Source organism: Tachyglossus aculeatus, chromosome 2, assembly GCF_015852505.1.
Source record: "Tachyglossus aculeatus isolate mTacAcu1 chromosome 2, mTacAcu1.pri, whole genome shotgun sequence".
Classification (NCBI taxonomy): Eukaryota; Metazoa; Chordata; class Mammalia; order Monotremata; family Tachyglossidae; genus Tachyglossus; species Tachyglossus aculeatus.
This window is the reverse complement of record NC_052067.1, coordinates 33,307,930-33,368,877: the sequence shown is the minus strand read 5'-3', so window position 1 is coordinate 33,368,877 and position 60,948 is coordinate 33,307,930. Positions and strand designations below refer to the sequence as shown.

The following is a 60,948-nucleotide window of genomic DNA, read 5'->3' as shown; positions in this document are numbered from 1 at the left end:
GGCATTTAAAGATGTGTAATTAGGTTTCAATTGCTTCCGTAAAGCTACAACCCCAAAATCTGTCCAAGTTTGAGACCCTTCTTTTTGCCTTCACTGAATTCTCATCTTTTGCTCCTAAGACGCCACTTATTAAAATTGATCCGAAAGGCAGGAGCCTGTTTTTCCACATGCAAAGAAGTTGCACCCTCAGTATTTTAAAAATTGGGCCTAATTTTTTTTACTTTGAGGCAAGAAATTGTGACTCTGAGTTCTCTGTCCTCTAGATTAGTAATTGGAAAGGGTAGTAGTACTCTGATTAGTGGACAATCACAGATCACAGGCACCCCACCTTTAAATATGTGTGTGAGACATTGGCTTGTGACACCTGTGAATGAATATAGAGATACAGGTAGGAGGGGGCTCTAGGGAATATACATTGTATACATTACAGTGTCTGTAAAAAAAACCCCATACACCAATTTAAAGCTTGGAACAGTTGACAGCCCAGGAGGTGGCCCAAGGGAGTGTCAATGGACCGTTTAGATGGCATCTCAGTGGTAGCGAGGAGTTGGTGACAGATCACAATTACAACTTTAAAGCTTCTAGTTCTTGTTTAATACAGAGAATATGTTTTTTGGTTCTGTGGTTTTCTTAAACAGTTCAGACGACTTCAGTGATTCGGTCAATTGTTTTAGACACACTATCATTCGTATTACTGCTATTTATGGCAGATTAAACGGCTGCCAATGTTGTCCAGCTTCTTTCCGGGTAGGATGGATGGTATCTGGCAATTTCTCCTCTTCCTCCTCTTCCCCTGAAATATTTCACTTTTCGACTTCCCCTAATCCTCCACGGCACAGGTGACCGTTACCTTTGGGGAAGTTGTCAATTCACTGGACTTTCTCTTCCCGGCTATCGCCGATGACTGGAAAACAGCATGAGATGCTAATCCAACCCCCAGACTCAATCCTGTTTTTGAAAATATTTGCCGGGAAAGGGGACTGAGCAGAAAAAGTCAGTCCTGTAGAGTGAATCTCAAATTAGGAGAACTTTGAAGGATCTGTTGCCAACTTGTACTTCCCAAGCGCTTAGAACAGTGCTCTGCACACAGTAAGCGCTCAATAAATACGACTGACTGAATGAATCAGTAACATCCATCCAGATTGCTGAAAAATGCTACTGATTTCGAGGTAGAGGATGCATTGAATTAAGTTTAAAAAAAATGAGACGGTGTATTACATAATGAATTTGAAGAAGCCTCTGCTGATTTGGAGATGTCCTTTGGAAATACTAAAAAGTGCAACACCGTAAAACTGGATAAACATTCAAGCTTGTATACGCGAAAATCCCAATCTGGGCATTTCTGCCAGCTGAGCTGTTTATTGTCCACAGTATTGCAGTGACTTAAAGACTTAAAGTGACTTAAAGTGACTTCCTCACGACACCTCCAGTTACACGGCCACTGTCCGGGAAGTCCTGTTTTATGACATTTCTCATTCATCCAAGGCCCATCCGTGGAAGGTTGGAATAAATTACTGAGGTGGTCTTCAGCATTTAACCAATTCCTTCTCACTGGAAGGTGCTGCAACTACTTCACCACTCATAAACTGATCCTAAAGGAGGCAAACAACACAATTAAGCACCTAAAATTCAGAAATCTTACCAAAGTTTTTAAACACAACATCAAATAAGACCTGCTTTACGCCTTATTACTCCTGTGCTTTCTTATAAATCATTCATGTGACTGCGCAGGTATGAACTCTAATGGCTGCATTATCCTTGAGGCCTAAATGCGTGTTTATTTTACGAAGACAATGAACTTCGTCAAACTTTGTCAAACCATGATCAGGGACATTCAAGGCCCTACTGAGAGCTCACCTCCTCCAGGAGGCCTTCCCAGACTGAGCCCCCTCCTTCCTCTCCCCCTCGTCCCCCTCTCCATTCCCCCCGTCTTACCTCTTTCCCTTCCCCACAGCACCTGTATGTATGTATATATGTTTGTACATATTTATTACTCTATTTATTTTACTTGTACCTATCTATCCTATTTATTTTATTTTGTTAATATGTTTGGTTTTGTTCTCTGTCTCCCCCTTCTAGACTGTGAGCCCACTGTTGGGTAGGGACTGTCTCTATATGTTGCCAACTTGCACTTCCCAAGTGCTTAGTACAGTGCTCTGCACACAGTAAGCACTCAATAAATACGATTGATTGATTGATTGTTCTCTGTCTCCCCCTTCTAGACTGTGAGCCCACTGTGGGGTAGGGACTGTCTCTATGTGTTGCCAACTTGTACTTCCCAAGCGCTTAGTACAGTGCTCTGCACACAGTAAGCGCTCACTAAATACGATTGATTGATTGATTGATCTTAACTATTCAACATTGTTACGCATGTTCTGGATAGACTTCAGTCCGTCCGTTCCCCAACCCCTTCCCTGGTCACTTCAAGCATTTGCGAAACATTTCTAGAATTCAGAGTGGACAAAAAAACTTAAAACCTCCTAGAATTGTCAATTTAGAGTGGGTACAGCCAGGGAGAAGACATGAAAAACGAACTCATCCATTTGTTCAGAATGAAGTTTGCGGGCTGCTACGGACTTCAACTATCCATTGTCTTCCTGTCCTTTTACCCAGGATAGTCAGATGTAGGTTCTAAGACTCTTCTATTTATTTTATTTTGTTAGTATGTTTGGTTTTGTTGTCTGTCTCCCCCTTCTAGACCGTGAGCCCACTGTGGGGTAGGGACTGTCTCTATGTGTTGCCAACTTGGACTTCCCAAGCGCTTAGTACAGCGCTCTGCACCCAGTAAGTGCTCAATAAATACGATTGATTGACTCCAGACCCGTGGGCGGAATTCCAAAATGCTTCAAATATCAAATCAGTGATTTGTGAAGGACCGTGATCACTTGTCACGAAGACGGGGGCAAGGAAGAGGAGCAAACTTTTCCATTTTCTTCCCAGCCTGGCAAGAAGTCAGGGATGTCCATAGTCTCAATGGATGCCGAGTGGGCTGGCTAGATTCCCCGCTGATACAATAGACGATCCTCTCACCCCGATTCTTTTGGGTTTCCCAAAAGGACATTTCCAGAACTTCAATCAATCAATCAATCGTATTTATTGAGCGCTTCCTATGTGCAGAGCACTGTTCTAAGCGCTTGGGAAGTACAAATTGGCAACACATAGAGACAGTCCCTACCCAACAGTGGGCTCACAGTCTAAAAGGGGGAGACAGAGAAAAGAACCAAACATACCAACAAAATAAAATAAATAGGATAGAAATGTACAAGTAAAATAAATAAATAAATAAATAAATAGAGTAACTTCACTGATATCGCTATCACGCATCCCTTTCCACGCCAAGAATCTCAAAACGCTTACCTTGTCGTATATCACTTTTATAAGGAGGGAGCAGCTTGGACAGGTAGCAACGTCTTCTCCGTTTTCTAAGTCTTCCTGCAATAAGATAGCGCAATTAATCAGCGGTATTTATCTATTCATCGCAAAGCACTGTACTAGGCACTTGGGAGGGTATAGTACAACGGAGTTGGTAGAGACATTCCTTGACCGTGGGGCCTGGTGGAGTGGATAGAGCATGCACTTGGGAGTTGGAAGGCTGTGGCTCTTTTATAATAATAATAATAATAATAATAATAATAATAATAATGATGGCATTTGTTAAGCGCTTACTATGTGCAGAGCACCGTTCTAAGCGCTGGGGGGGGTACAAGGTGATCAAATTGTCCCACGTGGGGCTCACAGTCTTAATCCCCATTTTACAGATGAGGTAACGGAGGCTCAGAGAAGTTAAGTGACTTGCCCAAGGTCACACAGCAGACATGTGGCGGAGCCGGGATCTTGACTGTGAGCCCGCTGTTGGGTAGGGGCCGTCTCTATATGTTGCCAACTTGGACTTCCCAAGCGCTTAGTACAGTGCTCTGCACACAGTAAGCGCTCAATAAATACGATTGATTGGTTCTAATGCCGGCTCCGCCACTTGCCTGCTGTGCGGCCTGAGGCGAGTCACCCGCTTCTCTGGGCCTCAGTTCCCTCATCCGTAAAATGGGGATTAAGACTGTGAGCCCCACGGGGGACAGCCTGCTGAACCTGTATCTACCCAGTTGGTACATAGTAAGCGCTTAACAAATACCATTATTATTACCCTAGTAAGCGCTTAAATACCATTATTATTACCCCAGCTCTTAGAACAGTGCTTGGCACATAGTAAGTACTTAACAAGTACCATTATTATCATTATTATTATTCAAGCGCTTAGTACAGTGCTCCTTCTAGACTGTCTCAAGTGCTTAGTACAGTCGGGACTGGGTCGGGACCGTCTCTATATGCTGCCGACTTGTCCTTCCCAAGCGCCTAGTCCAGTGCTCCGCACACAGCAAGCGCTCAATAAATACGACTGAACGAATGAATGAATGCTCTGCACACACGAAGCGCTCACTAAATACAACTGAATGGAATTATTATTATTATTAATCCCCCTTGCCACTAAGTAGACACTGGTTAAGACAATTTTTGATTGATTGATTGATTGAAGTGACTTGCCCCAAGTCACACAGCTGACAATTGGCAGAGCCGGGATTTGAACCCATGACCTCTGACTCCAAAGCCCGGGCTCTTTCCACTGAGCCACAATGCTTATTATTATAAGATTAATAATAATAATAGCATTTGTTCATTCATTCAGTTGTACTTATTGAGCGCTTATTGCCACTGCTTTTGAGGCCCAGGGGAGTGAACAACTTGCCCCAGGTCACACAGCAGGGGTCTCTTCCTCCCTTCAAAGCCCTACTGAGAGCTCACCTCCTCCGGGAGGCCTTCCCAGATTGAGCCCCCCATTTTCCTCTGCTCCTCCTCCCCTCCCCATCGCCCTCCCCCCCTTGCCCTCCCCCCAGCACTTGTATATATTTATACATATTTATTACTCTATTAATGATGTGTCTATAGCTATAATTCTATTTATTCTGATGGCATTGACTGTCTGTCTCCCCCTTCTACAGACCATCAGTGCTCAGTAAGTACAGCCGAATGAATGAACAAATGCCATTATTATTATTATTATTATTATTATTAATCTTCTAAACTGGGAGCCCGCTGTTGGCAGGGATTGTCTCTATCTGTTGCCAAATTGTCCTTTCCAAGCACTCAGTCCAGTGCTCTGCACACAATCAGTGCTCAATAAGTACAGCCGAATGAACAAATGCCATTATTATTATTATTGTTATTATTAATCTTCTAAACTGGGAGCCCGCTGTTGGGAGGGACTGTCTCTATCTGTTGCCAAGTTGTCCTTTCCAAGCGCTTAGTACAGTGCTCTGCACATAATCAGCGCTCAATAAGTACAATTGAATGAACAAATGTCATTATTATGATTATTGTTATTATTAATCTTCTCAACCGGGAGCCCGCTGTTGGTAGGGATTGTCTCTCTCTGTTGCCAAATTGTCCTTTCCAAGCGCTTAGTCCAGTGCTCTGCACACAATCAGCGCTCAGTAAGTACAACCGAATGAATGAACAAATGCCATTATTATTATTATTGTCACTATTAATCTTCTCAACTGGGAGCCCGCTGTTGGTAGGGATTGTCTCTCTCTGTTGCCAAATTGTCCTTTCGAAGCGCTTAGTCCAGTGCTCTGCACACAATCAGCGCTCAATAAGTACAACCGAACGAATGAACAAATGCCATTATTATTATTAATCTTATAATAATAAGCAGCGTGGCTCAGTGGAAAGAGCCCGGGCTTTGGAGTCCGAGGTCATGGGTTCAAATCCCGGCTCCGCCAATTGTCAGCTGTGTGACTTTGGGCAAGTCACTTCAATCAATCAACCAATCAATCAATCGTATTTATTGAGCGCTTACTGGGTGCAGAGCACTGTACTAAGCGCTTGGGAAGTACAAGTTGGCAACATATAGAGACAGTCACTTCTCTGGGCCTCAGTTACCTCATCTGGAAAATGGGGATTAAGACTGGGAGCCCCCCGTGGGACAACCTGATCACCCTGTATCCTTCCCAGCGCTTAGAACAGTGCTTGGCACATAGTAAGGGCTTAATAAATGCCATTATTATTATTATTATAATGATGGTATTTGTTAAGTGCTTACTATGTGCAAAGCCCTGTTCTAATCTTCTAGACTGTGAGCCCGTTGTTGGATAAGGATTGTCTCTTTTACCGAATTGTCCTTTCCAAGCGCTTAGTCCAGTGCTCTGCACACAGTTAGTGCTCAATAAGTACAATTGAATGAATGAACAAATGCCATTATTATTATTATTATTATTAATCTTCTAGACTGTCATATTTATAGCGCGCTCAGAACAGTGCTCTGCGCTTAGTAAGCGCTTAACAAATGCCATCATTGTTGTTAGTATTATTATTATTATAAGCGCTTAGTACAGTGCTCTGCACACACTTATCCATCCATCTATTCATTCATCCACCTATGCATTCATTCAGTCACACTTATTGAGCGCTCAGAACAGTGCTCTGCGCTTAGTAAGCGCTTAACAAATGCCATCATTGTTGTTAGTATTATGATTATAAGCGCTTAGTACAGCGCTCTGCACCCACTTATCCATCCATCTATTCATTCATCCACCTATGCATTCATTCAGTCGCATTTATTGAGCACTCAGAAGTGCTCTGCGCATAATTAGCGCTTAACAAATGCCATCATTGTTGTTAGTATTATGATTATAAGCGCTTAGTACAGCGCTCTGCACACAGCTATCCATCCATCTATTCATTCATCCATCCATCCATCCAGTCATATTTATTGAGCGCTCAGAACAGTGCTCTGCGCTTAGTAAGCGCATAACAAATGCCATCATTGCTGTTAGTATCATTATTATAAGCGCTTAGTACAGCGCTCTGCACACACTTATCCATCCATCTATTCATTCATCCACCTATGCATCCATCCAGTCATATTTATTGAGCACTCAGAACAGTGCTCTGCGCTTAGTAAGCGCTTAACAAATGCCGTCATTGTTGTTAGTATTATGATTATAAGCGCTTAGTACAGTGCTCTGCACACAGCTATCCATCTATTCATTCATCCATCCATTCAGCCAGTCGTATTTATTGAGCGCTCAGAACAGTGCTCTGCGCTTAGTAAGCGCTTAACAAATGCCATCATTGTTGTTAGTATGATTATAAGCGCTTAGTACAGTGCTGTGCACACACTTATCCATCCATCTATTCATTCATCCACCAATGCATCCATCCAGTCATATTTATTGAGCGCTCAGAACACTCCTCTGCGCATAAGCGCTTAACAAATGCCATCATTGTTGTTAGCATTATGATTATAAGCACTTAGTACAGTGCTCTGCACACAGCTATCCATCCATCTATTCATTCATCCATCCATCCATCCAGTCGTATTTATTGAGCGCTCAGAACAGTGCTCTGCGCTTAGTAAGCGCTTAACAAATGCCATCATTGTTGTATTATGATTATAAGCGTTTAGTACAGTGCTCTGCACACAGCTATCCATCCATCCATCTATGCATTCATTCATTCATTCAGTCGTATTTACTGAGTGCTCAGAACAGTGCTCTGAGCTTAGTAAGCGCTTAACAAATGCCATCGTTGTTAGTATTATGGTTATAAGCGCTTAGTACAGCGCTCTGCACACAGCTATCCATCTATTCATTCATTCATCCACCCATGCATTCATTCATTCATTCAGTCGTATTTATTGAGCGCTCAGAACAGTGCTCTGCGCTTAGTAAGCGCTTAACAAATGCCATCATTATTATTAGTATTATTATTATAAGCGCTTAGTACAGCGCTCTGCACACAGCTATCCATCCATCTATTCATTCATTCATCCACCTATGCATTCATTCATTCATTCAGTCGTATTTATTGAGCGCTCAGAACAGTGCTCTGCGCTTAGTAAACGCTTAACATATGCCATCATTGTTATCATTATTATTGTTATAAGCGCTTAGTACAGCGCTCTGCACACAGCTATCCATCCATTCATTCATCCACCCATGCATTCATTCATTCATTCAGTCGTATTTATTGAGCGCTCAGAACAGTGCTCTGCGCTTAGTAAGCGCTTAACAAATGCCATCATTATTATTAGTATTATTATTATAAGCGCTTAGTACAGTGCTCTGCACACAGCTATCCATCCATCTATTCATTCATTCATCCACCTATGCATTCATTCATTCATTCAGTCGTATTTATTGAGCGCTCAGAACAGTGCTCTGCGCTTAGTAAGCGCTTAACAAATGCCATCATTGTGGTTAGTATTATGGTTATAAGCACTTAGTACAGCGCTCTGCACACAGCTAACCATCTATTCATTCATTCATCCACCTATGCATTCATCCATCCATCCAGTCATATTTATTGAGCGCTCAGAACAGTGCTCTGCACTTAGTAAGCGCTTAACAAATGCCACCATTATTATTAGTATTATGATTATAAGCGCTTAGTACGGTGCTCTGCACACAGCTATCCATCTATTCATTCATTCATCCACCTATTCATTCATTCATCCAGCCAGCCAGTCGTATTTATTGAGCGCTCAGAACAGTGCTCTGCGCTTAGTAAGCGCTTAACAAATGCCACCATTGTTATTAGTATTATGATTACAAGCGCTTAGTATGGTGCTCTGCACACAGCTATCCATCAATCTATTCATTCATTCATTCATCCAGTCGTATTTATTGAGCGCTCAGAACAGTGCTCTGCGCTTAGTACGCGCTTAACAAACGCCATCATTGTTGTTAGTATTATGATTATAAGCGCTTAATACAGCGCTCTGCACACAGCTATCCATCTATTCATTCATTAATCCATCTATTCATTCACTCATCTATCCATCCAGTCGTATTTATTGAGCGCTCAGAACAGTGCTCTGCACATAGTAAGCGCTTAACAAATGCCATCATTGTTGTTAGTATTATGATTATAAGCGCTTAGTACAGCGCTCTGCACACAGTTATCCATCCATTCATTCATTCATCCACCTATGCATTCATTCATTCATTCAGTCGTATTTATTGAGCGCTCAGAACAGTGCTCTGCGCATAATAAGCGCTTAACAAATGCCATCATTGTGGTTAGTATTATGATTATAAGCGCTTAGTACAGTGCTCTGCACACACTTATTCATCCATCTATTCATTCATTCATTCATCCAGTCATATTTATTGAGCTCTCAGAACAGTGCTCTGCGCTTAGTAAGCGCTTAACAAATGCCATCATTGTTAGTATTATGATTATAAGCGCTTAGTACAGTGCTCTGCACACAGCTATCCATCTATTCATTCATTCATCCACCTATTCATTCATTCATCCATCCAGCCAGTCATATTTATTGAGCGCTCAGAACAGTGCTCTGCGCTTAATAAGCGCTTAACAAATGCCATCATTGTTGTTAGTATTATGATTATAAGCGCTTAGTACAGTGCTCTGCACACAGCTATCCATCTATTCATTCATTCATCCACCTATTCATTCATCCATCCAGCCAGTCATATTTATTGAGCGCTCAGAACAGAGCTCTGCGCTTAGTAAGCGCTTAACAAATGCCATCATTGTTGTTAGTATTATTATTATAAGCGCTTAGTACAGTGCTCTGCACACAGCTATCCATCTATTCATTCATTCATACACCTATGCATTCATTCATTCATTGTCGTATTTATTGAGCGCTCAGAACAGTGCTCTGCGCTTAGTAAGCGCTTAACAAATGCCATCATTATTATTAGTATTATTATTATAAGCGTTTAGTACAGTGCTCTGCACACAGCTATCCATCCATTCGTTCATTCATCCACCTATGCATTCATTCATTCAGTCGTATTTATTGAGCGCTCAGAACAGTGCTCTGCGCTTAGTAAGCGCTTAACAAATGCCATCATTGTTGTTAGTATTATTATTATAAGCGCTTAGTACAGTGCTCTGCACACAGCTATCCATCCATCCATCTATTCATTCATTCATTCAGTCGTATTTATTGAGCGCTCAGAACAGTGCTCTGCGCTTAGTAAGCGCTTAACAAATGCCATCATTGTTGTTAGTATTATGATTATAAGCGCTTAGTACAGTGCTCTGCACACAGCTATCCATCTATTCATTCATTCATCCACCTATTCATTCATTCATCCATCCAGCCAGTCATATTTATTGAGCGCTCAGAACAGTGCTCTGCGCTTAGTAAGCGCTTAACAAATGCCATCATTATTATTAGTATTATTATTATAAGCGCTTAGTACAGTGCTCTGCACACAGCTATCCATCTATTCATTCATTCATCCACCTATGCATTCATTCATTCAGTCGTATTTATTGAGCGCTCAGAACAGTGCTCTGCGCTTGGTAAGCGCTTAATCAATCAATCAATCAATCAATCGTATTTATTGAGCGCTTACTATGTGCAGAGCACTGTACTAAGCGCTTGGGAAGTATTGTTATCAGTATTATTGTTATAAGCGCTTAGTACAGCGTTGTGCGCACAGGAAGTGCTCAATAAATTCGGTTGAATGAATGAATGATGAGGGGGCGCGCGGCAGGTCCGGCGTGCCCCGCCAGGGGGCGCTCTGGGCCCCGGGCCACGCGACCGCCCCCCCAAGCTCCGTCTCCATGGCGACGCAGCGTCGGCTCCGTCCGCTTCCGGCGGGCGGAACCTTGTTCCGCGCGGAACGCGCGCGCGGCCGGACGGGAAACGCGTGCGCACCGAGTCCGCCCGCCCGCCGGTCCCCCCGCCGGTCCCTACCCTGGTGATGACGAAGTTGTCCCCGCACGGGCAGGGATAGGAGTAGGTCTCCGTCTCCTCGTCGTACTCGAAGTCCTCGATCTCCACCTCGTCGTGGTACACCGCCATGGCCGGAGGGGAGGGGGGGGGCCCGCCCGAACTTCCGCTTCCGGCCGCGCGCCCCGGAAGTGGGCGGGGCCGGGCCGCGTCGCCGTGGAGACGGGTCGTTTCCCGGCGCGGCCGCTGGGCGGCGCTGTCCGCGCCGCCGGCCTGGGGGGAGCGCACGTGCGGACGCCGGGGACCCGGATGTAAGTGACCCCCTGCCCCCCCCACGCGTGACCTCTGACCCCCCCTTGTAGGCTAAGGACTGTCTCTATAATAGTAAGTAATTTGTACATTTTTTTAACTCTATTTATTTATTTATTTATTTTATTTGTACATATCTATTCTATTTATTTTATTTTGTTAGTATGTTTGGTTTTGTGCTCTGTCTCCCCCTTTTAGACTGTAAGCCCACTGTTGGGTAGGGACTGTCTCTAGATGTTGCCAATTTGTACTTCCCAAGCGCTTAGTACAGTGCTCTGCACGTAGTAAGCGCTCAATAAATACGGTTGATGATGATGATAATAATAATAATAATAATAATAATGGCATTTGTTAAGCGGTTACGATGTGCCAAGCACTGTTCTAAGCGCTGAGGAGGTTACAGGGTCATCAGGTTGTCCCCCATGGGGCTCCCAGTCTTCATCCCCATTTTACAGATGAGGTCACTGAGGCCCACAGAAGGATAATAATGATATTTGTTAAGCGCTTACTATGTGCCAAGCACTGTTCTAGGCGCTGGGGAGGTTACAGGGTGAGCAGGTTGTCCCACGTGCGGATCCCAGTCTTCATCCCCATTTTACAGACGAGGGAACTGAGGCCCACAGAATAATAATAATATTTATTAAGCGCTTACTATGTGCCAAACACTGTTCTAAGCGCTGGGGAGGTTACAAGGTGATCAGGTTGTCCCACGTGCGGCTCCCAGTCTTCATCCCCATTTTACAGATGAGGGGACTGAGGCCCTGAGAATAATCATAATAATAATAATAATGATATTTATTAAGCGCTTACTATGTGCCAAGCGCTGTTCTAAGCGCTGGGGAGGTTACAGGGTGAGCAGGTTGTCCCCGGTGGGGCTCCCAGTCTTCATCCCCATTTTACAGAGGAGGTCACTGAGGCCCACAGAAGAATAATAATGATATTTGTTAAGCGCTTACGATGTGCCAAGCGCCGTTCTAAGCACTGGGGAGGTTACAGGGTGAGCAGGTTGTCCCCGGTGGGGCTCCCAGTCTTCATCCCCATTTTACAGATGAGGTCACTGAGGCCCACAGAATAATAATAATGACATTTGTTAAGCACTTATGATGTGCCAAGCCCTGTTGTAAGCGCTGGGGAGGTTACAGGGTGAGCAGGTTGTCCCATGTGGGGCTCCCAGTCTTCATCCCCATTTTACAGAGGAGGTCATTGAGGCCCACAGAATAATAATAATGGCATTTGTTAAGCGGTTACGATGTGCCAAGCACTGTTCTAAGCGCTGGGGAGGTTACAGGGTGAGCAGGTTGTCCCACGTGGGGCTCCCAGTCTTCATCCCCATTTTACAGAGGAGTGAACTGAGGCCCACAGAAGAATAATAATATTTGTTAAGCGCTTATGATGTGCCAAGCGCTGTTCTAAGCACTGGGGAGGTTACAGGGTGAGCAGGTTGTCCCCTGTGGGGCTTCCAGTCTTCACCCCCATTTTACAGAGGAGGGAACTGAGGCCCACAGAAGAATAATAATGATATTTGTTAAGCGCTTACTATGTGCCAAGCACTGTTCTAAGCGCTGGGGAGGTTACAGAGTGAGCAGGTTGTCCCACGTGCGGCTCCCACTCTTCATCCCCATTTTACAGAGGAGGGAACTGAGGCACAGAGAATAATAATAATAATGACATTTGTTAAGCGTTTACTATGTGCCAAGCGCTGTTCCAATCGCTGGGGAGGTTATAGGGTGACCAGGTTGTCCCGCGTGCGGATCCCGGTCTTCATCCCCATTTTACAGATGAGGGAACTGAAGCCCAGAGAATAATAATAATAATGACATTTGTTAAGCGCTTACTATGTGCCAAGCACTGTTCTAAACGCTGGGGATGTTACAGGGTGAGCAGGTTGTCCCCCGTGGGGCTCCCAGTCTTCATCCCCATTTTACGGATGAGGTCACTGAGGCCCACAGAATAATAATAATGACATTTGTTAAGCGCTTATGATGTGCCAAGCACTGTTGTAAGCGCTGGGGAGGTTACAGGGTGAGCAGTTTGTCCCACGTGGGGCTCCCAGTCTTCATCCCCATTTTACAGAGGAGGTCACTGAGGCCCACAGAAGAATAATAATGGCATTTGTTAAGTGCTTACGATGTGCCAAGCACTGTTCTAAGCGCTGGGGAGGTTACAGGGTGAGCAGGTTGTCCCACGGGGGCCTCCCAGTCTTCATCCCCATTTTACAGATGAGGGAACTGAAGCACAGAGAATAATAATAGTAATAATGACATTTGTTAAGCGTTTACTATGTGCCAAGCGCTGTTCCAAGTGCTGGGGAGGTTACAGGGTGACCAGGTTGTCCCACGTGCGGATCCCAGTCTTCATCCCCATTTCCACTGGGGAGGTTACAGGGTGAGCAGGTTGTCCCCCGTGGGGCTCCCAGTCTTCATCCCCATTTTACAGATGGGGTCACTGAGGCACAGAGAATAATAATAATAATAATAATGATGACATTTGTTAATCGTTTACTATGTGCCAAGTACTGTTCTAAGCGCTGAGGGGGATACAAGGTGATCAGGTTGTCCCACATGGGGCTCCCAGTCTTCATCCCCATTTTACAGATGAGGGAACTGAGGCCCACAAAATAATAACAATAATAATGACATTTATTAAGCGCTTACTATGTGCCAAGCACTGTCCTAAGCGCTGGGGAGGTTACAGGGTGACCAGGTTGTCCCACATGGGGCTCTCAGTCTTCATCCCCATTTTACAGGGGAGGGAACTGAGGCCCAGACAATAATTATAATAACAGTGGTATTTGTTAAACACTTACTATGTGCCAAGCACTGTTCTAAGCGCTGGGGGAGATACAAGGTGAGCAGGTTGTCCCACGTGGGGCTCCCAGTCTTCACTCCCATTTTACAGAGGAGGGAACTGAGGCCCAGAGAATAATAATAATAATAATTTTGTTTTGTTAATATGTTTTGTTTTGTTCTCCGTCTCCCCCTTCTAGATTGTGAGCCCACTGTTGGTCAGGGACCGTCTCTATATGTTGCCAATTTGTCCTTCCCAAGCGCTTAGTACAGTGCTCTGCACACAGTAAGCGCTCAAATGTGTTTGAATGAATGAATGCTGTGCACATAGTAAGCGCTTAACAAATGCCATCATCATTATTATTAATCAATCAATCGATCGTATTTATTGAGCGCTTACTGTGTGCAGAGCACTGGACTAAGCGCTTGGGAAGTCCAAGTTGGCAACATCTAGAGACGGTCCCTACCCACCAGTGGGCTCACAGGAGGGAAGCAGAAGGACGCGGGTTCTAGTCCCGCCTGTGTGACCTTGCTCAAGTCATTTGACTTCATCGGGGCCTGAGTTCCTTCGTCGGCGCAATGAGGATCAAGACTGTGAGTGTCCTCTGGTGATGATGATGGCATTTGCTGAGCGCTTACTATGTGCAGAGCACTGTTCTAAGCGCTGGGGGGGGATAAAGGTGATCAGGTTGTCCCACGTGGGGCTCACATTCTTCATCCCCATTTGACAGATGAGGTAACTGAGGCTCAGAGAAGTGAAGTGACTGGCCCAAGGCGGAGCCGGGATTCGAACCCATGACCTCTGACTCCAACGCCCGGGCTCTTTCCACCGAGCCACGCTGCTTCTCACCTCCTCAGTGGGTCTCCTTCTCTCTTGTCCTGCTGCCAGCCCCCGGCCCACGTCCTTCCCCTGGCCTGGAATATGCCCTCCCTCCCGTGGTATTTATTGAGTGCCAACTGTGTGCAGAGCACTGTGCTAAGGGCTTGGGAGAGTACAACTGAACAATAGAACGGACACATTCCCTGACCACAAGGAGCTTACGGTTCTGAACCCAGTAACCATTCAATACCATAGGGTAGCAGCCTGGCCTAGTGGTGGACTTTCCAAGCGCTTAGTACAGTGCTCTGCACGCAGCGCTCAATAAATGCAATTGAATGAATGAATGAATCTCCCAAACTAGCTCTCTTCCTCCCTTCAAAGCCTTACTGAGCGCTCACCTCCTCCAGGAGGCCTTCCCAGACTGAGCCCCCCCTTTCCCTCTCCTCCTCCCCTCCCCACAGCACTTGTGTATGTTTTTGTGTATTTGTTGAGAAGCAGCGTAGCTCAGTGGAAAGAGCCCGGGCTTTGGAGTCAGAGGTCGTGGGTTCGAATTCCAGCTCGACCAGTTGTCAGCTGTGTGACTTTGGGCAAGTCACTTCACTTCTCTGGGCCTCAGTTCCCTCATCTGTAAAATGGGGATGAAGACTGCGAGCCTCCCGTGGGACAACCTGATCACTTTGTAACCTCCCCAGCGCTTAGAACAGTGCTTTGCACATAGTAAGCGCTTAATAAATGCCATTATTATTATTATTAGAGACAGTCCCTACCCAATAGCGGGCTCACAGTCTAGAAGGGGGAGGCAGACAACAAAACAACACATATTAACAAAATAAAATAAATAGAATAGTAAATATGTACAAGTAAAATAGAGTAATAAATCTGTACAAACATATATCCAGGTGCTGTGGGGAAGGGAAGGAGGTAGGGCAGGGGGATGGGGAGGAGAAGAGGGAAAAGGGGGCTCAGTGTGGGAAGGCCTCCTGGAGGAGGTGAGCTCTCAGTAGGGATTTGAAGGGAGGAAGAGAGCTAGCTTGGCGGATGTGCGGAGGGAGGGCTTCCCAGGCCAGGGGGACGACGTGGGCCGGGGGTCGACGGCGGGACAGGCGAGAACGAGGCACGGTGAGGAGATTAGCGGCCGAGGAGCGGAGGGTGCGGGCTGTATCAATTAAACAATTTCTTGGAGCGGAACACTTCTGAGCACTCGGGCTGGCCTTCTGCACTTTCAGAATCAACCCTCTGACTCCATCCCTTCTCACTTAATAAGGTGCTTGTACTGACTCATTTTCTTTCCGTGACCATCGTCATCAAATGCTCACTCTCCGACATTTACATCCCCTCTGCCCTCAAACGTACTCACGGCACATCTAATATTGTAAATAAACCCCTCACGGCACATCTAATATCGTAAATAAACCCCTCACGGGGCATCATCTAATATCATAAGTAAACCCCTCTCGAGCCCATCGCATCCTTCTACTCCGTCCCCATCTCCTTGCCGCTGTTCCTGGCCAAAGTCGTCAGATGGGTTTTATGTACCCGCTGGCTTCAGTTCATCACCCCCTCCTCGCCTCCCTCCTTGACCCTCCACAACCCAGTCTCTCTTCTCTTTTCTGAAACTGCTTCCAGTTGGCCGTAAGGCACACAGTCCCCTTGCCCCCTCCTACTTTACCTCACTGCTTTCCTATTAAAAGCCAGCCCACACACTTTGCTCCTCTAATTCCAACCATTCATTCAGTCGTATTTATTGAGCGCTTACGGTGTGCAGAGCACTGTACTAAGCGCTCGGGAAGTCCAAGTTGGCAACATATAGAGACGGTCCCTACCCAACAACGGGCTCACGGTCTAGAAGGGGGAGACGGACAACAAAACAACGAACCCACTGTACCCCCCGGGTTTGGCTCCTCTGATGCCAACCAACCCACTGTACCTCCATCTTGTCTATAATAATAGTGTTGGTATTTGTTAAGCACTTACTATGCGCAAAGCACTGTTCTAAGCGCTGGGGAGATTACAAGGTCCCACATCACAGTCTTAATTGTTGTCTTCAGTCTTAATTATGTGTTGCCAATTTGTATTTCCCAAGCGCTTAGTACAGTGCTCTGCACATAGTAAGCGCTCAATAAATACGATTGATGATGATGATGAATCCCCGTTTTACAGTTGAGGTAACTGAGGCCCAGAGGAGTGAAGTGACTTGCCCAAAGTCACACAACTGACAGTTGGCAGAGCCGGGATTTGAACCCGTGACCTCTGACTCCAAAGCCCGGGCTCTTTCCACTGAGCCACTGCCCCTCATCCACATCCTGCCTTTGGTGTAGAATTCCCTCCCACTTCGTGTCCAACATATGATCACTCTCCTGTCATCATCATCAATAATCGTATTTATTTAATAATAATAATGGCATTTATTAAGCGCTTACTATGTGCAAAGCACTGTTCTAAGCGCTGGGGGGGGATACAAGGTAATGAGGTTGTCCCACGTGGGGCTCACAGTCTTCATCCTCATTTGACAGATGAGGGAACTGAGGCCCAGAGAAGTGAAGTGACTTGCCCAAAGTCACACAGCTGACAAGTGGCGGAGCCGGGATTCGAACCCATGACCCCTAACTCCAAAGCCCGGGCTCTTTCCACTGAGCCACGCTGCTTCTCATTTCTCATGCTTCTTATTTAGCGCTTACCTTGGGCAGAGCATGGTACTAAGCACTTGGGAGAGAGTAAGACAACAGATTAGCAGACACATTCCCTACCCATGAGTTCAGTCCAGAGGGGGAGACGGTCATAGATCTTACATAAATCCTTTATAATATATACTTTAAAGATATGTATGTAGAGAAGCCCAGGCTTTGGAGTCAGAGGTCATGGGTTCGAATCCTGACTCTGCCACATGTCTGCTGTGTGACCTTGGGCAAGTCACTTAGCTTCTCTGAGCCTCAGTTCCCGCATCTGCAAAATGGGGGTGAAGACTGTGAGCCCCGCGTGGGACAACCTGATCACCTTGTACCCTCCCCAGCGCTTAGAACAGTGCTTTGCACACAGTAAGCGCTTAACAAATGCCATTATTATTATTATTATTATTATAATGTACATAAGTGCTACCCACCTTCAAGACTCCGAGACCTTCCCCAACTAACCCCTCATTTCCTCTTCTCTCACTCCCTCTTGCTTTGCCCTCAGACTTTCACCTTAGATTCACCCCACCCTCAGCCACAGGGCACGAACGTATATACCTGTAATTATTTCATGTATATTAATGCCTATCTCCCCCTCTAGATTGTAAGCTTATTGTGGGCAGGGAATGTGCCCACCAACTCTGTTATATTGTACTCTCCCAAGTGCTTAGTACAGTGCTCTGTACAGTGCTCAGTTCTGGACTGTGAGCCCACTGTTGGGTAGGGACCGCCTCTATATGTTGCCAACTTGTACTTCCCAAGCGCTTAGGACAGTGCTCTGCACACAGTTAGCGCTCAATAAATATGATTGATTGATTGCTCTGTGTAAAGTAAGTGCTCAGTAAATGCCATTGGTTAGAGAAGCAGCGTAGCTCAGTGGAAAAGAACACGGGCTTTGGAGTCAATCAATCAATCGTATTTATTGAGCGCTTACTGTGTGCAGAGCACTGTACTAAGCGCTTGGGAAGTACAAGTTGGCAACATATAGAGACAGTCCCTACCCAACAGTGGGCTCACAGTCTAAAAGGGGGAGACAGAGAACAAAACCAAACATGCTAACAAAATAAAATAAATAGAATAGATATGTACAAGTAAAATAAAGAGAGTAATAAATATGTACAGACGTATATACATATATACAGGTGCTGTGGGGAAGGGAAGGAGGTAAGATGGGGGGGATGGAGAGGGGGGCGAGGGAGTCAGAGGTCATGGGTTCAAATCCCGGTCCGCCAGTTGTCAGCTGTGTGACTTTGGGCAAGTTCCCTCATCTGTAAAATGGGGATGAAGACTGTGAGCCCCCCGTGGGACAACCTGATCACCTTGTAACCTCCCCAGTGCTTAGAACAGTGCTTTGCACATAGTAAGCGCTTAATAAATGCCATCATCATCATCATTATTATTATTATTATTAGTGTCAAGGTGGCAGAAAGGTTAGAGACAGGAAGAGATTATTAGATGTGGCATGGGTAGACTGTGAGTCCACTGGTGGGTAGGGACCGTCTCTATATGTTGCCAACTTGTACTTCCCAAGCGCTTAGTACAGTGCTTTGCACACAGTAAGTGCTCAATAAATACTATCGAATGAATGAATGAATGAACTGGTGACTGGAGAATGCAGGCTCAGTGGAATGAAGGTAATAAAAACCAGAAACTCAACGCCATTTCAAATTTCATGAAACAGCAGTTGTAATCACTCCTAGAATTCTTGTTTACTGTTACCTTTTTGTGGGTACTTTTATTTCTGATAATAATAACGATGGCATTTGTTAAGCGCTTACTATGTGCAGAGCACTGTTCTAAGCGCTGATACTTGTAAAGTGCTTACTATATGCCAGGCACTGAACTAAGCACTGGGGTAGGTACAGGATAATCAATTTGGACACAGTCCCTGTCCCATATGGAGCTCACAGTCTAAGTCAGAAGGAGAAGGGTGGAACATTTTGTTGTAAGACAGTGAGCCAGAAATAACTTGTCAGTTGGCACAGGGTATTTTAAATTCCTTTGAGCCCATCGTATTTTTGTTGAAGCATTGTTAATTCTAATATCACGGCAAGCAATGATAGAATAAGGGCTAGTAGTTCTGTTCAGTGCTATTGAAGGTTGAGTCTGCTAAATGGAGAACAAAGGGAGTTGGCATTTGAGAGTTTATGCCAAAAACAACTAGAGAAAATCTTTATAATTATTTAACAAATACAATAATAAACCATTCTGGACTTTTAAAGGGGAAGAGAAGAGAATTAAATTGAATTAAGCCCCAAGTTTCTACGTAATATAGACCATGTCTCATCCTAAAAAGGAGAATCAGCAGTTTTAATGTACCTCTAAAATTAAATTTGAAAGGTACTTTATATTCGGTTGTGTAAACTTTGTGTTCTACACCGAATGTCTTGAAACAAAACTTGAGTATCTCATACAAGCAAAAAGCTGCCTACCTTAAAAAACAACCACCCCAAAACAACATTTCCCTTAATGGAATTTAGGAGTGCATTTATTACGGTGTCTTGTTTTTTTTTTTTGCCATAAATCTTCCACTTTAAAGTCATGGTTTGCCCATTTGTGGAAAACTTCATAGTTCTAGTCACTGCATCCCTGGTAGGAATAATAAGAGGTGGAGAACAGCCAAGATGACCAGGGACTGGAGCAGCTTTCTGATCTGAAAAGACACAAGCCACGGGAAACACGATAGAAGTTTGCAGGATTGTGAAGGGAGTTTCTACTGTTGGGTAGGGACTGTCTCTATATGCTGCCAACTTGTCCTTCCCAAGCGCTTAGTACAGTGCTCTGCACACAGTAAGCGCTCAATAAATACGATTGATTGATTGATTTTAAGGCGGGCATCAGATCCCACGACATCAGAACAAGAGGACAGACCCCCATGGACGCTTGAAGGTGATAGGTTCCAATAAAGGAAAGGAAACATTTCTGTACCCAACGGCTGATAAGCATATGGGATTCATTGTCGTAGGATATGTCAGTAGGTTTCCTAGGGAATTGCATAAATTTATGCCTGAGCAGGCTATCTGACTCCTTCCCCTCCCCAAATTTCTCCAGATTCTCCTAAAATCCCTCCTCTTCCAACAAGCTTTCCCCAAGTAATTCCCAACACCCAACTGCTATCAACCCACCAACCATTTCTAACAGTATCCCTCCCTCAGCAGTTGTTACTTAGGTTTATTTCAATTGTACATCCTACCATTCTGATTATTTGTAAGTATTTTTTTTTTTACGTGTCCCGTGTTGGAGTGTAAGCTTTTGGTGGATAAGGACCATGTCACGTCTTTCCGTTGTACTTTGTGAAGCGCATAGGGCAGTGCATTGCACTCCATGGGTGGCACCCCATCATTGGGCAGGGATTGTCTCTAGTTGTTGCTGAATTGTACTTTTCAAACGCTTAGTACAGTGCTCTACACACAGTAAGTGCCCAATAAATACGATTGAGTGAAGGAAAGAATACCGCTGCTGCTGCCACGACCATCCCCGCCACCACCACCATAGTGGGTTTCTGGAGAGAAAGTTAAAGATGTTAACGGGGTTCATATCTCAGTATTCGGAGGGAGGCCAAGGGGGGCAATCAGTCAATCAATCAATCGTATTTATTGAGCGCTTACTGTGTGCAGAGCACTGTACTAAGCGCTTGGGAAGTACAAGACGGCAACATATAGAGACAGTCCCTACCCAACAGTGGGCTCACAGTCTAAAAGGGGGAGACAGAGAACGAAACCAAACACTTTGCACATAGTAAGCGCTTAATAAATGCCATTATTATTATTATTATTATTATCATTACTAGGGGACAACCATCACAGGGTTCCTTACAAGGGGCTTGTTGACCTTGTCAGAGACAGGATACCGGCCCAGAAATGGCATTTTCTTTCTTACCTAAAAGAAGGCAGGAAAAAAAAATAAACTTCCATTTTCTCAAGTAAAATATGAGCTGCTTGTTGAAGGGAAGGAAAGGTTCTCATTAAGTGGATTGAATTATGTTTTGTAAAGATTTTGAAAATCCTTTGACATTTATAGAGTAGGTTTAGTTTTCCAGGCACTCGACAGAACATTATTAAAAAAAAACTACTTTTCCTCAAAGAGCTTTCATATTGAACAGATGGAATAAGTTTCTTGAAAATATGAGAGAATTGTCTGTTTTTAAAATCTCATAACTTCTGATTGCCTCCTTGGCATCAGTAGATGGCACTGTGGGCAACGTTATTTGTAATAGAAAAAAAGATTTTGGACTAAATAATGACATTTATTTCTATTTGTAATAGAAAAAAAGATTTTGGACTGAAAAATAAAAATTCTTCCCTATGTTGAGGAAGAGCTTATGAAGTCTAAGTAGGTGGGTAGGGAACTGGGTTTCCCATTTGGCTAAAGCAGAACATTTAAACAACTTGACCATTTCACCACATGCTGTTGTTCTGCTAATTTTTGAAATGCGCCCAAAATACTGAGTCTCTGAGAAGACCTGAGAGGTACTGTGGAGATTGGGGTTAACTTCTCTCTACCTCCATTTCTTCATCTATTAATAATAATAATAATAATGGTGGCATTTATTAAGCGCTTACTATGTGCAAAGCACTGTTCTAAGCACCGGGAAGGTTACAGGGTGATCATGTTGTCCCACGGGGGGCTCACAGTCTTCACCCCCATTTTCCAGATGAGGGAACTGAGGCTCAGAGAAGTGAAGTGACTTGCCCAAAGTCACACAGCCGACAAGTGGCGGAGCCGGGATTCGAACCCATGACCGCTGACTCCAAAGCCCGGGCTCTTTCCACTGAGCCACGCTGCTTCTCTTATTAAATCTATTAAATTGAGAAATATAGAGAGAAGCAGCGTGGTTTAGTGAAAGAACCCCAGCTTGGGAGTCAGAGGTCGTTGGTTGTAATGCCGGATCTGCCACTTAGCTGTGTGACTTTGGGCAAGTCACTTAACTTCTCTGGGCCTCAGTTACCTTATCTGTAAAATGGGGATCAAGACTGTGAGCCCCACCTGATTGCCTTGTTTCTACCCCAGTGCTTAGAACAGTGCTGGGCGCATAGTAAGCGCTTAACAAATACCATCAGCATAGGGACTGAAGAGCTGGCTTGGGCTAAAGACAGAAGTCTTTGACGAGGGGAAGGAGGTGTAGGGAAGACAGGACTGTGAAGGACAGTCAGGGAGAGGGAGAAGAAGACAAGAAGAGAAGTACAAACATTAGGAGGTGAATTCTGCAGCCAGGGATTGGAAGAGAAGCTGACGAAAGAAGGGATGGTTAGTGGGGGAAGAGATGGTAAGGGACAAGGAAAAAGAGGGGAGGAATTTCGAGAAATAAAGGAGAAAAATCAATTAAAAACATCCAAAGTAAAAGAGAAAATGAGAACAAAGAAGAGGGACAAGAAATATGGGTAAGACCAGGAGAAAACCAGAGGCAGAAATACCATATTTACCTGCATCATTTTTGAAACTCTCAAATGAGGGAAGGAGCATTCACAGTAAGCGCCACTGTTGTTATTTTTGTGGAGGAAATTAAATGTATTAGTACAGTGCTTTGCACACAGTGTAAAGCCTCATTAAATATGATTGAATGAATGAGAGAAAAGGGAGGAAAGCAGAAGAAAGAAGAGAAAGTGAAGCGGGCACTTGAGACCAAGTCTTTTACATGTACTGCACTCTCCAAGTGCTGCGTACAATAGGCTCTCAATGAATTATGGTAACCGGCCAACAAATGGCATTCATTGAGCACCTGCTCCGTGCGTACCTGTGTACTTTGTCTTGTCTTATGCCTTGGAGTCGTTTCCGACCCATAGCGACACCACGGACACATCTCTGCCAGAACGCCCCGCTCTCCATCTGCAATCGTTCTGGGAGTGTGTCCATAGAGTTTTCTTGGTCAAAATATGGAAGTGGTTTATCATTACCTCCTTCCGTGCAGTTAACTTGAGTCTCCGCCCTCGACTGTCTCCCGTGCCGCTGCTGCCCAACCCAGGTGAGTTTTGACTTGAAGCAGATTGCCTCCCACCCTCTAGCCACTGCCCAAGCTAGGAATGGAAGGGTAGCTACCGTTACTGCCGTCAGCCACTTGCACAGCTTGTGGCTTCCACCCTCAGACCGAAAAGCAGGAGAGCAGTGGCCAGATAATAATAATAATAATAATAATAATAATAATAATGACATTTATTAGTCTCTTTCTCAGTCTCTTTTGCAGGCTCCTCCTCCCCCTCCCATCCTCTTACTGTGGGGGTTCCCCAAGGTTCAGTTCTTGGTCCCCTTCTGTTCTCAATCTACACTCACTCCCTTGGTGACCTCATTCGCTCCCACGGCTTCAACTATCATCTCTACGCTGATGACACCCAGATCTCCATCTCTGCCCCTGCTCTCTCCCCCTCCCTCCAGGCTCGCATCTCCTCCTGCCTTCAGGACATCTCCATCTGGATGTCCGCCCGCCACCTAAAGCTCAACATGTCGAAGACTGAGCTCCTTGTCTTCCCTCCCAAACCTTGTCCTCTCCCTGACTTTCCTATCTCTGTTGACGGCACTACCGTCCTTCCCGTCTCACAAGCCCGCAACCTTGGTGTCATCCTCGACTCCGCTCTCTCATTCACCCCTCACATCCAAGCCGTCACCAAAACCTGCCGGTCTCAGCTCCGCAACATTGCCAAGATCCGCCCTTTCCTCTCCATCCAAACCGCTACCCTGCTCATTCAAGCTCTCATCCTATCCCGTCTGGACTGCTCCACCAGCCTTCTCTCTGATCTCCCATCCTCGTGTCTCTCTCCACTTCAATCCATACTTCATGCTGCTGCCCGGATTATCTTTGTCCAGAAACGCTCTGGGCATACTACTCCCCTCCTCAAAAACCTCCAATGGCTACCGATCAATCTGCGCATCAGGCAGAAACTCCTCACCCTGGGCTTCAAGGCTGTCCATCACCTCGCCCCCTCCTACCTCACCTCCCTTCTCTCCTTCTACTGCCCAGCCCGCACCCTCCGCTCCTCCACCGCTAATCTCCTCACCGTACCTCGCTCTCGCCTGTCCCGCCATCGACCCCCGGCCCACGTCACCCCCTGGGCCTGGAATGCCCTCCCTCTGCCCCTCCGCCAAGCTAGCTCTCTTCCTCCCTTCAAGGCCCTGCTGAGAGCTCACCTCCTCCAGGAGGCCTTCCCAGACTGAGCCCCTTCCTTCCTCTCCCCCTTGTCCCCCTCTCCATCCCCCCATCTTACCTCCTTCCCTTCCCCACAGCACCTGTATATATGTATATATGGTTGCACATATTTATTACTCTATTTATTTATTTATTTATTTATTTTACTTGTACATTTCTATCCTATTTATTTTATTTTGTTGGTATGTTTGGTTTTGTTCTCTGTCTCCCCCTTTTAGACTGTGAGCCCACTGTTGGGTAGGGACTGTCTCTATGTGTTGCCAATTTATACTTCCCAAGCGCTTAGTACAGTGCTCTGCACATAGTAAGCGCTCAATAAATGTGATTGATTGACGATTGATTGATTATTAAGCGCTTACTATGTGCAATGCACTGTTCTAAGCGCCGGGGAGGTTACAAGGAGATCAGATTGTTCCACAGGGGGCTCACAGTCTTAATCCCCATTTTACTGATGAGGGAACTGAAGCCCAGAGAAGTTAAGTGATTTGCCCAAAGTCACGCAGCTGACACTTGGCGGAGCCGGGATTTGAACCCATGACCTCTGACTCCAAAGCCCGCGCTCTTTCCACTGAGCCACATCAGTGAGGGGTGGGAGAAGGGGAGGGTCAGATGGAGCAGAGGCCCGGAGAGGGGACCGCCGCCACAGACCGCCTGTCCTCCCATTCCATCCCAGGCTGGCCCTGGAAATCGGCCCTGGCACAGCCCGCCTTCACCCCCGTGGCCCTTTTGTGCCCATCCTTGCACTCTACCATTTCCACTTTCTCTAATTTAGATCAGTATCTGTCTCCACCCCTAGAATGTAAGCTCACTGTGGGCAGGAACTGAGTCTGTTATAGTGTTAGATGGTACTCTCCCAAGTGCTTAGTACAGTGCTCTTGCACACAGTAAATCAGTCAATCAGTTGTATTTATTGAGCACTTACTGTGTGCAAAGCACTGTACTAAGCGCTTGGGAAGTCCAAGTTGGGAACATATAGAGACAGTCCCTACCCAACAGTGGGCTCACAGTCTAAAAGGGGGAGACAGAGAACAAAACCAAACATACTAACAAAATAAAATAAATAGAATAGATATGTACAAGTAAAATAAATAGAGTAATAAATATGTACAAACATATACACGTATATACAGGTGCTGTGGGGAAGGGAAGGAGGTAAGATGGGGGGGATGGAGAGGGGGACGAGGAGGAGAGGAAGGAAGGGGCTCAGTCTGGGAAGACCTCCTGGAGGAGGTGAGCTCTCAGTAGGGCCTTGATTGATTGGGTCATGTCTGTTAGCTCTGTTGCCTTATACTTTCCTGAGCACTTAATACAGTGCCAGTATTATGTACCCAGTTCCCTTATCTGTAAAATGGGGATCAAGACTGTGTGCCCCACGTGGGACAACCTGATTACCTTGTGTCTACCCCAGTGCTTAGAACAGTGCTTGACGCATAGTAAGCGCTTAACAAATACTTGAGACTTGGTCTCAAGTGCCCGCTTCACTTTCTCTTCTTTCTTCTGCTTTCCTTCCTTTTCTCTCATTCATTCAGTCATATTTAATGAGGCTTTACTGTGTGCAAAGCACTGTACTAGTACACTTAATTTACTCCATAAAAATAACAACAGTGGCGCTTACTATGTATGCTCCTTCCCTCATTTGAGAGTTTCAAAAACGATGCAGGTAAATATGGTATTTCTGCCTGTGGTTTTCTCCTGGCCCATATTTTTTGTCCCTCCTCTTTGTTCTCATTTTCTCTGTTACTGTGGATGTTTTTAACCGATTTTTCTCCTTTGTTTCTCTTGTACCCGGTAAGCACTCAATAAATACCATAGATGGATATCATGAAAGGGGTTGGTATGGCGGTGGTAGCGGCAACAGTTGTTTGAAAGGGTACGGAAAGCAGGAAAGCCACGGCTTAGGAACTAGGGAGCCAGGTATATAAAGAAGCGTTGGGGTGCTTCGGCGCTGGGGCAGGGAATCTCAGCAGGAAAGAGATTGGGATAGAATGCTTCTAGGGAATTGGGAATTGTTCTTCCCTCGACATTACACCTATCAGAGAAGGAAGCGAGGAGATGACAGAAGTAATGGTTGCACAAATGTGAGCGGCACTGATCAAGGCACGTGCACTCTAAGGAGAGTTTTCTTTAATTCGAGGGCTAGTTGGGAATGCAAACCTCATGTTATAGAACTGAGGGAGGGTGGCTAAGGTTTCCGGGGTAACGATCAATCGATCGATGGTATGTATTGAGTGCTTACTATGTGCAGCAGACGGTACTAATTGGATGTAACTGAAAAACACTGGGAGAAAAATGTCTATCTCGTTTATTCCTAGCAACAGTTGTCACATCACAGTAAAGTGTGTTTGCTGTATTCTAGCTGTCCTTATATTATAGCTGTATTTTAGTGTCCTGAAAAAATGTAACAGCAAATTTGGGGAAGATAGGAATTGGAATTGGGAGAGTTTTAATATGAACATTTTTACAGAGAGCCAGTAGAAGGATTTAAACTAGCAGTGGCATCCATAGAAAGCATTTTCAGAATAAGTCATATTCTGCCCGTAATATAAAGAAAGCATCAGAGAAATTATGGTAATTGAGCCATTGACCGTCCGTCCTTAATCTTTTTTGCAGAGTAGCTGTCTAATGATTTGGTAATAATTCCTAGATACTCACTGATAATAGGCACGTTTTTTAGAGCTTGAAGAGGAAATTGCATTTTCAGATGAACTAGGCACTGAATGCTCTACGTGGGAGCATCCTCGAGATAGGGCATCTTGGAAAGAAGCATTTGTATTGTTAATAGAATAACCAATTTCCGTTGCATCCAAATTCATGAATATTACATCAGTCTGGATTGTGAATATTAGCCTTTGAAAAATATATTTTGAGGTTGTAGCTCTACAAACTTGAGATAATCCTGTAGATCCCATGAGACCCAACTTTATGGTTTAGTACCATCCGCCATTTGAGTAATTTCTTTATTTTGGGAAACTTTTAGGACTTTCGCCGACGAGTGCCATGGCCCACGCTGCCCTTTTTGGGCCTCTTGGGTCTCTTCACCTCCTGAGAGGCTCCGCCGGACGACTCGTTAGCCAGGCTGCTGCGGCATCGACGTCCCGGAGGCCACCGGCTGGGAGCTTCCGCACGGTGACACGGTGGGTGATCCGAGAGTCGTCTCCGTCCTCCCCACCGAGAGCGTGGCTCGGTGACGAAGGGGCGAAACGACCAGGAGTGGGATGGGGAGGGATCGCCCGCTGGGGCCGGGCCATCCCCCAGGGCCGGTCACATGGTGGGTGGAAGATTTTTCGTTGAAAATCGTCAGCGAACACCGCTCGGAAGACATCAGTGGCTTCTGAGATGGTTTTCGGGGCAACTGCCTGCCAGTTTGGGGCACTCTGGCCTAGCAATCAATCAATCAATCGTATTTATTGAGCGCTTACTATGTGCAGAGCACTGTACTAAGCGCTTGGGAAGTACAAATTGGCAACACATAGAGACAGTCCCTACCCAACAGTGGGCTCACAGTCTAAAAGGGGGAGACAGAGAACAGAACCAAACATACCAACAAAATAAAATAAATAGGATAGAAATGTACAAGTTAAATATATAAATAAATAAATAGAGTAATAAATAGAGCAGCCCTGCTGCTGCTACCACAGAGACCCTACTCTGGTTGGACATGGGTTTGGCCCTTGCGTGCCCGTGGCGGTGGGCTCTACCCCCAACCCGCTTCCTCGCTCGTGGCACTGTGTGCCCAGTGGCAGGAACGTGGCGGGCGGGACAGTGCGAGTGACACTGCGGGAACCACTGGCCTGGCAGTCGATTCCTCCGGGTGGATCCTCCGACCTGTGGCTCATTGCTCATCCTGGATTTCCAGGCCGTAGCTAAACAGGGAGCGCCTTCAAGTCGACCCGGTAGTATTGCTGTGCTGGGTGAGCCGATCGCTCGGATCACTCCGAGAAAGGTTAATTAAACTTATTTAGTTTGTTCATTTACGTTAAGGATCTTTCAGTCTCTGTAGTGTTTGTATAAGTCATCCAAATATATTAAGCAGGCCCCGATCCCGTGTCCCGTTTAAGACATAGTAACCTTCTGATTTTGCTCTTTATTAAAGCACCATGAAATCCGGAAGGAAAACCGATCACATGGAGAGAACGGCAAATGTCGTTCGACAGGAGGTTAGTACATTTGTGCTCTGCGTGGCCTTTTTTTTCTCTCTTACGGAAAGTGCGACAGCATCAAATAAGATAGTTACAAGCCTCTCTTGGAAATTTTATCTATAAGTTTGGCATCGAAAATTTTGGTTTGGATGTGAACCTCTTTGGTAGTTCATGTGTTTAGGAGGCAGAGTCTTAAAGGGAACAAGGAACTCAACTTGAAGATTTTATTCTCCACAGTGAGCTGGATCTATATTACTCCCTGGTGGAATGAGGACTATTCCAGGTGAGGCCAGCTTGTCAGTCAGTCAATCATATTTATTGAGCATTTATTGTGTGCAGAGTAAGCGCTTGGGAAAATACAATATAACAATAGGCAGACACATTCCCTGCCTGCAAGGAGCTGATGAGCCAGGCAGAATATTTGGAAAGATAAATTGATAAGATAAAGATAAATATGACAGCATATTTTTTAACCGCATATCTCAAAGTCATCACTCCACTTCCTGCTCTGGAGCAACCATTCGCTCTAACGGAGGAGAAAGCAGCAGCATAAGAGAGTGCCAGGTGGCAGTTCATTCACTCATTCATTCATTGTCGTATTTATTGAGCGCTTACTGTGTGCAGAGCACTGTACTAAGCGCTTGGGAAGTACAAGTCGGCAACATACAGAGACAGTCCCTACCCAACAACGGGCTCACAGTCTAGAAGGGGGAGACAGACAACAAGACATGTAGAGGCAGTTCCCATGTGAACAATCCCAAGCCAAACTTCCTTGGTACATTAGACATCTAAAGAACTTCTCACCTCTAGAAATCTGTCTTCTGCCTTGAAGGAGTTTGATAGTATGGGCAATAAGGACACTCATTTTGCCCCTCAGAGAATATTCAATCAATCATACTTACTGAGCACTTACTGTTTGCGGAGCACTGTACTAAGCACTTGCAAGAGTACAGTATAACAGACATGGAGTAAGCCCATTTTCATTTAAAACTTAACGTTGGATTTTTTTTGTCTAGTATACTCCTTTTAGCAGTGTAGCCTGCATGCCCAGAGTCTTAATCTGCTATCAATCAATCAGTGGTATTTATTGAGCACTTATTGTGTGCAGAGCACTATACTAAGTACTTGGGAGAGTTCAATACAACAGAGTTGGTAGAGAAGTTCCCTGCCTGCCAGGAGCTTGCATTCTAGAGGGAGAGACAGATATTAAAATAAATTAGGGTTATGCAATCCTTTAGACTTTAGTCCTTTAGTCCGCAAGCCCCATGTGGGACAGGGACTGTGTTCAATCTGATTATTTTTTATCTGTCTCAGCCCCTTGATACAGTGCCTGGCATATAATAAGCATTTTAAACAAGTACCATTATTATCATATATTCATAAGTGCTGTGGGACAGAGGGTTGGGTCAGAGCCAAGTGCGTAGGTGACACAGAAGGGAAAGGGAGTAGGGGAAATGAGGGTTTAGTGGTAGTTGCATTAGTTCTTGTGGTTATAGTAAAATAAATCTGCAAACTTCAAATATTTTGATATTTAAATGTACATTTAGACAAAAAAAAGCTTAAACTTAGGCTTGAAGGTACATCCTGGCTGGTTTGATCTAATTTTAATATTTATAGAAGTGCATGCTTAGATTTGAAAACTAAGCTACTAAGAATTGCTTTTCAAACTACTGTAGTTTATCTCAAACCAGTTTGCACTGGGGTTAAAATGTTAGGTTAGAATTCAGCCAGAGCCAAACTTCTAGACAATTTATATGGAATCAGTTCAGCTGCTCTTGATTTTGAAAGGGTGGGGAAAGAATATACCTTTTCCATTTACAAAAAAGAAAAGAAAATGAGTGTACTTTTGGCTGCTAGATTCCAAAGTTGCTGAATCTGGAAATTTTCAAAGCAGGAAAACCAAACCAATTATGAAGAAATATAGTTAAACTCCAGAGTTATAAACCTTTTAAATAACGTTTGGACCAGATTCAGAACTTTTTCCAGCTCAATTTCTAGGTGGCTCAATTGAAAGTGTTAGACTAAAAAAGACCTTGTAGTGCAACAGCAAGCAAGTTTTTTGTTTGTTTCATTCAATTGATTACATTTATTGAGCACTTTCTGCCCTTTGGAGCATGGCTGGATTTCTTAGATTTGGACACTCTGTTCACTTGGCCATACTATCTCAAGGCAGTGCTTTTTACTCCACGCTGCTTGGTGAAACTACTTTAGCCTGTTAATTCTGCTCTGGGCTGTGTTTGCAGCACATCTGAATTTACACTTTGCTGTAGTAGTAGTAGTATTTATTAAGGGCTTATTATATGCAGAGTGTTGTACTAAGTACTAGTAAAGAGTATTCAGGTGAGAATTGGAGATGGACTCTGTTCATCTAGGGGCTCATGAATATAAACGGGGGAGAGTAGACTGGAGACTACATCAGGAGCCGGTGAAGTAATAAAACACTTAAACAGCATAAAAGAGAAGGACAGAGGCACAAAAACAAAAATCAAGTAGGGTGTTGTGGCTTGAGGGCCAAAAATACAGGCTCCTCAAGATCAACTGAGCCTCGGTGTCCGTGACCTTTGACTGCCTCAGGTCCTCAGATATTGCAGTTTGTTTTTTTTTCCTTTCAGTTTTGATAACCTATTGAACTGCAAATGAAGCAACTGTAGGAGATGGAAGTTTTGTCATAAATTAAAATTTCATCGTGAAGCAAGAGCAGTGCTGGAATGGAGAAATGTGGGGAAAGGGTGTCAGTAGGAAAATGGCCAGCGGACCCACTCCCCAGCCAAGACACCCCTCCTTGGAGGCAGAGGGGTCTCCTTCACAGAAGGCCTCTCCTGGGTGGAGGTGGAGGGGGGCCTCCCCCATGAGGGGCCTTCCACAGCTCCTAGGGGTGATCGGGCCACCTACAGAAAGTCTGAGCAGAAAGTTTATTAAGGAAACAAATTTATTTCAATCAATAAGGATTCCAGAAAACTGGGACATTACCAGTAGGACTGTAATCGGGCTGCAGGACAGCAAAAATAATTTGTCCTGGGGCAAGTTTTCAGACAGACTTCTCATTTTTTCTCCTGTATATTGGCAGGTGGTGACAGTGAAATTGAGCTGTTGAGTGGAAAGCCTGAAAGCGAAGGATACTTCAGTGAAGCAGTAGTTAATTATGATAATAATAATTGTGGAATTTGTTAAACGAACACTGTAAGCCAAGTACTGTTCTAAGCTGGAGTAGATAACAGTTTATCAGGTCAGACACAGTCCCTGTCTCACATAGGGCTCACAGCCCAAGAGGGAGAACAGGTATTTAATCTCCACTTGATAGGTGAGAAAAATGAGGCACAGAGAAGCAGAGCGACTTGCCCAAGATGACACAACAGGCAAGTGGGAGAGCCAGGATTAGAGCCCATACAGCAAGTAGGATGCTCAGGGGTAGGAAAAGTAAGCCACCGGACACATTCATGAATGAGATCACTTCAAACAGCGATCAGATATCCTATTCAAAGCAGCATCATGTTCACGGCCCCCATCCCCCGCTTTCCACACACACCCTCCCCGATCTGATAGCTGAAGCTGAAAAAGGCCTAGAGGATTGTAATGAAGGAGATGCAATAATAATAATAATAATAATGATGGCATTTGTTAAGCGCTTACTCCGTGCAAAGCACTACTGTTCTAAGCGCTGGGGAGCATACAAGGTGATCAAGTTGTCCCAGGTGGGGCTCACAGTCTTAATCCCCATTTTACAGATGAGGTAACTGAGGCACAGAGAAGTTAAGTGACTTGCCCAAAGTCACACAGCTGACAATTGGCGGAGCCGGGGTTCGAACCCATGACCTCTGAATTCCAAGCCCGTGCTCTTTCCACTGAGCCACGCTGCAGTAGCCAGGGCATAATCCCTGCGGGAGGTTTCTCTCTTGATGTGTGCGTATTACATGTAGTAAAAGCTGAAGCAGCATGGCTCAGTGGAAAGAGCCTGGGCTTTGGAGTCGGAGGTCATGGGTTCAGGTCCCGGCTCTGCCAATTGTCAGCTGTGTGACTTTGGGCAAGTCACTTGACTTCTCTGTGCCTCAGTTACCTCATCTGTAAAATGGGGATGAAGACTGTGAGCCCCCTGTGGGACAACCTGATCTCCTTGTAACCTCCCCAGCGCTTAGAACAGTGCTTTGCACATAGTAAGTGCTTAATAAATGCCATTATTATTATTATTATTAATCTTGTAAATTCCATATTTGAAGAATGAGGTAGTGAAATCAATGCTGTAAATATCGAGCAAAAAGAAAGTCCTTATTCCGTATGCAGTCGGTGATTGTCCTGGGTAAATCATATTTGCAAATGAGTCATTCTGAAGGTTGGTAGCCAAAACGAAAGGTTGGAACTCCATTTCTTCAGTTATGAATCTCCACAATCAGGATTAGTCTTACCATAAAACCTTGGCTAAAGGAAAGAGTGAAACGGATGTATTTTATGTACAAAACGTTGATTGAATAAATGTTAAGGAACATGTGAATCTCAACTGAATAGTCTTTTGGCTAGTAATAAAATTAGTAGTTGTGCATAATGGGTTAGTAGTGACACCTGGTCATTATTGAGACTAGAAAATAATTGTCCCTCATCTACAGACAGTTTGCAGAGCAGGAAAGCACATAAATTGAAGTTTCCACTCTTTCTCAAATAGAAGGCCCAGGTGACCCAAGAAGCAAAACAGTGTATTTAAGGACTAATTGTGTTTCTTGCAGCCTCAAGAAAGCAGTGTGGCCCACTGGATAGAGCACAGGGCTAGGAGTCAAAGGGAGTCAGAGGGACCTAGTTTCTAATCCCGGCTCCATCACTTTTAATAATAACAGTAATGATGGCATTTATTAAGCGCTTACTATGTGCAAAGCACTGTTCTAAGCGCTGGGGAGGTTACAAGATGATCAGGTTGCCCCCATTTTACAGATGAGGTAACTGAGGCACTTGTCTGCTGCGTGATCTTGGGTAAGTCACTTAACTTTTCCGTGCTTCAGTTACCTCATCTTTAAAATAGGGATTCAATCAATCAATCGTATTTATTGAGCGCTTACTGTGTGCAGAGCACTGTACTAAGCACTTGGGAAGTACAAGTTGGCAACATATAGAAACGGTCCCTACCCAACAGTGGGCTCACATTAAGACTGTGAGCCCCACATGGGATGTGGACTGTGTCTAACCTGATTAGCTCGCATATGTCCCGGTGCTTAGTACAGTGCCTGGCGCATAGTGAACGCTTAACAAATTTACCATTAAAAATCCTCTATTTACATAATTTGTCTCAAATTAGTACATTGGTGGAAAAAAAAGCTGCGAATCAGTTTTAAGTTTTCTTGGGATCAAATTTTCACCCAGACATGTTAGGAATGTCTTGTCTTATGCTGTCGAGTCGTTTCCGGCCCATGGCGATACCATGGACACATCTCTCCCAGAATGCCCGCTCTCCATCTGCAATCGATCTGGGAGTGTATCCGTAGAGTTTTTCTTGGTCAAAATCCAGAAGTGGTTTACCATTGCCACCTTCCTCGTAGTAAACTTGAGTCTCCACTCTCAACTCTCTCCCATGCCTCTGCTGCATGGGGAAATTTTGACTTGTAGCGGATTGCCTTCCACTCACTAGCCACTGCCCAAGCTAGGAATGGAATGGGTAAGCCTCTGCTCGACTCTCCCTCCCAGAGCCGAGACTGGTAGAGTACTGGAAACTCCAGGTGCGACCCTGAGAGGGGTCTTTGGAGTGAGTCTTAATTAAATTCCTGTTTTGGTTCATTTCTAATCCTGTTTTAGTGTAATAGTTTTAAGCCGGAGAACAAACGGGAGTGGGTGGAGGAAGCTCCTTTTCCGGTACAGAGACCAACCGTTTCCTGAATAGAGACCACCACATTAACATAAGATCTAAATGCCCTACATGAAATTTGCTTCCCCACCAGTGTGGTTTTATTTCCTGTTTAATGCTGATACTGACTGCTAAAGCTTTGAAAAGTAGACTATTATAAATCGTAATAGTTTTAAGCCAGAGAACAAACGGGAGTGGTTGGAGGAAGCTCCTTTTCCGGTACAGAGACCAACCGTTTCCTGAATAGAGACCACCACCTTAACGTAAGGTCTAAATGCCCTACGTGAAAATTTGCTTCCCCACCAGTGTGGTTTTATTTCCTGTTTAATGCTGATACTGACTGCTAAAGCTTTGAAAAGTAGACCATTATAAATTGGCAGGTGTTTTGTTATTTTATTAGACAGTAGAAGTGTTCAAATGTTGTTTTATAAAGAAATTAAATTCCTGCCATGTGTTTCAAGTTAGAGCATGGCCGGTTAAACTTTCAGCTGCAGAATCTTTTGATGCGGTAAGTATGAGAGCAAGCACAGTCATGTATTAAAATTATACGGTTGCCTCTGTTGTTGTTTCACTTGTGCTGTAAACATTAGAAACTTTCCACAGAGTGAAAGATAACATCACAATACAAAGTTAAGCATTTTAGAGTAGAAATAATAATAATGATTGTGGTATTTGTTAAGCACTTACTATGTGCCAGAGTGGACTAAACCCTGGGTCAGTAGGCAGACATGGGCCCTTTACCACATGAAGCTCCCATTCTAAGTGGGAGGGAGAATGGGCATTTAATCTCCATTTTGCAGATGAGGAAATTGAGGCACTGAGGAGGTTTAGTGATTTTCCCCAGGTCACACAGCAAGCAAGTGGTGGAGCCAGGATTAGAATTTAGGTCCTCTGAAATAGTGATTTTTAGGATCCTGATGACTGATTAATTCACAAAGCTGGGCACTCTTATTTGTAGTTCCTAAATAAGAGGTGATAGTATGAAAGAAAAGCTGTATACATAACTCATGCAGTGATATATGAAGCCAAGCAGAATATTTTCTTCTTTTCTGCACTGCTCTCTGAACTTTCTTACGTAGACTTTTAAAGCCTGATAAAGGGAAAGTAATATGTTTTTGGATTTCTGCCCCCACCCTTAGTCAAATGAAAACTTTTCCTTCTCAATAGAAATATCCCATGTAGGTGGGCTTTAACCTTACTCTCTAGTGTCAAACAATCAGTGGTATTTGTTGAGTATTTACTATACGCAAAGCATTGTACTAAGTGCTTGAAAGAGTACAAAACAATAGAGTTGGAAGACGTGATCCCTGTCCAAGGGAGCTGTCCATCCACAGGGGGAGACAGACAAAATAAATTGCAAATTGGGGAAATGATGGAGTAGAAGAAATTGTACCTAAGTGCTGTGGGTCTGAAGGGTGGGGTGAATGTCAAGTGCTTAAGGGGTGCAGATCTGAGCGCATAGGCGAAGCAGAAGGAAAGGAGAATAGGTGAAATGAGGGTTTTGTCAGGGTGGAGGCGATGTGATTTTTAGAAGGTGGGGAGAATGGTGACCTGTTGGTTATGAAGGGGGTGGGAATTCCCGGCCAGAGGAAGGGCCTAGAAAATGAGTAGACTCTCTTGTGGCTGATCCATGGAGGATGAAGGAGTTTAGATAGTGAGCCCACTACTTCTCCAAGCTTGGGCATAGACTGTGGCTTCCCCCACCACCAATTGTTGGTCCATGCTTAATGAGTCCATTTGTCAACTTACTGCTGACAGATGTGAGTTAAGGCCTTGTAAATTAAGACATGCCAAATGTTAATGGTGTTGATATCTTTATAAAATAGTTCTCTCAACATGTATGGAGGTGGGCTTGAGCGATAGTTTGAAATAGAGGCTTGAAGGATAATATACTGGAATTTTCTTAAATGTTATTCATTGGCTTGCTATGTTTTTGGTTGCTTTAAATAGCAGGAGTCGAGTTAAACACATTCTGCTCAAAATACCTTCAAAGGACACCCACGTGTCTGAGGTAGATTTTTAACCCTGTATGGGACTGACTCCTTCACTGAGTAGATTAGTACAAGATTTGTGTCAGAATTTGTAATTAAATAACAGCTGTAGGTATTTTACGTCATTATCACTTTTACATTTTTGCTTTTTCCACGGCATTATCATTTTTACATTTTTGCTTCTTCCTTTAATTTTGGCAAAATAAATTAGACCGGATAGAGGTGAAAAAGTACCACAGAGAACTAAAGATGCTTTTAGCCATATTTTGTTGATATTATTTTAAACAGTAAGCGCTCAATAAATACGGATTGAATGAATGAATGAATGAATTTTCTATTAGCTATTCATTTTACCTGTGGAAAGGGAATGTGGTCACCTTTTGGGTGGTGCGTGTCTCCTTCAGATCCTAGGGCACCATTTAATAGAGCCTTGAAAGTTTCAAAAACTCGATGAGAAAACTTGCCAGCCAATGCCAGAAGCTATTCATTTGCCTACTGCTTTTGACCAGAAAGCAAAAGTGGATTTGGAAGGAATAATGTTCTCTACTCCCTCCAAAGCAGCCAGGACGTAAGGGCTTGGGGAAGGAAGGAAGGATGGATGGAGAGGTATGTAGAAGCATCATCATCATCCCTTGCGTCCATCCTCACCTTCACAGTCTACTCTCTAGGTAGTCAGTAGTCACAGACACCTACTGTCTTCTTGGTCCCATCCCTTCATTTCCCAGTGACTCGGATGCCTTTCTCTCTTTCACCTCCACTGCTCCCTAGGGAACGTCAACATCTACGTGGATGTTCCTGGGGCCTTCCCGGCCGTTCACGTGACTCACCCCTGTGGATCTCTTGCTCCATCCCACATCAGCTACATTCCCATTCAGTTTCCTTTTCCGCTCATTCCACCATCATTTCTCACCTCGTCTCTCTGCTAGCCCATTCCTCTACCCATTTCCCTCTTTGGCCCACCTTTCTCCCCACTCTCTCCACTGCCCTTGGACAGTTATGCCCTAGCCTTTCCAAGCTTCAAGGAGCCGTAAATGGTCACTGAAAAGCAGAGGTGAAAGTAAGCTGGAACTTTCCTGAAGAGCACTAAGCGTCAGCCTGGGTATTTGGGACTGTAGTTGCACCGGACTTGCCAGGCCCGGGTGGGCAGATGCAGAAATCCCCTTGTGGGGTGGCGACTGTGTGCCAACTGCACCATCTGCTCCCTCTGCGAGGCGAGCATGGCCCTGGGCGGTGGGGTGGGCACCACCATGGACCCTGGGGGTGGAATGCTGTTTGAAGAAGGTTGAGTTGTCCTAGGTGGCATCTCTCCATCCTGTTCCAGTCCAGTCCGGCACCTCAGCCATCTCCTCGCCTTCCGGCCTGCCACTTTCCATGCCCCGGCCCCCTCCCATCTGCACTCTGATGACCGTGGGGTTTTGGGGGCAAAGGATTGAGGCTCATGCCTCTTTTCTGTTGCCTCATTACTTGCTATTGTGCTGACATTGGGGATCCTTTTGGTTGCAGGGGGCTGGGGGAGGGAGGAGAGCTGTTCTTGGGAGGAGGTGATCTGAGGGCTTCCTGCAGAGTGAGGAGGAGAAGGAGGAGCAGCTCCCAGACTCACCAGGCTAGCAGCACTTGGCCCTCCAGTCATGGTCGCGTGAAGCCGCCACAGACCTTGGGTCCAAGTGGAAGGGGCCAACCCAGCCCAGGCTCTGGCAGGATAATAATGATGGCATTTGATAAGCGCTTACTATGTGCAAAGCACTGTCCTACGCGCTGGGGGGGATACAAGGTGATCACGTTGTCCCAAGTGGAGCTCACAGTCTTAATCCCCATTTTACAATCAGGGAATTGAGGCCCAGAGAAGGGAAGTGGCTTGTCCAAAGTCACACAGCTGACAAGTGGCAAAGCCGGGATTAGAACCCATGGCCTCTGGCGCCCAAGCCCGTGCTCTTTCCACCGAGCCACGCTGCTTCTCTAATTTGTGTGGGACGTGGCCACCGAGGTCTGAGTGTGGGCCCATCGTGCTGCCATCAGGTTGTAGAGAGAGAGCTGCTCTACGAACAGGGGGAAGGGGTGGAGAGGCCTGGGGTCCACGTCCTGGGGCCTTCTGTCCCTGTAGGACAGGTGGGAGGCTCAGCCCCCAGTCTCAGAACCATTTTAATTTTCACCCCGCTTCAGTGTGGCACACCCATGACATCACCAGATTATGTAAGGGTTCATCATAACACGTGTGATGTCACAGGTGTTTTCTTTAGAAGCCAATCGAGTTTTCAGGTGTACAGGTAAGAAAAGGAAATCTTCATCCCTGAGAGAAGAACCCACCCACAGCTCACTGTTTGAGGCTTGGCCATCTCCCTCCCTGAACCAGTGCAATAGGCTCAGAGAGTCTTGCAAATTGATAAACCCAGATTGGTGGACAGTTCTTTTAAAGAGTAGAGATACAAGTAATCTAGAAGGTAAATGAGTGAGTGTACAGTGAAGGTGGAGTTAGAATTAAATGAGCTAAAGTAATAGTAGCAATTGTAGCATTTAAGTGCGTATTATGTGCCAAATACTGGGGTAGATCCAGGGTAATCAGGTCAGATGCTGTTCCTGAATCTGAGTAGAAGGGAGTCTAGGTATTTAATCCTCGAGACTGAGCTTGCTGTGGGCAGGGAACATGTCTATCAACTCTGTTGTACTCTTCCAAGTGCTTAGTACAGTGCTCCTCATTCAGTGCTCAATAACTACTATCGATTGATTGATTAATCTCCATTTTACAAATAAGGAAACTTGAAGCAAAGAGTGGTTAAAGGATTTGCCTAAGTGGTAGAACTGGGAATAGAACCCGTGTTCTTTCCATTAGGCCATGCTGCTTCTTGTGATAAGTAGTGCAGTAAAAAAACATGCATTTCTCAGCTTCACATAGAATCAAATTGGCTGTGACTTCAAGAGTGTGACGAAATGAGCCCTGCTGCTTCTCCAAATGGTAGGTCTGATGGTGGAAGAGTCCGTTTTGGCCGGTCATATGACTGGACCAAGTCCACGAGTGGTTACAGTGAGCCAGTCAGACCATAAATCATAGTCCAGAGAGGCAGCCTGGCCTTTGGCCATGCTCTTGAAAGAACGGCCACAAGAGAAAGAGAGGTTAGCTTTTGTCTTCTCCCGTCCCCGCCATGTCCATATCCATATAACATGCTCGACGTCCCTACGTATCGTCTGGCAATTTTCAGTCTACATTATTCTTTTGTACACATTTGTTAGAAGTACTACAATAATTATTTCTTTGGTTTTAGGTCGTTTCTCCAGCCAGAATATGTGGGACTTCCAACGAGTCCACCAAAGTTAAAAGGCTCCAGTTGCTTGTGGCCAATAAGGATTTTACTTTTAAACCTGGCCAGTGGTAAGTTGCTTCATTTTATGTGAGATGTATTCAAAGGCTAATGTGTGTGTCCTGTGGCTGTCTCTCTCAAGGAAGGCATCAAGATGCCGTTCCTGTTCCTCTGCTGCTAATGAACTGGGGGGTTTGTGGGAGGTGTGTGTGTTTAGGGGGGAGGTGGAAGGGGGGTGAGTGCTGGTAAGCACCTAATAAAGTGCTCAATAAATGGGGCAAGAAAATACAGCAAGATAGCTAACCCGTAGTGTAGGAAAAAAAACAAGTCAAAAGAGAAAGGTTTTAAAAGAACTGTCCTGCCCTTCCCACCACAGAACAACTCTTCAGAATCTCCATGGCACTGTAGGTGACCAAATTTCGAAGGAATCCTATCCCGCCCCCTCCTCTTCCTTGCTCATGACTCCGAGTCGGGTTTGGACCCTCAAGTCAGTAGTGCCTATTTTTGGAAGAAAAAAAATTACCAATTTATACAAATGCAAAAACCGAAAGTATGCCACTTACATAGTCATTTAAACCATCCTTGTTTTCTTATCAGAATTGCATCAAAGAAGTCGGGAAAGGAAAGCTTCTTTTAACAAAGTTTTCCCTTTTTATTTGGTTACGCTTGCTGTGTTTTTTTGGTTTTGTTTTGTTTTTTTGGAATGGTACTTACTAAGTGCTTACTTTGTGCCAGGCAGTGTATCAAGTGCTGGGGTAGATACAAGGTAATCGGGTTGGACACAGTCCCTGTCCCCCATAGGGCTCACAGTCTTAAATCAGAAAGAAGAGGATTTAATCCCCATTTTACAGATGAGGTAACTAGGGCACAGAGAAGTTAAGTGACTTACCCAGGGTCACACAGCAAGCAATTGGCAGAGCTGGAACGAGAACCCAGGTCTCCAGAATGAGGCCATACCGCTTCCCATGGTTCACATTCTCATTAATGCATTCTTATTCACTGACTCCCTTTTGATGATTCGCCCTCAGTGCTTGCCAAGTTCACCATTAAGTACTAGCCGTAACAAATTCATTTAGGCTTGAAATCAGTTCCAAGCCAATCCTAAAATAAGCTTGTATTAAACTTCTTCAAAGAAAAATGAATATTTATTTATCCTGAAGTCTTCTGGGAACACACACTCGGGATTTCATGTCCCAGCACCATCTTAAGTAGCTGAATTCTGCTGTCGCTTTTGCCTTGATGCATTTTGGACATGTAGGGGCTAGAACTGGGCCTGCCTGGAACTCCCCCCGACCCTTCGTGTCCAACAGACCACCACTCTCCCCATCTTCAAAGTCGTATTAACATCACATCTCCTCTAAGAGGCCTTCCCCAGCTACACTCTCATTTCCCCTGCTCCCTCTCCCTTCTGCATCACTTGGATTTGTACCCCTTAAGCCCTTGCTAGGCACCCCACCCTCAGCCCCACAGCACTCATGTACATATCTGTAATTTCTTTTAATATCTGTCTCCCCCTCTAGACTGTAAGCTCCTTGTGGTTAGGAAACATGTCAGCGTGGCTCAGTGGATAGAGGCTTTGGAGTCAGAGGTCATGGGTTCGAATGCCACTCCGCTGTGTGACTTTGGGCAAGTCACTTAACTTCTCTGGGCCTCGGTTACCGCATCTGTAAAATGGGGATTAAGACTGTGAGCCACACGAGGGACAACCTGATCACCTTGTAACCTCCCCAGTGCTTAGAACAGTGTTTTGCACGTAGTAATAAATGCCATTATTATTATTATTATTACCGGCTCCATTTTATTGTACTCTCCCAAGTACTCAGTAGAGTGCTGTGCACACAGTAAGTGCTCAATAAATACCATTGATTGGGGCTTCTGGTGTAAACTATACAGTTTTGCAACCTTTCTGCTCTCTGATTTGCTTGAGGCCAGAGTGTGGGGTGAAGGGGAGAGGGAGACAGACATACCACTTACCTTGCTTCTTTCTTTGGAGACCGTCACTGTGACTGATCAGCCCTGCAGTTACTATAATTATTAGAATAATGCATAAACCTACCTTAAAAACCTGCCCCCCCTCCAAAACACACCACCACCTCACAGCTCATTGAGCACTAGTGTTTGGAACATCGTGGGCCTCATTGAATTAGCTTAAGGAGGGATGCTCGTGAACAAAGGCCTCCATCAAAAAATCCGTAACTAGAAGAGGGACAGGCAAGCACTAGAATTACTAGGATCAATTAGTCAATGGATACCAATCAAAATCACTATCTCACATAGTACTCAAACAAACAGGAGGCTGGGTATCCTGTGCTCCCTGCATCCAACTATTCCGGCATAGTTTCATTCTGCCTTTTGGAATGGAATATCAATGTACCATTGAGAAAAGCAAGCAACCTTCATGTATTGCCCAGAGAAATGAAGGCATCCAGAGTTGCCCAAGGTGTGAGCCTTCAGGGGACAAAAAGTGGGAAGGTCAACTTTCTCAAGAGTATGCATAAACCCTGCCACATGTTCAGTATGTAGCAGAGTGATAGAAAATCAGAAAAAAGCTATTTTGGGGCCTGGGAAATGAAAACAACCCAAGTGTATTTATCAAACGCGGTCCAGTTGAACAGAAGTTTTTGTGGAAGAGAGTGGTGTTGTAGTTGCTGATTTGGGGAAGTAAAATTCTTGCCATCGTTAATATTTTTTAGGAGTCAACCGACTGATTTTGGCATTGTCCATCTGGAAACGGGTTTTGTTGGAATTGAGAGTGTGTAATAATAGAAAGTGTGATAATAGCCTGACTTAGCCATCTTGTGTTAATAGACTGCCTTTGAGTTTGGAACCAGAAAACAAGATGCTGATTGCAATTATATGCATTTCTGAAGCAATTTACTGCAATCTTTGCACACGTGTGGTGGTACATATTAAATCCTTGTTGGTTGTTTCTGGGTGGGGGGATTGTGTTTTACCCTTTAGAATTGTTTAGCAGTTATCCCATCGAAAAGCGGAAGCTTTAGTTATTTCCATTTTTCCATTTTCTCTTTCCACGGACGTGTTCGTATCCTGCAGTTTGTCTGTTGGGGCAAAATAGGTCTCTGCTTGGTGCTGCGGTAACGTTTTTGGAGAAGGGCTGCCAAGGGGCAGACCCCAGTTTCCTGAATAGGAGAGGCCGACATATTCGATAACTGTCCTCTTGTGTAAAATGAATTCGCTATTACAGATGTTCACAATTTGGGTTTATCTTACCAAAAAGAGTGTCGTTGTCATCCTCCCGCCTCCCACATTTCATCACTTCCCATCTTAGTTCAGAGTTGCACATAGTAAGCGCTTAACAAATACCATTATTGTTATTATGAGCGGGCCACGAGACCCTCCTGGGTTCATTAGTATTTATTGAACACTTACTGTGTGCAGAGCACTGTACTAAACGCTTGGCAGAGTACAATACAACAATAAACAGACACATTCCCTGCCCACAGCGAGCTTAGAGTCTAGAGGAGGGGGAGCCAGACATTAATATAAATAAATAAACTGAGGATATGTACGTCAGTGCTGTGGTGCTGGGAGGGGGAAAGAACAAAAACCTCCGCCAACTGTCAGCTGTGTGACTTTGGGCAAGTCATTTAACTTCTCTGTGCCTCAGTTACCTCATCTGGAAAATGGGGATTAAAACTGTGAGCCCCCCGTGGGACAACCTGATCACCTTGTAACCTCCCCAGCGCTTAGAACGGTGCTTTGCACCTAGTAAGCGCTTAACAAATACCATTATTATTATTGTTATTATTAACAAAGGGAGGAAGTCAGGGTGTACCAGAAAGGAATGGGAGCAGAGGAAAGGGGGCTTAGTCAGGGAAGGCCTCTTGGAGGAGATGTGCCTTCAGTAAGGCTTTGAAGTGGGGGGAGAGTCATTGTCTGTCGGATTCGAGGCGGGAGGGCGTTCCAGGCCAGAGGCAGGATGTGGGCAAGGGGTCTGTGGAGAGATAGATGAGATCGCAACACACTGAGGAGGTTAGCATTAGGCATCTCATTTTGAGGGTCTTTGTAGCCGAAAACAGGAGCAATCGGTGGTATATATACGTGCAGGTATATATACATTTCCCTTCAAGGCCCTACTGAAAGCTCACCTACTCCAGGAGGCCTTCCCAGACTGAGCCCTTTCCTTCCTCTCCCCCTCGTCCCGCTCTCCATCCCCCCCATCTTACCTCCTTCCCTTCCCCACAGCACCTGTATATATGTTTGTACGTATTTATTACTCTATTTATTCATTTATTTTGCTTGTACCTATCTATTCTATTTATTTTATTTTGTTAGTATGTTTGGTTTTGTTCTCCGTCTCCCCCTTTTAGACTGTGAGCCCACTGTTGGGTAGGGACTGTCTCTAGATGTTGCCAACTTGGACTTCCCAAGCGCTTAGTACAGTGCTCTGCACACAGTAAGCGCTCAATAAATACGATTGATTGATTGATTGATAAATGGAAAATTCCGTTTTACCAGACGAATGCCATGTTAAACTTTTTATCTGTGTCCTATCTGCAGAGGGAGCTACAAGTCAGGAGATGAAGCCATGGTATCACTTGGGCTGACTTACCTGCTGCTTTTATGCCACACAGACTGTACACTGCGTCGTTCAGATGTAAAATTTGTGTTGATCCCCAGCCATAAAATTGTAGGCATCTCTCAGCAGGGTGACCATCTATCTCCCAGGGTTTGGGTTTGTGTTTGTGGCTGCTCTGCAAGGGAGAGACTCCTGGGTGTGGGGAATGCAAGCTTGTTTTGCCTTACTGGGGCCTCTGAGTTAAGCCCTCCAGCACAGACTGAGGTAGAGGGGGCAAGGGAAGGGACAGAGAGCCAGCCCCCACCCGCCCCAGCTAATAATAATAGTAATAATAATAATAATAATAATAATAATAATAATAATAATAATGGCATTTGTTACCTCCTTCCCTTCCCCACAGCACCTGCTTATATGTATATATGTTTGTACATATTTATTACTCTAGTTATTTATTTATTTATTTTGCTTGTACATCTCCATTCTATTTATTTCATTTTGTTAGTGTGCTTGGTTTTGTTCTCCATCTCCCCCTTTTAGACTGTGAGCCCACTGTTGGGTAGGGGCTGTCTCTATATGTTGCCAACTTGGACTTCCCAAGCGCTTAGTACAGTGCTCTGCACACAGGAAGCGCTCAATAAATACGATTGATTGATTAAGTGCTGACTATGTGTGAAGATAGGGTATCTGAGGAATACTGTGTGCAAAGATACTGTTGCGTAGGGACTGTCTCTATATGTTGCCAACTTGGACTTCCCGAGCGCTTAGTACAGTGCTCTGCACACAGTAAGCGCTTAATAAATGCGATTGATTGATTAAGTGCTTACTATGTGTGAAGATAGGGTATCTGAGGAATACTGTGTGCGAAGATACTGTTGGGTAGGGACTGCCTCTATATGTTGCCAACTTGGACTTCCCAAGCGCTTAGTACAGTGCTCTGCACACAGTAAGCGCTCAATAAATATGATTGATTGATTAAGTGCTTACTATGTGTGAAGATAGGGTATCTGAGGAATACTATGTGCAAAGATACTGTTGGGTAGGGACTGTCTCTATATGTTGCCAACTTGGACTTCCCAAGCGCTTAGTACAGTGCTCTGCACACAGTAAGCGCTCAATAAATGCGATTGATTGATTAAGTGCTTACTATGTGTGGCGATAGGGTATCTGAGGAATACCATGTGCGAAGATACGGTATCTGAGGAAAATCCGTCAGCCTTTGGCAAAAGACTTAGTATGGGGGTTGAAAGTGAGGAAGAAATCAAGGATACTGCCAAGGTTGCCAACTGGGTTGGGAGAGTGAGAAAGAGGAAAGGGAATGCAAGATAATATAATAAAGTACACGTTAAAGCATAAGGAATATTAAAAATCATTTGCACCAGCCTACCTATTTATGAAAATCAAGAAGAAATGCAGTTACTAAAGGAGAAAATGAAGCCCAGAGAGCTCGAGCTCAAAAGACAGAAACAAGCCAGTGTAGAAGCGGATGTCTAGCGAGTGTGTGTTTGTGTGTTTATGTGTAGGAGTGTGTGTGTTTATATGTAGGAGTGTGTGTGTTTATGTGTAGGAGTGTGTGTTGGGGGAGGGCTCACAGCAAGGGGTCCAAGTATTTCTGAGTGCTCTCAGTGCGGACTGCTGAGAGGTCAGAAGGGTAGAGAAGCAAAGACTGGGGAGTGACTGAAGAGAGAAAGAAAACACAAAAATCACTTGACTGCATCTCAGGACTTAAGTAATTAATGTTGAGAACATTATTACTTGAACATCAAAGGGAGGTATATTGGTGGAAAACCGAGTAAGAAGTCAGGATGAAAGCAGGATAGGGAGTGACTACTACTCTGTATTTATGTCTCCCCCCTTTTAGACTGTGAGCCCACTGTTGGGTAGGGACTGTCTCTATATGTTGCCAATTTGTACTTCCCAAGCGCTTAGTACAGTGCTCTGCACATAGTAAGCGCTCAATAAATGCGATTGATGATGATGATGACCACTCTCAAGGCATTTTTAAAAGAAAAGGGTATTTACAGAAGAGGTATGGCTTGGTGGATGGACTACCAGCCTGGGAGTCAGGAGGGTCTGGACTCTAATCCAGCCTCTGCCACTTGTCTACTTCGTGACCTTGGGCCAGTCACTTCACTTTTCTGGGCCTCAGTTAGCTCATCTGTAGAATGGGCATTAATACTGTGAGCCTGATGTGTGACAAGGACTGTGCCCAACCTGATTATCTTCCCCAGCGCTTCCTACAGTGCCTGGCACATAGTTTAAGAGCTTAATAAATGCCATAAAAAAAGAAAGTCAGAGATCAGCCAGAAGCAGGATGCATTTTGCATGAAAGCCGCTGTTACTGGCAAAAGAGAAATCTTCAAATTGGACATACTTCCTGATGATTTTTCATTATTTTTCAGGTGTGTGAGGAAGAATCCAATTGTAATAGTATTGCTCCAAGTGACTCAGATGCAGTTTTTTCTTTTCCTAATGCTTGTTTTTTTAATGGTATTTGTAAAGTGCTTGGTGGGTGCCAGGCACTGTACTGAGCTCTTAGAACAGTGCTTTGCACATAGTAAGCGCTTAACATGCCATCATTATTATTATTATCATTATTATTATTATTATTGGAGTAGATACAAGATAATCGGGTTGGACACAGTCCCTGTCCCACACAAGTTCTCAGTCTTAATCTCCACTGTGGCTCAGTGGAAAGAGCATGGGCTTTGGAGGTCACGGGTTCAAATCCTGACCCTGCCAATTGTCAGCTGTGTAACTTTGGGCAAGTTACTTAACTTCTCTGTGCCTCAGTTACCTCATCTGTAAAATGGAGATTAAGACTGTGAGCCCCCCGTGGGACAGCCTGATCACCTTGTAACCTCCCTAGCACTTAGAACAGTGCTTTGCACATAGCGCTTAATAAATGCCATTATTATTATTATTTTTATTATTACTTTACAGATGGGATAACTAAGGCACAGAAAACTTAAGTGACTTGCCCAGGGTTACCTGCAGATATGTGGCAGAGCTGGGATTAGCACTCAGGTCCTACGACTTCCAGGCTCCTGCTCTTTCCACTAGGCCACACTTCTTAACTAGTTGAATTTCTGATTTAATTTTTGGTAGGTGCTCTGGGCTCTGTTGTCCTAAATAACCAGAATAGGGGCACCTGCCCTTTGGCAGCTGTTAAAGTTTGAAAGCTTATTAAGTACCACCTTCTAGTTCGAGGGAAGAAGAGAAGTGGATGAGTAGGAAATCAGGAAGTTATGCAGCCTGTTAATATTTGCTGTGTTCTTTGGGTTTTTTTTTAATTATCTGATGTTGGTTTTCCCTTTTAGGGTCGATTTCTTTATTCCTGGAGTCTCCAAAGTTGGTGGGTTCTCAATTTGTTCAAGCCCCAGCTTGCTGGAACAAGAAAGGATAATAGAATTGGCCGTGAAATATACTGACCATCCTCCCGCTCTGTGGGTTCACACCCAGGTAAGAGAAACATGCATTTTAAACACGCTATCACCTGGACGTTTCCAACTGTCCATTTGGAGGTGTAAACGTCTTCCTTCATTTTTTTTCAAGAAGTTTAGTTTTTGGGTGGAGTGACATCTGTAATACGTGAGCCGATTCATTATCTCACTAGGACAATTTGGCCTAATATCAATTTGGCAGATGGGACAGAGAGAGAGAGTGGGGTGGGGGGGAGAGAGAAAGAGAGAAACTCTCTGTGTGTCTGTGTCTTTGTTTTTGCCTGGCTCCATCTCTATGTCTTTTTACTGAGTCATATCCTTTTTCTTCATTTAATCGCTCGAGAACTGCTATAGGATCGGTCCTTTGGCCTCCTCTCTCCTGCCCCATGAGGGGATCATCGTCATCATCAATCGTATTTATTGAGTGCTTACTATGTGCAGAGCACTGTACTAAGCGCTTGGGAAGTACAAATTGGCAACATATAGAGACAGTCCCTACCCAACAGTGGGCTCACAGTCTAAAAGGGGGAGACAGAGAACAAAACCAAACATACTAACAAAATAAAATAATAAAATAAATAGAATAGGGGATGGGGTTGGCTGTGAGCCAAGATGCATGGCTACTGGGAAGCCAAATTTTTAGCCTGCTGACAGGTCACTTATCTTCCCTCTGCCTCCTCCTCCTCACTCTTTCTCTTCATCATCCACCTTTCCCTCCGATCCTCACCTTCTATTTGTGACTTCCCCAAACGCCGCTTCTCACCTGCGTCCCCTCACTATGGATTAAAGAAGGAAATTCCGTTAAAGACGCAGTGCTATTGTATCACCTACTAAAAACGGGTTTGTGGTCTTTTCTGTCTGAAAGAGTAAATTCCTTAAGGGCAGAGCCTATCGTGTTAAATGCCTTATATAGTAACAGTTGCTTTTTAGCCTTTTTTGTCTTCTGTCTTGAGAGCATTGATCAGATGGTTCTGCGTCTGTATCACCAGCAGCCTAGAATGGAGAACTCAATAGATGCAGTGGGAAAAATTTTCTAACGTAATTATCTCCTTTATAGTAAGGGGATCCATCAGTTTTCTTCTTACAGATTACATTCACTTTCCCCTCAGGAGGCTTGAGGTGGAATCGTCCAGTATGTTGTTCTATACCTGGTGCTGGGTGTAAGCTTTTATCCAGTGCTCCCTGCTTGTCTCTTCCCATTTCTTCTCCCTTGTTGTGCGTTTTCCAGAGCAACTTTCCAAGGAGTTTTGCCAGACCCTCCTTCCTAAAGCACTGCTGAGGACTTGCTATCTACCAGGCACAGATGCTCCTCTGCTATTGACGGTGCGGTTCTCTTATGGTCTGAGTGGTGGATGTTCTCTGATGCTGTCTTTCTGGTGCCGTGGGGCGGCAGCAGGGCTTCTGAGTGAGCCAGGCGTTAGTGGAGTGCCACACTCTTCCCTCTACCCCCGTCTCCCGTCCACATCAAGGTCACCGAAGGTGGAAGAAGGGACACAGCGTATCGGCCGCCTCCAGCTCAGGAAGGAAACGGTTGTAGAATGACGTCTTGAAGGGGTTTTTCTGGCAGCCCAGTCCAGTTGGAAATGTGATTCGTGAGATTCCCTCTCATGGGGTCAGAAATGACCAGTCTCCTCATGGCTACAGGGCCGGATGTGCCCATATTCAGGAAAGCCTTGGAGCTGATTGCATGTTGGCGTACACGTGGCTAAATTTAGTTTGGCAGGCTTTCTCCCCTCTTGAGTATGGCTTCATCTAACCTCACTTCTTAGTTATGTCACAAGGGTGGGTGGATTTGTTTTTCTACCCCATTGCCCTTTCTCTCTGTGGACGATCCTCCAGTCACCTTGGGTCGGCCTGCCGTACGGAGTCGTTGCAGTGTGGCTGGGAGGTCAGGCCCGGCAGCAGTGTCTAAGATGATCACAGTTGCATGCTTGCTTATTGACCAAGTTGCCTGAACTCCTAGCAACGTTGCTAGGATCAGCCCCCCGCCCACCACCCAAGAGGGCCCACAGGCAGCCTTGATGCAGGGTTTTTTTGCATTTTGGGAGCCGTTCCCCAGTGACTGTTTCTCTTATTAAGCTGTTCAGCTCTTTACGTTTACCTATTTGAGGCACATCAGAGCCATAATTGCAGAGGGATTCTAAGTAGGGGGGCAGTAGACTGGAAAACCATTGTTTGTCTTTGTAGAGGAAGCATGGCCTTGTAGAAGGCGTCTGGAACTGAGAGTCAGGAGTCCTGAGTTCTAGTCTCAGCTCTGCCCCTTGCCTGCTATGTGATCTTGGGTGCCTCAGGTTCCGCATCCATGAAATGGGGAGAGAAAATTCTGTTCTCTCTTCTCTTTGTTTGTGAGCCCCTTGAGGGATGGGAACTGTTCGACCTGATTATCTTGTGTTCGCCGCGGTGCTTGGCACAAGGTAAGCACTTAATAAATACAGTCATCCTTACTTCTTTTGTGGCACAGAACTCTCAGGTAGTTGTTTAGCTCACAGTCCTGTTGAAAATCCTTTCCCTTCTTCCCTCTCCATCTTCCCCCTAAAAAGAAGCAAGGCAGAACTTAAATTCACTGCCCCTTTAGTTGAAAGCTGTTAAGTTGAATAGCCTTTTGGCCATTTCCCGATGACCTTCTTGGTTGGCATTTTTATCAACTACCAAAAGGCAAAAATGGTACTTGGTTCTCTCCAGGTATTAGTAGATTCTATAATTGTTCCACTGAAGATGGTTATGTCTCTCTAAATAAATGTGTAGTTTCTTAGCAACATCCTCAAGGAATAGTCAAGATTGGCAATACGTCTTTGTTTTTGAGGTTTATTACTAAAGGTTCATTTGTCCAAAGATGACCTTTGACTTTTTTCCTGGCCCAGCTTTGGGATCTTGCATGCAAAGTCCATTCCTCTGCCTCAAGACAGAACTACACCTCAGTGAATCAGTGGTATTTATTGAGCACTTACTGAGTGCCTAGCACCTAGCCCTCCGCACTTGTGAGAGTAGCATACAATAGAGTTGGTAGATCCAATCCTTGCCCTCAAGGAGCTTATAGCCTAGAAGGGGAGACAGATACTCAATTATAGATAGGGGAAGTGGCAGATGGTGAGGGTTTGTATGTAAATGTTGTGATGGTGAGGTGAATACCAAGTGCTTAAGGGGTACAAGATCTGAGTGTGGAGGCAGTACAGGGGGAGGGTGGGTAGGGGAAATTGGGGGTTAGTGGGGAAGGCCCCTTTTTTAATGGTATTTGTTAAGTGCTTACTATGTGTAGAGAAGCAGCGTGGCTCAGTGGAAAGAGCACGTGGCTCAGTGGAAAGAGCACGGACTTTGGAGTCAGAGGTCATGGGTTCAAATCCCACTCCGCCAGTTGTCAGCTCTGTGACTTTGGGCACAATAAACAGGCACATTCCCTGCCCGCAACGAGCTTACAGTCTGGGGGGGGTGGGGGGAACAGACGTTACGAATAAGTGCTTGCAGCCATGGGGTAGCAGTTTACATGGAGAGGAAAGGGTGGATATTTAGAGATGCTGTGAATAATAATAATAATGTTGGTATTTGTTAAGCGCTTATGTGCTAAGCACTGTTCTAAGTGCTGGGGTAGATAGAGGGTAATCAGGTTGTCCCCCAATTTACAATGAGGAAACTGAGGCACAGAGAAGTGAAGTGACTTGCCCAAAGTCACACAGCAGATAATCAATCATATTTATTGAGCGCTTACTGTGTGCAGAGCACTGTACTAAGCGCTTGGGAAGTACAAGCTGACAACATCATCATCAATCGTATTTATATAGAGACAGTCCCTACCCAACAGTGGGCTCACAGTCTAGAAGGGGGAGACAGAACAAAACCAACCGTACTAACAAAATAAAATAAATAGAATAGATAGGTACAAGTAAAATAAATAGAGTAATAAATATGTACAAACATATATACATATATACAGGTGCTGTGGGGAAGGGAAGGAGGTAAGATGCGGGGGATGGAGAGGGGGACGAGGGGGAGAGGAAGGAAGGAGCTCAGTCTGGGAAGGCCTCCTGGAGGAGATGAGCTCTCAGTAGGGCCTTGAAGGGAGGAAGAGAGGTAGCTTGGCGGATGGGCAGAGGGAGGGAATTCCAGGCCCGGGAGAGGATGTGGGCCGGGGTCGATGGCGGGACAGGAGGCCTGAGTAGGTGCGAATGAGGTTGTCGTTAATGTAACTTGGTGCTAACAAGGGCCTTTTTTCTGGGGTGGGGCGGGGGAAGAGTCAGTCAGGACCGGACCGGGAAGGGGGGTTGGGGGGCACTGGAAGGAAGGTCGCTTAAGTGGCAGATGGTGGGGTGGAAGCAGGGGGCGTCTATGGCGGTGCTCGGAGGAGAGGAGCCTTCCGGGAGCAGCGGGTGCTACGCGGTGTGATGGCGGGCGGGCGGACCTCTCGGGAACAGAGTCCCGGGCGTCTATGGCGGGCCTCTCTGGCGCTCTGAGGAGAGGACGGAGCCGGGATTAGAACTCATGACCTCTGACTCTCAAGCCCGGGCTTTTTCCGCTGAGCCACGCTGCTTCCCTTCGCTTTGCTGAAGGTAGAACCTACAGGATTTGGTGATGGATTGAACATGTGGTTGAATGAGGGAGGTGAATCAAAGACAATGCTAAGGTTGCAGGCTTGTGAGACGAGGAAGGTGGTGTCGTGAGATGCAGCATGGCCCAGAGTGAAGAGCCCAGGCCTGGGAGTTGTAGGACCTGGCCTCTAAACCTGACTCCGTCACTTGCCTAATGTGTGACCTTGGGCAAATTCACTTAATTACTCTATATCTCAGTTTCCTCATCTGTAAAATGGGATGTCAATACCTATTCTCCCTCGTACTCAGATTGCGAGTCCCATGTTGGGCAGTAACTATGTCTCACCTGATTATCTTGTCTTATCTACCCAATACGGCATACTAATATGGTGCTTGGAACATAGTAAGTGCTTAATAATGTTGCAATTACTGTTATTATTTTTATTAGCAGTGGTGGTAGTTTTACGGTGATAGAAAAGTCAGGGGGAGGACAGGGTTTGGGTAGGAAGATGAGGAGTTCTGCGAGTGTCTTTTTACAGAAACAAGTTCCAAAATCTCTTTTTGGGAGCCAAGCCAATGACCGTTTCAAGTCAGCAACTTCTACCTTAGGCCTTACTTCTTGTAACAGTGTAAGCCACTTCTTTCTAGTCTGTATGAAGTAGAGTTGTGAAAAAAGTCACTGGTTACCTTTTATCATGTATCTGAAGACTCTCATCGGCTTGCTTCCCTTTAAGGAGCCAAATAATCCTGGTTCCTAAATAGCCTTCTATATATGTGTTCCATTTCTAATCAATTTTATTTCTCTCCAGTGCACTCTCCAAGTTCTCCCCAAATTGAACCCAGAATTTTAAATGTGGCTAACACCAGATGTACACTGTCGTTGCTCTTAAAATCAGCCCTTTCGCCTGACTGTTTTTGGAAGTGGAATATTGGTGTAGAAGAGATTCAGTGTCTGTGTTAGGTAACGTTCATCCACCACAGACTTCAGTGATTCCAGTATTTGTGAAGAGGGAGGGAAGCCTTTCAATTCACACACAGTTGTTGGCTGATTTAGCGGGAAGCCCAACCAACCAAAGAATATGGGGGCCAAAGAAGAAAGGAAGAGACTTGATGGGCCTGGGAATCCACGAGCTGGGCAGTGCGCAAGTGGTCTATTTGCTTTTCTCTGACAAGCTATTTGAATAATTGAAGGAGCTCTTCTTAAAGCACTGTTTGGTTGAATGTCACACCGATAAAATGTCCTTCTTTCATGTGGGACAGGGACTGTGTCCGACCTGATTTGCTTGTGTCCAGTCCAGCACTTAGTATAGTGCCTGGCACATAGTAAGTGCTTAACAAATACCTTAATAATAATTATTATTAGTATTACATAATGTCTCATGTAGAGCATTTGCCTAATAGCAGCAAATATCAGTGTATCTCAATTGCAGCCAGGTTCTAGTTGACACAGAGTTTTCTGTTTAGAAATGTGGATTTTTGGGTGGAGAAAAGTCTTGTAATGAAAGCCAAGATCATCAAGATTAGACTGAGCCCCCTCCTTCCTCTCCCCCTCACCCCCCCTCCATCCCCCCATCTTACCTCCGTCCCTTCCCCACAGCACCTGTATATATGTATATATGTTTGTACATATTTATTACTCTATTTTACTTGTACATATCCATTCTATTTATTTTATTTTGTTAATATGTTTGGTTTTGTTCTCTGTCTCCCCCTTCTAGACTGTGAGCCCACTGTTGGGTAGGGACTGTCTCTATATGTTGCCAACTTGTACTTCCCAAGCGCTTAGTACAGTGCTGTGCACACAGTAAGTGCTCAATAAATACGATTGGTTGATTAATTGATTGATTGATTCTTTTCCTGCCGTAGTGTACCCTTGACTCTGAAGTGGCTTTGAGAGTGGGCGGAGAGTTCTTCTTTGATCCTCAACCGGCGGACTCCCCCGTAAACCTCGTATTGATAGCTGGGGGTGTAGGGGTGAACCCTCTGCTTTCCATACTGCTACATGTAGCTGATCTCCATAGACACCGAGAGTGCAAAGGAAGCGGGTATGAGATGGGGTCGGCAAAGCTGTACTACAGTGCAAAAGACGCGGATGAGCTGCTATTTAAGGTAGGTAAGGGGAAAAAAAAGTTCTGTTCCCCATGGCTTCATGTAAACAGACTTGTGGTTAGTTGTAGGGATATTGATGTCAAGCTCGAACAAAATGAAACTGCTTATCTTTGATCCCTCTTTGGTAATGCACACCCCGAACTGCGCGGTGCTTGAAATGTCTTTTCTGAAGAAAAGCGAAAGAACAGTTTGATGTTCAAAAGAGATAGCTACTTTTACATTTTCAGGAGCCATTTACTAGTACTGTGCTGTGTGTGGATGGGTCGTTGTTGGGGACCCCCTGGCTAATGAGAGTAATAATGATATTTACTAAGCACCCCCTAAGTGCTGACCACGGGATAGAATAAGAAACTCTGAACAGACACAGTCCTCTTTTTCATATAATAATAATGGCATTTATTAAGCGCTTACTATGTGCAAAGCACTGTACTAAGCGCTGGGGAGGTTACAAGGTGATCAGGTTGTCCCACGAGGGGGCTCACAGTCTTAATCTCCATTTTGTAGATGTGGTAACTGAGGTACAGAGAAGTGAAGTGACTTGCCCAAAGTCACACAGCTGACAATTGGCGGAGCCAGGATTTGAACCCATGACCTCTGACTCCAAAGCCTGTGCTCTTTCCACTGAGCCACGCTGCTTCTCCTGTGGGGCTGACGGGGTAAGGGGGAGGGAGGATTGGTATTGAATCCTCTTTGTACAGATGAGAAAACTGTGGCACAAGTTGCTGGAGCCACTTCACTAGGCCACGCTGCTCGCGAAGAAGCCCGGCCAGGGAATCGGAGGACCTGGGTTCTACTCCCTGCTCTGCCACTTGCCCGTTGTGTGACCTTGGGCAAGTCACTTAACTGCTTTGTACCTCAGTTTCCTTATCTGCAAAATGAGATTTCAATACCTGTTCACCTTCCCACTTAAGACTGTGAGGCCCACGTGGGGCGGGGACTGTGTCCGACCGGATGATCCTGTATCTACCCCGACCTGTAGCACAGTGCTTGGCACATACCCTCATTAAGTGTGGCTCCACCTGAATCCTAGAATCACGGTGCTGGACGAGACCTGGAAATCATCTACCGGGCCTCGTCCACCCTCCTGTTCTTCAGCCCCGTAGTTCTTTGTAAGTCGGGGGCCTGCAAGTTGGCCATACTAAAACCCCAGGGGCCATCTGGCCAGTCGGGGGTCCCCAGGGGTGGTCCGGACCAAACTCCCCGGCTAAGTGAAATGCCCCGATTGTTCCCATCTCCATTTAGACTATGAGTGGTTGGTAGGGAAGCATGTCACTTGTGACAGCTCTGCAGCTGCACAGAAAAAGAACAAAAGAGCGGAAATAGTTATGAAGCACAAATGTGGTCAGTAAAACTGCAGCCCTAATTGCCAGTGCCTGAGAAAAAGAAAAATCCTAAGAGTTAGTAATACACTTGCTTGGTGGTATATTCATATTTCCATTCAAGCCCAGTCCCTGTGTTCTTTAAATACTCCGGCCTGCTGGGCTGCAAACAATATGCGTCTAAGTAGAGAGCGAGGGGCTCGGAGACGTGTGCGGAATTGGAGTCCGGGCTGAAAGTGAATGAGCGGGGGACTCTGCCCACATCTGTTTTGGCTTACAAAATTGTGGTCTGACCAAATATGTTGAACATTCCAGAAAAATATCCTCAATTTGACAAATGAGTTTCCTGGGAAGATTGCATGCAGTCTCCATGTCACACAGCAGTCTGCCCAAATTAGTGAAGACCTCCAGCCGTACATCACCCGTGAGTATGGGCGCTGCCCAAATGCCACGTGACCGTATCGAGGCCGAGGGAGCGGGCCAAGCCCGGAGCGGAGAGAACGAGAATTTGGCGTTTTCAACAACGTGCTGAGCGTTGTTAACGTTTGGGGGGAGGTCGGCATGGAAAAAGGGGATCAGCCTCATTGGGCTTAAACTCGAGACGTTGTCCACTTACCCTATTAAGGATTCCATTTTTGCGGGTTTTTTTAGGTGGCTTTTGAGTCATCCCTCAAGTATGCACATAGAAATTGGCTGAATTGATTCCATTTGCCATTAATGGTAATTTCAATTCCATGTGCTTTGCTCTCCCCATAAATTTTTTTTAACAATTTATTTACTTTGCTGAAAGCTGTATTACATCTGAACAAAACAACAGTCAACGAGCACGTTAAAGGATGCCAGGGAATCAGCCTCCCACTGTCACATTTTTATTGTCTGTGGTGCAGGAACCCCAGAGGCTTATTCTCTCCGTTCCCTCCTTAGGGGTTTGGCCCAAACAGACCCTAATGTTCATTCATTCATTCATTCAATTGTATTTATTGAGCGCTTACTGTGTGCAGAGCACTGTACCAAGAGCTTGGAAAGTACAATTTGGTAACAGATAGAGACAATTCCTACCCAGCAACGGGCTCACTGTCTAGAAAGGGGAGACAGGCAACAAAACAAGTAGGCAGGCATCAATAGCAAAACTGATTATTGATGTCAATATTGTTGCCAATCAGTCAATATTGATTATTGATGTCAGCGGAAGCCCAACTGCACAGGCATTGGTTGCCCCAACCCCGCACTAGGCGCTGCCCGAAAACTTCGGTCCTTCAAAGCAAGCCCCAGGGGTCAAACCTCTCTCACTTCAGGAGTTCAGGCGGGAAGGGTCTGAACTGGTGAATGTTCTCTTTGATTAGGGGGAAGGATATCTGCAAAGGAAGTAGGCAAGCACGTGGCTGAAGACACTAGGTTTTACATCTGTGGCCCCCCACCGATGATAGAGCATTTCTCCAAGCAACTAGAAAACCATCATGTTCCCAAGGAGCACATTCATTTTGAGAAATGGTGGTAGCGGCAGCAGGTTCAAAGAAGAAAAGGATTGAAGTTGACTCCGGACAGCCCTCAATCCGCATTATCTCTGGTAAGAAGGCTGGCGATTACCGTTCGAGTCTTCTTGAACAGCACTGAACTAAGTGATGGGTTGATGGATGAGAAACCTATTCCTGAATGGTTTGGATGATGACAAGTATTAGCTCAGACTTTATGCAATTTCATGATTTTTCTAATGCCCGCGAGACTTTCTTCATTCATAATTCCTCACGTATAGGGCACCTGGGTGGGTCATTATAGATAACCTGCTTGGGGGCATGTGCGGAGAGCCACTCGTGTTGAAAGTTCTGAACTCTCGGGTTTTTGTGTGTGAAATGCAGACCGTAAGTAAGTTATACCTGATAGCCAGCCAGTAGAATTTATGTGAAATAAAATGACATTTTAACCTGACGTCTTTTTAACAGTGTGGTAGAGGTTGATTTTACACTTCAATCCTTTCAGGCCTACTGCTCCTTCAGTGTCTGGGGGATTAACTTTAGTTATGATCTTGTGCTAATGAGCCAGGCAACGTCAGCTTCGGAAAGGGGAAATTATTAGGCGAAAATGTTGGCAGTTCAGCAATTGGCACACTTTATTTCTCAGAAATAAACCTCCCCCTAATCTCTACGGCCGGAGTAGCCATGCCGACCACAGCGGGACGTGGCTTTTTGTGGTGACAGGTAGCTCCTGCTCCCACGGTCCACGACTCTCCTGCAGCCGCCCATCATATTGCTCCTCCAGATGTGACCAGTGCCTGGCTGGCAGGCCAGTTCTCGCTGAATCCGCGAGCCATTTTGCCCTCAGTCGTCAGCCAAGGCTGTGATCTGATGGGCGGGTGGCTGCTGCTTGCCCCCGCCCAATCGCCCCATTCCCCGCCCTGCCAGTTGGCAGCTGTGTGACTTTGGGCAAGTCACTTAACTTCTCTGTGCCGCAGTTACCTCATCTGTAAAAACGGAGATTAAGACTGTGAGCCCCCCGTGGGACGACCTATTCACCTTGTAACCTCCCCAGCGCTTAGAACAGTATTTTGCACATAGTAAGTGCTTAATAAATGCCATCATTTTTATTATTATTCCCAAGAGCTGATATCAGTGAAGTGAATGGAGAGTCACCTGTATTCCACTCCAGTGATTCAGAAACAGCCACTTACCTCTTGAAAAGCTGATATTGGGCCCATCTGTTTACGGAGCCCCAGAGATGGCTTTTCAGGTCTATTCTAACTGCAATTTCAGCTTTTGATAAAATGCCAGTCACCAGCAAGATTTCTTACTGGTCAGCCATGGGGGCAAAATATATTTGCAGTGCAGGGGTTTGGAGAGGAGATCTCTCCACCCTGTAGTGGAAGGAGTTAGTGAAAGCTGCTAGATGTTAGGGGGAAGGAGAGGAGGGAGATGGGAAAGTGGAGCTCCAAGCCAGGCAGGAGCAAGTCACTTCTTGAAGTGTTTGAAATTTGGGTTTCTATTTGAGCGAATCTGCCACAGAAGTAGTCCTGTACTGTCCTGCCTTGCCCAGGCCTGTCCCCCCGATAGCCTCTATTTAACTCCATTTATGTAGCATTTTTTTCTGGTTCAAATGCAGTGGACCTTACTCTTTCCGTCACTGTCTTCACCTGGATCCAGAACGGGTCAGGTAGCGGTGCTCTACACAGAGTAAACACTCAATAAATACCATTGATGGATCGATTGATGAACCCAATTTTCTAGATTAAGAAAAGATGTCTTGTCTTTGTCTCCAACTCAGGGTAATTAGTCTGTCTTTGGTTGATCTTTAATTTGGGGTAGTCCAGCAGCAGTGAGCAAAGAGGCAAATCCAACGAGCTGGATTTTTCTCCAAAATTTCTTTGGAAAGAGTTTAGGTGATTTGGGAAGCTGAATTGTCTTTCAGGCCAGCAGGAGCCCATGAATTAATTTACAGTGCCTGGAGGCTGGATGGAAGTGGAGTGGTCTGGGAGAGGTTTATCCCTGGTGGACACTGGACAATCCATCCTTCCCCCCTGCCACTGGAAGTCAGGGTGTCCTTACCTTACTTTAGCCTAGAGAGGTGACTGGCAGATGTCTCTGTTATCAATTACTTGTATTTAAGTTTCTGTTGGGTATACACATTGTAGATGGGTGGGTGAGAGAGAGTGCCTGTGGTAATCTCCAAATTGTTTCCAATTTCATATGCCGCCAACACATGTTGGAGTTGGATGTGTTGTCTTTTTGTCTTTGAAAGGAAAATAGCAATTCTTTTTAATGTGGTCTTGGTGATTGTGACTGTTCAGAGTTTTGATAATTTAACATGACAGCTGCAAATTTCACTTAAAATAAAGTTACAACAAAAAGGAATCTTGTATTTTCTGTTCCTCTTACTGGGAATTTAGGGGAGTTTCGCAGGTCTTAGGGACACCCTGGCTTTCATGCTAATGGTGTGTGCTTGCATGCGTGTGTGTTTGTGTCTGTCTTTGTCTCTCCTGGCAGGATCCTGGCAGCCGGCCCCAATTTCCTGTGCACGTGTGGGAATTTGTATCTACCCCAGTGCTTAACACACAGTAAGCATTTGATAATAATAATGGTCATAGTACCTATGATTACGCAGAAGCCATTTGAGACCAGCAAAGTACCATCTTGACGTGATCTGTTGTGCCTTGGGCCGATCCTCCCGCTCTCTGCAGCACCTAGGAGTTCGGAGGCCGTTCCCAGGATATGGGAATCACTGAGGGCTGAGTAAAGCAGAGAACAATGAGGGTCACCCAGTCCAGATTAGACAAGCAGCTGGGAGGCCAGGGAAGCCCGAAGGCAGTCCAGGCCCCAAATGAAGCCCCAACTAGGACCAGGCATGGCTGGCACTAATCTACCTAATCCCCATTACTGCGGGAGAGGGTTGGAGCCCTAATAATAATTGTGGTATTTGTTAAGCGCTTACCATGTGCCAGGCACCATACTAAGCGCTGGGGTGAATACAAGCAAAGTGATGGACACAGTCCCTGTCCCAAACGGGGCTCACAGTCTCAATCCCCATTTTACAGATGCGGTACCTGAAGCCCAGAGAAGTGAAGTGACTTGCCCACGGTCACATAGCAGACAAGAGGCGGAGCCGGGATTAGAACCCCTGACCTTCTGATTCCCAGGCCCGTGCTCTATTCACTTCGCCATTTGGTAAGCGCTTACTACGTACCAAGCACTGTACTAAGCCCGGGGGTAGATACAGTATAATCAGGCTGCACCCAGTCCCTGTCCCACATGGGGCTCACAGTCTAAGTGGGAGGGAAAACACTGAATCTTCGTTTTACAGACAAGGAAACAAGTCTCAGAGAAGTTAAATCAATCAATCAATCGTATTTATTGAGCGCTTACTGTGTGCAGAGCACTGTACTAAGCGCTTGGGAAGTACAAGTTGGCAACATATAGAGACAGTCCCACCCAACAGTGGGCTCACAGTCTAAAATGACTTGCCCAGGGTCCCATAGCAAGCGAGTGGCGATGCTAGGATTAGAATCCAGGGCCTCTGACAACTCGGGCCTGTGTTCGTTCCACTAGGCTGCACTGCTTTTCTAGAGCCATTTTTTTCTGAGGTGCAGACTCCCCCTGGAAGCATCCCCCAGCCACCCTGGGCATGCCTATGTTCAGGTTCAGGGTGGAGCCCCTGACCTCTCCCGACAAGTTCCACCTGGTGAAGAATGCACTGTTCCGCCAGAACCCCAAGGGGTTGCCTCAGCACCCCCAAGAAACACCAGGACACAGATAATTCAGGGATGATTCTACCCACTGGAGTCCTAAATTCTGTCCTGACTCTGTTTAGATGGGCCAGAGCGTCTCCAGCAGGAGCAAACGAGACTGCACTGTGGAGCCA

The 60,948-nt window shown here is 45.3% G+C and overlaps 2 protein-coding genes and 1 non-coding gene across 4 annotated transcripts; 1 reads left to right on the top strand and 2 right to left on the bottom strand.

The window, feature by feature from the left end:
• Window positions 1-506: 506 nt before the first annotated feature.
• Window positions 507-10,848, bottom strand: DPH3 (diphthamide biosynthesis 3). The gene is made up of 3 exons (XM_038771253.1): window positions 10,733-10,848; window positions 3,358-3,432; window positions 507-1,592 (listed from the first exon to the last, which is right to left on the bottom strand). Exons 1-3 carry the CDS (start codon window positions 10,838-10,840, stop codon window positions 1,527-1,529), a joined length of 249 nt encoding a protein of 82 aa, XP_038627181.1. The 5' UTR covers window positions 10,841-10,848; the 3' UTR covers window positions 507-1,526.
• Window positions 10,849-10,995: 147 nt separating this feature from the next.
• Window positions 10,996-58,051, top strand: OXNAD1 (oxidoreductase NAD binding domain containing 1). 2 transcript variants are annotated; one of them, XM_038765480.1, is made up of 8 exons: window positions 10,996-11,019; window positions 27,408-27,564; window positions 28,524-28,587; window positions 39,639-39,745; window positions 47,532-47,673; window positions 54,041-54,283; window positions 55,918-56,026; window positions 56,946-58,051. In XM_038765480.1, the coding sequence occupies exons 2-8, from the start codon at window positions 27,428-27,430 to the stop codon at window positions 57,098-57,100; spliced, it is 957 nt and encodes a 318-aa protein (XP_038621408.1). In that variant the 5' UTR covers window positions 10,996-11,019; window positions 27,408-27,427; the 3' UTR covers window positions 57,101-58,051. The 2 variants fall into 2 exon arrangements, with proteins under 2 accessions (XP_038621408.1, XP_038621417.1); XM_038765489.1 differs by lacking the exon at window positions 10,996-11,019 and adding an exon at window positions 36,786-36,987 and having other exon boundaries at window positions 27,540-27,564.
• On the bottom strand, window positions 34,148-34,283 carry LOC119925019. The gene has a single exon (XR_005449691.1). It is a non-coding gene; the product is annotated as a small nucleolar RNA SNORA7 (small nucleolar RNA).
• Window positions 58,052-60,948: the final 2,897 nt, after the last annotated feature.

Coding starts and splice junctions, on each gene's coding strand:
- DPH3 (XM_038771253.1), bottom strand. CDS start 10,840: ATGGCGGTGTACCACGACGAGGTGGAGATCGAGGACTTCGAGTACGAC. Junction 3,433..10,732: donor ACAACTTCGTCATCACCAGG/GTAGGGACCGGC, acceptor ATCTTATTGCAG/GAAGACTTAGAAAACGGAGA. Junction 1,593..3,357: donor TAAAAGTGATATACGACAAG/GTAAGCGTTTTG, acceptor TGCCTCCTTTAG/GATCAGTTTATGAGTGGTGA.
- OXNAD1 (XM_038765480.1), top strand. CDS start 27,428: ATGGCCCACGCTGCCCTTTTTGGGCCTCTTGGGTCTCTTCACCTCCTG. Junction 27,565..28,523: donor AGCTTCCGCACGGTGACACG/GTGGGTGATCCG, acceptor TCTTTATTAAAG/CACCATGAAATCCGGAAGGA. Junction 39,746..47,531: donor ACTTTTAAACCTGGCCAGTG/GTAAGTTGCTTC, acceptor TTTCCCTTTTAG/GGTCGATTTCTTTATTCCTG.